This window comes from Nuphar pumila, chromosome 12 (genome assembly GCF_984573655.1).
Source record: "Nuphar pumila chromosome 12, dmNupPumi1.hap1.1, whole genome shotgun sequence".
NCBI lineage: Eukaryota > Viridiplantae > Streptophyta > Magnoliopsida > Nymphaeales > Nymphaeaceae > Nuphar > Nuphar pumila.
This window is the reverse complement of record NC_143260.1, coordinates 17,536,094-17,608,182: the sequence shown is the minus strand read 5'-3', so window position 1 is coordinate 17,608,182 and position 72,089 is coordinate 17,536,094. Positions and strand designations below refer to the sequence as shown.

The 72,089-nt window shown below is 36.3% G+C and overlaps 2 protein-coding genes across 11 annotated transcripts; one reads left to right on the top strand and one right to left on the bottom strand.

Annotated features, from left to right (window-relative positions):
- Positions 1-35,777: 35,777 nt before the first annotated feature.
- Positions 35,778-37,328, top strand: LOC149820167 (zinc finger BED domain-containing protein RICESLEEPER 2-like). The gene is made up of 3 exons (XM_089981760.1): positions 35,778-36,613; positions 36,705-37,209; positions 37,323-37,328. The coding sequence occupies exons 1-3, from the start codon at positions 35,886-35,888 to the stop codon at positions 37,326-37,328; spliced, it is 1,239 nt and encodes a 412-aa protein (XP_089837886.1). The 5' UTR covers positions 35,778-35,885.
- An 11,540-nt stretch (positions 37,329-48,868) lies between these two features.
- Positions 48,869-63,321, bottom strand: LOC149820166 (protein SPA1-RELATED 4-like). Of its 10 annotated transcripts, none has more exons than XR_016426797.1 (10): positions 63,144-63,282; positions 62,836-62,916; positions 62,538-62,707; positions 61,343-62,393; positions 60,934-61,091; positions 52,395-53,328; positions 52,169-52,315; positions 51,723-52,034; positions 50,315-50,830; positions 48,869-49,481 (listed from the first exon to the last, which is right to left on the bottom strand). XR_016426797.1 is itself a non-coding variant. In XM_089983693.1 (10 exons), exons 4-10 carry the CDS (start codon positions 62,069-62,071, stop codon positions 49,296-49,298), a joined length of 2,526 nt encoding a protein of 841 aa, XP_089839819.1. In that variant the 5' UTR covers positions 62,072-62,393; positions 62,538-62,707; positions 62,832-62,916; positions 63,144-63,284; the 3' UTR covers positions 48,869-49,295. The 10 variants fall into 10 exon arrangements, 7 of the variants coding, with proteins under 7 accessions (XP_089839819.1, XP_089839821.1, XP_089839822.1 ...); XM_089983693.1 differs by having other exon boundaries at positions 50,771-50,830; positions 62,832-62,916; positions 63,144-63,284; XM_089983695.1 differs by having other exon boundaries at positions 50,771-50,830.
- Positions 63,322-72,089: the final 8,768 nt, after the last annotated feature.

Here is a 72,089-nt window from a genome sequence, read left to right as displayed (position 1 = left end):
GAAGATGAGAACGCCGTGGATGACGACGACCTTGCCGACGCTGATGGCTGCCCAGCGGCATTGCCAGTTTATCGACAGCTCCGGCGACAGTTATTAAAAAAACAAATCCTTAACCTATTTTTTGGATGTCGCCGGGGCTGTCACCTGCAGACATCTCCAAGGGGGGGGGGGGGGGGGGATTGCTGGCGTCTGTCTAGCGATGCATGGCATTCAGGGTTTAAAAAAAAAAAGCCCTTTCTCTGCTCTTCTTCTTCAACTGATCGGGGCAATGGCGGTTCTGCCATGGGTCATCGGCAGGAGCGCTGTCGCCGGAGGTGCATCACCGGGGGAGGTGACCATCGTCGGCTGGGCACCGGCGACGTGGGTCATCGTATGGTGACATGGGTCGTCGTATGGTGACGTGGGTCACCGTGGAGCGGCGGCTTTCAGTTTCTGTTTTTACAGAAACCAAAAACTGTTTTTTTTAAAGGGCAACCCTAACAAGTCTGCCATTTCGGGTCGGTCCGGACCCAGATCCTCAGACCGAGTCCAACCCTGGTCCTTGTTTGGACCAGGTCCAATCGGGTCCTCTTTGGACCGGGTCTCTATTTGGACTGGGTCAAACCCGAGTCTATTTTGGACCGGGTGAGACCCGGGTCTCTATTTGGACCGGGTCCAACTCGGGTCCTTGTTCCGACCGGGTCCACTTAGAACCGGGTCAGATCCGGGTCCGGTTTGGACCATGTTAGACCCGGACCCTATTTGGATCAGATTGGATTTAGGCACTATTTGGCCTGAACCGGATCATGTACTGATTCGGCCATTTTCGGGACTGGTTCAGAGCTGTTTTTGATCTATTTCTTCCCGTTTTTCACTGGTTCCGAGATGCTAAGACCTTGTTTTCATAAATATAAGGAGGTACAGGGATTTTGGCATACGATTATAGGGTTTTATGAACTTTTGTTCATATTTGGTACCAGTTCAAAATCGGTTCAAACCCTTAGATTACCGGTTCAGAGTCGTTTCATACCAGTTCATAGTGTTTTCCAACCTGTTCCTACTTGAGAACCCTAGGTTTTACCATATGAGCATGCTTTTGTTATTTTTCATGCTTTATGAAGTATTTATTTTAAATAATGCATGATTTATGCATGTAAATTCATGTATTTTGTGTTGGTTAAGTTGTACATGATGGTTTTAAGCATAAATTATAACTAAATTCATGACAATTAGTTTATGTATATTAGTTGAAACATGAACTTGTATTATGTCATAAATATACATGCATTAAAATATGTACATGGGTGTGTTACATAATACGAATAGGTTTTCGGTAAAAGATCTTGATTGATCGATTCATGTAATCACCAAAGTGATCTGAGTCATGTTGATTAAGGATTCTTTGGACCGTATTAAGATTCATTATTATGATTGTGTGTGAATTTATGAAACATCGATTCTACTCAAAGGTAGGTCCTTGTGTTTCAAATTTACACAGGGTGTGATAGTAGATGTGTACTCCAGCACATGAAGTATGTTCGTATCCAAAGGTACAGTGCTGAATTGCCTGTAGATACATGATCTGTTAGTTTCACCAACTGAAGTCAATTCTTTGAGAATTGAAGAGACGGAGCAACTATGAGTATTATCATTTTCACCAAAGTGAAACGATAATGGCTCAACTATGCTTGCCTCATAAAAGGTGAAAATAAAGGGTCTCACTTTTACCTTTTCAACACGAGTCTCGTCTGAGCAATAATAGTGATGTCTTTCCATTTTTGTTCCTTGTTTTATCAGGTTCTTTTCTTTTCGACGGTTCTAGTAATATTCTCCTTTTAGACGGATCTAACTTTTTAGTTTGGAAAAAAATCGTGTTATTCACTTTGGGATATATGGATTTAGATCTGGCCCTTAGAATTGACGAACCTCCCACTCTTACAGAGCAAAGTACAACCGATCAGAAGGTGGCCTCTGAGAAGTGGGAGCGCTCGAACAGACTTAGCCTGTTGCTTTTGCAATCTCGGGTGGCTAAGAATATTTGAGGTGCCATTCATCACTGCAGGACAATGAAGAAATTTCTGGGAGCCAATGAGGCTTAATTCGTCACTTCTAATGAGGCAAGGGTCAGTATGCTCATGTCCAAATTGGTGTCTATGAAATATGCTGGTGACAGTCACATCCGACAACACATTTTAGAAATGAGGAATATTGCGACTCAGTTGAATGGCATGAAGTTTGACATCTCTGACTCCTTGGTTCATCTGATTTTAACCTCATTACATATTGAGTATGAACCCTTCAAAATCTCCTACAATACACATAATAATGAGTGATCTTTTAATGACCTCTTGGCCAAGTGTGTTGAAGAAGATGAGAGATTTAATGACCTCTTGGCTAATGTCAAGTATCTTCTGCATTATTTTCTCAAAAAGTTAATCTTTCATGCGTCAAAAAAATTGTCTTAAAGAACTTTCTTCATGATCACCTTGATCAAAATGGGTCAAATGCATTTCATCATGCACCATCATGTCATATCATATGCATTTTTCTACATGTTACTGACAAGATTTTTTGTAGCTGACATAGCTATTAGAAACCCAATTGTCCTATTAAAAAAAGCTTACCTAATTCTATCTTAGGAACATCCTGTAAATACAGAGACATTAGGTTTATAGGTCGTGCCATAAATTGATGGAGTAATCTGATAACCCATTTGGCGAGCTCATAAACCCAATTTTATTTCCAAAGGTGCATTTCTCAAAAGGCATCATTCCATTGTATTCCGTCAAAAGTCAAAATGTCTTAGTCATTTTTCGATGCTTTTGTCTAAAAAAAAGTGTCTTTGTCTTTGCCTTTTTAAAAGAAAAGTCATTGTATTTGCTAAAATCATTAACCATCTTTTGTATAATTTCAAGCGATAAGACACTTGTTTTGTTTTCCGCTCACATCATCGAGTTCAAGGAAAAACCCTTGTGTGGAGCATGGTACTAGCTTAGTTTGCAGACCAACCTCATTTGGTCAGGCCCATTTGTTTATATAAATCATGTGCCATAGAGAGATCCTTGTGTTAGGCTATGTACACATCTTTAACTAATGTCATTGTGAAGTTGTCTTTGTCTTTGTCTTTACAAGATCTCTTTACAAAAATACTATGTCAAAGTCAATCCTTTTGCCTTTCAAAATTGGGGTGACTACTTTTTTGTTGTTGATCAAGCTTTGCACGCTCGACAATAAAGAGGGGCATATGTAGACACCCAAATTTTGACCCATTTGGATCTTGGATTGGATTTCTCAAATGGGTCATTTTAGGCCTAAAAATAAGAAAAAATTGACTTCCAATATTATTTTGACTTACAAGAATTTTTTTTGATATTTTTACCAAAGGAAAAATATTTTAGAATATCTTACTTTTCAAATAAAATAGATTTTGGTTGAAATGGATGCTCAGAGAAGGATTCATAGCCAAAATAGTAAATTTTGTCCAAGGTTGACCCCAATTTTCAATTGGGCCCCACTTAGACTAGATTTTCAGCCTATGAAATTATATTTTTAGGTATTGAGATTAAAACTAAAGTTGTAGATAAACATGTTATCTGTCACATAAAATAAAAACCACATTAATATCAATTATAATTTGGGAGATATGATGAAAATGGTGAAATATGTTTTAAACCTTCCATTTTGGATCTGTTTCACCTAGGGAAATGCATCTTGACCCAAACCAACTTACCTAAATAATGAATTCTTGAGTTTAGGCCTTCAAAAAGTTTATGATAAGCTTAGTAATTTTGCCAAAATGATTCCTTTGGATAAACCATGCAGTCCCAACCAATAGGAGCCCTCCATGTCATCTTCAAACGGATCCAAAACTACAGATCCTAGACATTCGAAAACATATCTAGATCAGCTATTTTTGCTTTAATTCTATCTTGATATGTTAAATTATTGAATTGTGATATCATGTTTATGATTAATGTTTTAGCATGTATAATCTCAATGTTAGTGGTATAAACTTACCGACTTTCATGAGTCTAACCTAGTTTCATGGAGATTATAGGTGATGAATGTTCTGCAGTGTGGTGGCATGATGTAGGGGTGAGGCTAATGGACCATGTTTCTATGCTTCTATGAATCCTAGGATATTTTTGTCGTTTTGTATCTCAGTTAGACTGAGATGATTTTTGGACTCATATGTATGAACATGTTATTATTCTGATAATTTATGTTACTTTATGATTTAGTTGGAATGATACTAATTTTATTTCAATTTACATGGAGTCAGATTCTTGACAGAGTCTTTAGTGTGCAGACCTGAATCCAAGTCCGAATAAGAATTTGATCCAGTCCTGTTTAGAGTTTTTTATTTTGTAACCCACCCAGAGTTATCAAATTCAAAAACCAAAATTTATTCTGCTATGTATCGATCATCTCATTCGAGTGGGATTGTATTTTAATTTTTTTTTTTTAAAAAATCACTTATTTCGAGTTAAAAAGTTTGGGCCATTACATTCCCTCACTAACCTAGTATCTACAATGCCTAGCTTATTCGTCCTAGCCTAGCTGATCTAGCCTAGTCAATCAAGCCTCCTCCTAGCATAGACTAGGACCCAGATCCCTTGTCTCACCCCTTTTTTCGAGCTCGCTCCTAGCCGAAGTGTTGCTCGTGCTCCTCCATGCTCGTCAACTATAGAAAGGGCTACCTAAGCTCGAGGTGAGATTTTGTTTTCTATTTTTTGTTTGTATTTTGTTTATTACGTATGTTTTTCTAAGTTTTGATAGCCCTAACATTCGTATATTACTTGTTTTGCATTATTTTCAAGTTTTGGTGGTTCTCACTAGTGGACTCACCCTTTTTAATGGGATTCACATACGAGGTGTGAGCTTTTGCAATGCCGTTGCTCCAAAAATGAAGATCGAGGGTTCTTGGTTTGACCAATCCCTTCTCAATAGAGGAAGAAAGGTGTATGACCTTAAAGAACTATCCCCATACTGTCAAATTCGGATCTTGGATCCATTTTCTAAAATACCTTTTAGTGAAAAACTTGTATTTTTAGCCCTTTAAAAAATTATGATCAACATGACGTAATATTCAGGACAACAATGTTCTAGCACATGAACTAATTGATTCCTTACATCATAGTACGAAGAAGAATGTTGTTTTCAATATGTTTATAGAACTAGTAGGGTGATTATTGAATCCTAAAAAAGAGACACAGGCCATCCTGAATAGTCAACTTGAGGGACGTGGACATCTAAATCTGATTTAGGAAGAGCTTCACCATACTCTCTTTCAATTTCAAAGGATTCAAATTGTCAAAGCTCTGAAGTTTTTGCAATTGGGTGGCAAGGGACTTAGTTAGGTTAGCAGTTTTAGGAATATAGAGCCAAAACATTATGATAGAATAGTGTAGGCAGTAGAGAAAGATATACTTCAAGATCTCTCAAAATAAATGTAATCCATATCAATTCTATAGTAGCAGAGGCCATGGATCAATATTATGCTTCAGAATTAGACCGAGCACTAGTTGGTTGTTTCTTAGCACTCTAGGATATGCAGTAAGCACCCAAAAATGTACATAATCCTAATATAGATTGACGTGTCAAAGGACAACATGCCCAATCAACATCAGAGAATGCATAGAGAGTCATAGAGGACTGAGTCACGAGGCAAATTCCATGATCTAAGGCTCCATGAACATAATACATGGTTCTTTTTGCCATTTGGAAGTGATGATTTGTAGGATTCTGCATAAACTGGCTTACTAAATGAAATATCCAGTGTGGTCATAGTCAAGTACTATAAACCACCCACAAGACTTCTATAAAAGGTACTATCATGAAAGCGCAACTCACCATCTTTTGCAATTATAACATTTGTAACTATAGGAGTTGGTACAAGCTTAACTCTAAGCATCTAGGCATTTGTGCTTTATCTAGTTTATATACATACCTTTTCTGATTTAAGAAAAGACCACCTATAAACTTTTGAACTTCAATTCCCAAAAAGAAGTGAAGAGAATCAAGATCTTTCATGGCAAATTCTTGATTGACAAGGCTATTTAAAAAATTTTGAGTCATTGCTAGTTAGAATAATGTCATCTACATATAAGAGCAAAACTGTAACCATAGTCCTTAATCTGCATATGAATAATGATGGATCCACAATGACAGAGAAGAATCCCACTTACAATAAGAAGGTTCCAAATCTATCATACTATGCTCTGGGGGCTTGTTTCACCCCATATAGAGCTCACTTGAGCTTACATACAAACTCAGGTCTTCGATTATCTTGAAACCCAGGTGGTTGTTCTAGAAACATTGTTTTATTTAAATAACCATGTAGAAAGGTGTTATTCACATCAAAGTTGACAAACCACCCAGTTATGAACAAGTGCCAAGATAAGGACAATGCGAATAGTAGCAAGTTTAATAACTAGAGAGAACATTTTCATGAAATCAATACCAATGATTTGATCAAAACCTTTAGCAACCAGTCTGACCTTGAATCTTTTTAGAGTGCCATCACTCTTCAATTTGGTTTTATAGACCCACTTACATCAAACGACATGCATATTGGGTTCCCGAGAAACCTATTCCCATGTGTCATACTTATATAGGGCTTTCATCTCTCCTTGCATTGTCTTATTCCAACCTTTATGGGATTGGGATGCCTTCAAAGTTCTAGGCTCAAGAGGAATAGTTAGATACATGAAGTATTTGGGATTCAATTTAAATATTTCATCTTTTATGCAGGTCACCATATGATGCCCACTAATAGACATTTGATCAGATTAAGACTCACCAATATGACAGTGAGAACTAACAGAATCAACATCTAAAATTGGACTTTCAGAAACAAAATTAGATTCACCTGTGATTATGAAATGTTCCATCTGTGCATTAGGGTCCAGTCTTGGTTCCTGTGTAATATCAGGATTGATTCTTGGATCTGATCCTGATGATGTCTCACTTTGTTTATCTCAACCTCCTTGAACACCTTGATTGTCCCACTCTTTAAATTTGACTAGCTCTTTTGACTGATTGCTTGTTGAGAACAAGGTACCTGGTTTAAAATATAGAAACAAAGATTCATCAAATACCACATGTCTGGAGAAATAAACTTGACCAGTAGGATGAAAGAAACACCTATAGCCTTTATGTTGGTCTCTATACCCCAAAAAGACACATGGTAAAGTTTTAGGGTCCAACTTATTAGAGGCATAATCTTTAAGATAGGGATAACATCGACACCCAAAGACCCGTAAGCTAGGAAAATCTTGTCTTTTCTCAAACAATATCTCATATGGGGATTTCATATTTAGATTTGGTGTTGGCAGGCTATTAATTAGCCATGTCGCAGTAACGAATGCCTCAACCCAAAAATGTGTAGGGGTCTGAACATGATACATCATAGTCATCCCAAGCTCAGTTATAGACCTATGACGTCTTTTTGCCATGTTGTTTTGCTCAAGCATTTTAGGACAACTCTTATGGTGTATGATGCCATGATTTTTTAAATATTCTCTTATTTCAAGTCCCACAAACTCTCCACCTTCATCAGTTTAAATTTTTTTTATTCCCTTTCCAAATTCGGTATGAATCATACAATACAACAACAACTACGCCTTCATCCCAAAAACAATGGGGTCGGCGATATGAACCAAAAAATAAAATCATTTAGGGTCTTTCACATGAATCCTTCTCCTCTAATCATTTCTATCCAATGCCATGTCCTCAGTGAGGTTCAAAGCATTCATATCCTTTCTTATCATCTCTATCCAAGTCTTCTTAGGCCTACCCTGACCTCTTTTAGCTAATATATTATCCCATTTCTTCATCCTTCTAACTGGAGCATCATTAGGCCTTCACTGAATATGTCCAAACCACCGTAAACGATTCTCTCTCATCTTATTTTCAATGGATGCAATGCCTACCTTCTTAGGTATCTCCCCGTTTCGAAACTTATCTTTTTTTGTATTTCCACACATCCATCTAAGATATGAATCATATAATGTAGTTCAATAAATTTGGAATATAGATCAGACTTATGTATTAAGAGAAACAACTAGGTGTATCATAAAAACTCATCAACAAATATGGCATAAAAATAAATTTTTTGGTGGGACACGATATGGGCAGGTCCCCATAAATCACAGTGGATTTTTTCAAACATCTCTTTGCAGTGTTCTTGAATAGGCAAGAACAGTAGACAACACATTTTTCTCATCTAACAACTAACACATATATCAATCTTAGTAGGCTTTGATTTTATTGAAATTAAATTATTTTTAAAAGAAAATCAACAACTTGAGCATGAACATGACCAAGTCTTTGATGTCACACATTCCTACTAATATTTCTAAATCTAGTAGAAAAGAAAACATGATTGGTGTGCACCTCTTTATTCTACTAACTGTTGAAGCTATAAAGGTCACCAACTCTACTCCCGGTTGGCAGTACTTTATTCGTCTCCTTGTCCTTAATCACAAAATCACTTGATGAAAACTTTAACATATAAGGCATATCAGAAGTTAATTGACTCATAGAAACCAAGCTCTTTTTTATCTCAGGAATAAGAAGGTTTTCTAAATTTACTAAATTATCACCACTACTAACCTTAGTGGATCTAACATGAGTAATTTGAAGTTGTTCACCATTACCTACCATAATCTTCTCTGGACCATAATATTTAGAGCAAGTATAGAGGTTACCTGGATCAACAATAATGTGAGAAGTAGCTCTTGTGTCGTGCACAAGTTTCATCGTAGTAAGAGCTTGAGGAATGTCTTTAGCTTGGTAGGCATGATTAAATCTATGCCAGCAGTTGAGAGCACTATGATTCATCTTGTGACATATTTGACACAAGACTCCCTTCTCTTTTCCTGAACCAACCCTTGCGGCCCCGTGATTATGGTCAGGATTTCCTTATTTAGTACCATCTTTGTTAAACTGGCTCCCAGGTTTGCCGACCTGCATAAAACTTCTACCTTTTAAATTAAATTGTTGCTTACCACAAGCTTTTTGATTATTAATCTTCTGTCTAACATAGGCCGCACTGAAGTTGGTGCCATCCTCTGAGTGGAAAGGCCGCATGGTCTCTCTACCTTGAAGTAGACCAACAACATCATCATAGGTGGGAATAGGTGGCTTCAACATTATAGTAACAAAGGCATCATGATCATAGCCTAGGTCATTCAATAGCCAAAACACCATGGTTTCATTATCGGCTGGTTTGACTATGCTAGTCGGTTCATCACAGATTTTCTTAAATCTCTGAACATATTCAGTAATTGAAAGATTTTTCTTCTGGTATGATTGAAGTTTTTGGGTTATAAAGAACTCATGTTCTTTAAATACATAAGCAAACGCCTTAACAAACGTATTTAAGACTTCAGCAGATGTCTGATGGCCGACCACAAGCCCCAGAACTTCTTCAGATAGGGTCCCAGTAATCCACCTATGAAGGAGTCGATCAAACTTACTCCATGCCACAAATTCAGGATTTGGTTGATCACCATTAGTTCCTAGAATAGTAGCAGGTGGTGCCAAAATTTTTCCATAAACGAGCCCAGACATGTCCTAGCTTTCAATGAGGACAAGAAGATGGTCTTCCATAACAAGAAATTGGAGTGATTGAGCTTAATTCTAACAAAATTTGTTACATTAAGGTTAAATGTGTATGGAATTTTTGAGAGGGTAGAAGAGATCTCACTTGAGGATGAAATAACCATTGAAGGTGATGAAGCTCCCTCTTCCAGGCCGTGCATCTCTGATACCATAAAACAATTGAAGCTCAAGCACAGACACACAAGCACACACGATTTACGTGGTTTAGTGATATCACCTAAATCCACAGTATAAACTCCATTCAATAATGGGTGTGGAGCCTTGTTAGTATAGTTATATCTTTTGTACAAGGATTCAATTAGGAGTCTTACATCAAGTAACAACTCCTAATATCAAGTAACAACTCCTAATTAAGAAAGGATAATTACAATTATCCTGGGAGGGACTCCTCTATGCTGGACATCCATTCAGAGTCCTTTGTTATCTTTCTAATCAGAGTTGAACTCTTGACCTTGTGACTCTCTTTTTTATCCTAGATCTTTGCAATCTTGATCTTGATATAGTTCTCTTGGTCCAGAGTTTCTTTCTTTCTTTTTTTTGACTGGACCACTAGAGTCTTCTTGGTCCACACGTCCCTCTAATGGATGAGAGTCTTCTGGTCTACACGTCTCTCCAATAATCAAGTCCTATTGTATATAACCTATATTCAATCTCCATTGCACGTCACATGATGGAGATGCGTGTGAGCCTCACTCTCATGCTTCTCAAGCATGATGCATGGTTTCCGAGTGAGATGTATGGTGAAGATTGAATATAAGCAATGATCGGTTATATACAATATGATCTTATCTAAGTTACAAGTTGGTGGATAGCAAAGTCTAACAAACCCCATCACCTGCGTTGCACGTTGGTAATATGGAGTCTTGTGACTGTATGTTAATCATGGTTGGATTTCTTGCTGAGTTGACTCATGACTCGGTCGAGTCAACTCGGATCGGGACCCATTCGAGTAAAAAAAACAATACCACTCGTTATATGTTGAAAATCACCTGATTCATCCTAAAACTGGAGTGACTCTGCCGAGTTTGGATCATGTTATATGCCAATGAACCAGCCGATTATTGGGTCGAAATAGGGACATATCGTCGATTCTTGAAACCGATACGATTTGGCCAAGTCAATCAACTTTGATTTTTACATTTTAAAAGTTAAAAGTTAAAAGTTAAGCTTAAAACTTTGTTTTACAGTAAATTATTTACCAAAAAGAAAAGGAACAATGACTCAACAAGGGCTGAAGGTCGAAACCCTAGCCCTCAGTCCCTCTCGGTCTCGACTCTCACCTGCGGTCCATCCTCCTCCACCACGACGCCACAATTCTAGGTAACCCTCTCTCTCTCTCTCCATCGATGCTCTTGTGCCCTGTAGCTAGGGGTGGCAAAACCTGACATGACCCGCCAACCCACCTCTCAGGCGGGTTCGGGTTTGGATTAAACTAACCCGTTTAATAAACGGGTCGACCCGCCTAACCCGTTTATTAAACAGGTCGGGTTTGTGTTATAGGGGTATGCCAACCCGGTTGACCCGTTTAATAAACGGGTTAGGCGGGCGGGTCAACCCGTTTACCCGAACCTGACCCGCCAACCAGTTTACCCAATCCCGACCCGCCAACCCGTTTACCCGACCCAGCCCGTTTATTAAACGAGTTGGTGGGTCGTGTCGGGTTACCCGTTTAATAAATGGGCCGGGTTCGTGTTTGCCACAGCTGACCCGTTTATTAAACGGGTTGGGTTTGGGTTGGCGGGTCGACCCGCCAACCCGCCGGGTCGACCCGCCAACCCGCCGGGTCGACCCGCCAACCCGACCCTATTGCCACCCCTACCTGTAGCCTGGCAACTTGCTATGTCATTATGCTTGGGATTTGAGTTCGATCATTTGGCCATCATTGATGCTCTTGCTAAGTTGGTGCACCTGTGTCTCGACGACAAGAAGTTTATCAGGCCTTGAGCTCCAAAACCCAATCACTATTGTGGCAAGGAATCATGTATTTGGCATTTTTTTTTATTTTCCCTTTGTAAATATGTGTGTGTGTGTGTGTGAATTGGAACTATGGAAGGCTTATTGCAAGGTTTTAACAATGTTTTTGACCTCTTGATGAGTGCTAACTTGGCTCTGTTCTGACAAAATTTTAGAAATTTTTCATGTTTTTTTGGGGTTTTTTTTGTTATTATTGGTGCCCATGAAGGTATTGAATGTGTCATTCTGTTAGTCAGGTCTAATCAGGCATTTGGTATTTTTTGCAATTTTTTTTTGTTGTAAATCTCTTTGTCTGTGTGTGAAATTGGAAATATGAAAGGCTAATTGCATGGTTTTTATCAATATTTTTGTTCTCTTGATGGCTGCTTACTTGGCTGTCTATTCGGATAAAAAATTCAGAATTTTTTGATGTTTTTTGTTTGGGTTTTTTGGTTATTATTAATGCTCGTGAAGGTATTGAATGCATATGCAATAAATACATGATGTTGCATTTTAGATGTTAAAATTAGCTAAGTATGAAACATATTTAGCAAAACTTGTTTTTTCTAGTTTTCATGATTAATTTAGGATCTAGGGTTATTTGATTTTTATGGTATAAAATCATAATATATGAGTTTGTTATATTTTTTTAATAAATTAAAAGAAAAACCTTGACTTGTCCGAGTCACCAAGTTGCAAATGGGTGATCCCATACTGAGTTTCGAGAAAGCCAATCAAAACCGCCTTTCTAATGGAGGGCTTAGATCAAAGAGTCTCTCTCACCATTTTTTCTCTCCTAACTTAAAGGAGTTTGTTAAAGTATACATAACATTATCTATTTTTACTCTCTTTTTTTTAAGTTATGGATGTTTTATTTCTCTCTTTCTCTCACATATGTGCGTGAAGAGGGCATAGTAACAAAGGTTCTCAACATTTCTGAATAAAACACCTACACTCGGCAACAACCGATGTCATTTTTAAAAAGTTTTTAAGGGCAGATATTTTTGTGCACCAGTGCCCTCGTCCATCTTTAAGTAGTAAGATAAGATAAGGTTGCAGCTGCACTTGATGGAGCCAACTACACCAACCAAACATGGTTGATTTTGAATTAGGACAAATGATAATATTTATCATCTTAAACACATGGTTGATTTATGTTGGAGGCTTAGGAAAACGTTCTCATCTATGTACACATGACTATGTGGTCTTAATAGGTCCATGTTTATAAAAATGTTAGAAATACAGAGAAAGTTGGCAACCTCTGCTTGTCCCACTGGGCACAGCTCATGTGGATGATATTGACTATAGATAAGGCAATCTGAAATGGACAGCACAATAGAGTGAAAACTCTTAAAAGGAACACCCGGGTCGCTTGAGTGGCAGTTGGCCTGGGAAAAGTTGATGACCACTTTGTCCCGAGTTTGATTTTTATTGGGTCTGTAGATGCTTTTAATCTGTAAATTCTGCAAGGGCTTGGATGTCGGTGGAGATTGCCCCACTTTGGGGGAGAACATGTTCATTAAGCAAACAAGAAAAAAAAAAAAAGAATTTACATGTAAAAAGTTCTCAAGTGACCATTATGAGCGGAACCTAAGGACCATAAATTTTTTAATCTATCTGAGGTTCAAATCCAAATTTTAATTTAAGCTTAGTTAGACCCAAATTCACATTCACGTGAAATTAAGTCCAAATTCTACTTAAATTCCAATTTCATGTGGAATTTAATTTCCAATTAGATTTAATAGAGATTTAAATTCATTTGAAATTGAAGTTGGAATTATCATTCACTTTTATTTCTTGTTTAATAAAAATTTAAATCTTGAAATTGAGACAAAATTTCATTTATTAATTTAAATAAATACTGAAAAATTATGAGGATTTTTTTACTGTTAAAAGAATTTGGTCCTTGAAATTTGATTATGGTTTCATATAAAATAGGTGTAGATATCGCTTATGCCTATCATTCTTTAGATGGTGATACCCTAACGTAATCTACTGTGGCAAAACTAAGCTTTTTACGCTTCAAAGATCACCTTCACAAGGTTTGCCCTGGTCGTTCAGTTCTGCTGCCATGGTAAAGTACAACTGCCTGTTACTCCTCCTCTGCACCTCTTGTTGGGGAGGGTTTTGTTGTTGCTGCTGTTGAACTCCCTCAATTGCCAGCTTCCACTCATCAGCCTCCTTTTGCAGACACTGCATTCGTGTCACGAGGGCACAATCATCCATCATGAGAATAGTTGCACTTCGGACATCGTTGATTAGGCCTCTGTTATTGCTCAAATCCTCCATCCTACTTATGCTTCTTGGTAAGTGTAGTGAATTTCTTCTTGCCCAAAAATTGTTGCTTACAGGTCCCACCATTACCAGTTGACTTCTTAGATTAATTCCCTTAGATCTTTCTCACTCTTCAGACAAAGTGGTGGTCGCTTTGTTTGCATCACTAAAGGTCATCAGCCAGCTAGTCATCACTTGGTACCTTAGTCCGTCATTGAGTCCAAGGACGTACTTGGTTGCCCTTACCTTGTCATTAGTGAACAGATTCGGGCAATACCGCTTCAAGCTACGAAACTTGGTGGTATAGCCAACCAGACTTATGCTTCTTTGTGTCAGTTCCAAGAATTTTTGCCGCTTCTGGTCCAGGGCATGCTGATGAAAGTATGTCTCCAGTAACACCTCTCTGAACTCTCCCCACAAAATCTGACATGCCCCTACCAACTGAATCTCTCGAGTCGTGTCCCACCACTTCTGGGCATCTCCCTTCAGTCAGTAGGTACCACAATCTGTTTGTCAGGCCTCAAGCACTGGCAGAACACAAAAGGCTCGCTCATTCTCCTCAAGCTAGTTATCAGCAACCTTAGGGTCAATTTTTCTCGAGTATGTGGATGGGTCCAACTTCAAAAAAAATTTATACTTAACTGGACCAAGATTATGATTTTCACCTACTGGTACTGTCTGTTCATTCAGGTTCTGAACATGCGTGTTCATTGCCTGGGCAAGATTGTTAAGTGCGTTCATGACAAAACCCCTCGGTGTCTGCTAATTGTCAGTGGTGTTCCTATTACTATTTTCACGTTGTGCCATCTATAATTAAATCTAAAACATACATGTTATGATTAAGCCTATTACGGAATGCATCTAACGTCTTTATTTCTAGGTTCCCAAGTAGTACACAATAAGTTCTCACATAACATTTAAATATAAATATCGAAATCAAGCAATTTTAATTAGAACATACTTACAGAGAATTGTCGGGTTGTTGGATGGGCCATGAATCATAAATTTTTATAACTTGCACTGATACCAAAGTTATAATGCCACAAAATTTTACCCAAAAATATAGCAATTTTTTTTAAACACAACAAAAACATTAAATTTGGGTAGGTTAATTAAAATTCTAGGTGTGTTACATTGTTTGCATCAAGCACAAGCATCCAATCTTTTAATTAATTATCAATCACTACATAGTTCAATAATAAATTGTTTACATTGGGTCTTAATTACATAAAATTAACTAATATTTGAACAATATCCCAGTCACTCAAAAATTTGGAGATCATGGCACCATTCGCAGCATCCCACAACCGCTCCAGTCTTGCTCATTCTTGACCTGTAAAATTGGTAGTATATACAAGTCAAACTTTTCAAGTCTCAATAGAAAACATAACTCCAAAGCACATAAACAAAGCGTCAAACATAAATGAAGATACATCATTCAGATCCTATGAAAGCAATGCCATTACATTCATTCAAGACATGTGTAGCATAAATGCATGATATATCACAAAACCATTTAGTGAACATTCATACAACATATAAAAACAAAACAAAGAATATAAATTGAGGCATATAAAACTCATTGTTTGCCCCCTTGCGGGTACACACACTTTGCTTACATCAAGACAGATGAGATCGCTTGGGGATTTATTATGCTATGAATTTTAGTATTTCAAATGACTCTTTGCATTAGATTCCAAAAGAGGTGGTATAATAACGAAGAGAAACCCCTAGAGGCCAAAAATAGTAGGATGCATCCAACTTCTGAGAAGACAAAGAACGTACCACCTAAGACAAATTAGTAGTTCGGTCCCCTAACTGCATAAACGGAGGACCAATTGAGCCATTATCGCTTGAAGAATATTAAAATAACAACCCAATAGAGTTTGTACCATCTACCCTCTCCAAGGTAGCTCGAGACAGAATGGGTTATCAATTATTTTTATTTCTTTACAAGTGTTACCTCAAAAGTACCTTCCTCATTTGGCACCCAGGGCTCCAAAAAGCCCAAGTACACTTCTAGGGTAACTTAGTATGACTGCCCCCTTGGCATGCGCAACAAACTACACAAATATGGTAGTCAAATTATTTAATATAGTTCATTCATGTAACCCATCTAGTGTGCTCCGATATCTTTAAACTAATCGAGCATTAATTTAGATTATATGTGCAGGTATGTCATGTTTATAATTTTAGGTATATTTGTGACATCTTTTGATCTTTTTGACCTTATGCCCAACCCCAGGAAATCACTTGTGCATGCATCATACCAATGCATTACAACACATTCATAACATGTCACACACACATAACATATCACGAGTGCTCATATGGCACCACAAGGGCTCTTAGGGACTGAAAGCTCATTTTCGATCTCTAACTTGTATAAGCATGGTCATAGCATTGTATTTTTTATTATCATGCATTTTATCAAAAACAAGCACTTACGATATGGTGGGTCATACCCTTGTCATGAGCATGACATTCTGTAATGCCCTAAAATTTCTAACTTGAAATAACATAAAATTTCAACCCATTTTTTTTCTTTTTTTTTAAATGTAATACAATGAAATTAGTTGGGGTTTAACGTTGGAAAACTCTGGCAGGTTACAAAAATATAAAGTCTAAGCTAGACTAGATCTAATTCTTACTTTGACTTGGATCCAGATCCGCGCCCGAAGTAATCTCAACGGGACAATTTCTTTCAAGAATCATAACCATACATAACTTGATGTTAAATCTGACATTTCCAAAATGATGATAACATATTCACTGTGTAAAAGAAATAAAAAACATTTCAGCCAAACTGAAATGAACAAAAGTTCCTAAGATCGACATGGGGTGATAGAAACATGGTCTCTAACCTAGCCACCACATTGCACCATCGCAGCTATTCACTCATCACTTGCATCCTCATGTAACGGGGTTAGACTTTTTGAGTATGTAAGATCAACCACAAATATAAAGTTTGAACAATGCCAAAAACATTCATCACATTATGATATCATAGCTCAACAATTTAACATAATCATGATCTCACAAGCATATATAGCAGTTAACATAATCATGTTCTACCTTGAACAAAACTATTGAAACTATATATCTTAGCATTGTAAATAGTTGTAAATTGATATGCCATTATAATGTTTATTTTTCTTGATTACACATTTGGGTACACAGAAGGTGAGTCACATAATCTGTTGAGGTCACTACGGGTGTTGATTATGCTACATGATTTGTTTGTCTGTAGTGCCTAACAGACTGAATTCCATCCCCGAGCAGGCGGTCGGTGATCAGAAGAAAACCTGCAAGAGTGTAACATTTAACACGGATTACAATCTAGACTAGCTGCAGTAGTTGAGGTATATGTCATGGACAACCCTGGCCTCCTTAACTTCGAGTGACTAGAGACCCAAGGGACGTTGTTGCTCCCAAACAAGAGGTATAACATATAGGTGAATCTACATGTGATCGGGTCACTCAAAGTTGTATTTATCTATCTTCTTCAATAGACCATTAGTGTGAATGGGTTACAAGTATTTCTTAATTACTATAATTACCAATCTAAGTACCTTCATTCATAAGGCAAACAGGGCTCCATAGCTCGAATACCCTCTTAGGGTAATAGTCATATGATGATGCAGTTATGTACTCAACCCATTCACGCCACCCTGATGCCTTTAGCATGTATGATCATCTCACCGATGAGAGTGAGAGATCAACCAAGTGTGGATGTATGCATTTGTAATGGTACGACCTTGCATACCTTATGGGTTCTTGACCCACCCAAGCTCTTTCTTGAGCTATCAAGTATAAACATGACATGGCTTACATGCGAAATCGTGACAATTTCAGAAATAAGTAAATTCACACAAGTGTTCATCGATATTGGAAGGTTCCTTGAACCATGTGCTTTACACAAGAAACAATTGTGTGAATATGTATCACAAGCATTGCACATTCATAACATAATAACCTCATGTTTCGTATTGGCACCATGCACAACTCATAGCGTAATCAAAATATGCAGTTATAGCACTCATCATTCATCGCATACATGCAGGATCAATGAACATATGTATATGCGAATGTCAAAATCAAATTTACTCTTTTGTGATTACGTATATATGTTTTTAAAATGTATATACATGCAAGTGTTATCTACATAGGTGTATGTGTGTTATGCACTATATATATATATATATATATATATATATATATATATATATATATATATATATATATATATATATATATAAGTGTATATACTTTTTTTCTTTGAAATTGAACTATATACAAAAACCTCATAAATATATTGTTTGTGGTTTTCTTCTCTTTTTTTTTGAAGAAAAACCTATAAGGATGAGCCTGGTTCAGATAAGTTCTGAACCGGCTTGGTTCAAACCTAGTCTGATCAGGTCGGTTCAGATCTGGTCTAAACCAGCTAGTGGTCCAGACCTAGTCTGACCTAGTTGGGTTCAGACTTGATCTGAACTGGTGGGTTAAAGCTTGGCTTGACCTGCATGGTTCGGATCTGGTCAGAACCAGCTAGTGGTTTAGGCCCGTTTGACCTGATTGGGTTCAGACCTATTCTGAACCAAACTGGGTTCAGACCTGGTCTGACTTGGTTAGGGTTCAGACCTAGCCTGTATCGGCCCAGCACAAGACTTAACTATTTTTTTTTAAACACTTGACATGAAAATTTTATGTATTTTTAAATTGGGGAAAACACTTAACAAAATTTCATGACACAAAAACTAACCAATGAAACATATATTAAAACAATAATCCACCATCAAAAGTTAAAAGTTATGAGATCTAGTTATTGTATTAGAATGTGAATCCAAGCCAATGTTTCTCTTTTTTTTTCATTATGGATATGAGTCAAAACAATGTAGAGTCATTACTAAAACCCAAACATAATATTTTAATCATAAGCATGGGTTAGAAAATGTTAAATCACCCTTAACATTTTAAAAAAAAAATATTTTTGACTATCGAAAGAGTTATAAATGTAGAATCTCTTATAAAAAATCCATTCACATTATATTTTTAATCATAAGCATGAGTTAAAAAAAATGTTGAATCATCATTCAAATACTAAGAACAACATTTTTAACTGTGACAAGAGTTAAAAATGTAGAATCGCTTATGAAAAATCCAAACACCACATTTTTAACCATAGGCATGGTTTAAAAATATAGTACTACTATTTAAACTCAATAACACATTTTTAACCATGGGTAGGCGTTAAAAATATTAAATTACTTACTAAAAATTCAAACACATCAGTCTTAACCATACATCAAAAAAAGACATTGTTATCATAAAACATCTAAGAATAATCATTTTTAAGCATAAATATGGGTTAAAATCGCAAGATTACCATCAATAATCTAAGAGCATCATTTTTAACCATAAGCATAAATTAAAAATACAATGTCATCATTAAAAATCTAAGAAACATCATTTTTAACCATAAGCATAAATTAAAAATACAATATCACCATTAAAAATCTAAGAACATTTTGAACCATAAGCATGGGTTAAAATTACTAGATTACCATTAATAAAATAAGAACATCATTTTTAATCATAAGCATAAATTGAAAATAGATCTACCACTACAAAATTAGGAAGAGTGCCAACAAGAATGAATGCCCACCTATACCCACATGTATTATATGAATACATGTATGGATGGAAAGAAAAAAATAAAGCAAGCATTGAATAAACTCTAATGTAGAATTTAACTTGCACTTGATAGGAGAATCACCAAAGAAGAACAACAAAAATACCAAGAACCAAAAAAACATGTAAGATGAAGTTCACAATGTTACCTCACCCTACACCTATGTGGAAAGAGGTTGAAAGATATTGAGAGAGAGAGAGTAAAAGCACAAGGATTTTCAAAATACAAGGAATGAGCTCGCTCGTTACCTGAGGAGGCTATTTATATATTTAAAGGGTGAAAAGGGTTGAGATAAGATGTGTGGTGTTGTATACATGGGGGAGGGTGGAGGCTAAGATAAAATCTATCCTCCACCTCAAAACTCGATTTTTGGGCTTGATCTTTTTACAAAATTCAAAATCTTTTTTTTCTAATTTCACAAAAAAGGAAAAGTTTTTTTTCCTTTCAAAGGATGTCATCATCTTTAAAACAAAACTTGGGATTCCCACATGGAATCACCTTGGGAGTGGCATGAGAGGAAGATCCTCTCATGCGGATCCCAAGGTGTCTCTCCTCCCCATATGCACATGGCATAGGAGAGGGCCCCACATGGGAAACTCGCCCCCCTCTTGGTTGTGTAGTTTGTTTAATCCCAACTAGAAGGGCCCCACATGGGAAACTCGCCCCCCTCTTGGTTGTGTAGTTTGTTTAATCCCAACTAGACCAACCAACCAAGTTTTTCTTATTTTATTGTAATTATTATTTATTTATTTATTTATTACATATTCATGTATTTGTTAATTTGCTTGAAATTCCTAAGTTAATTTCAATTTTGTAATGGATTCTGAATTGGACCTGATCCAATTGGGTTCGTTCCAAAACCAAACCCCAATGAATTTTTATTCAATGCTTAGGGTTTATCTATCAACAACAAAAGTTTAATTAACTTAAATAGTTGATTTTCATCTAGCTACCAATTTATTTAACAGCATTCCCAACACGAGGTAACATACAATACTGCGCTTATCTAGGTATGCCTTGTTACAACAATGAAGCCATACATGATACTTCAAGTACAAGGTTTTGATGATGAGCAAGTAGAATCAATTGCATTTCAGCTAAGGCTATGAAGAAATTGAAGAATTCAGTGAAGAATCCTTGAAGACTAGTGTGCAAATGTTTAATTCATTAAAAGTCTTAGATTCTTGTAAGAGCCTTACTTATAGTGCATATTTAGGTTGCATTTCACCTTAAAAGTCTTTAGAAAAACTTTTCTAAAAGAAACTCTTTTGAAAATCTTTTTAGAAAAACTCTTTTCTTAAATTTTCATGTTTATTAGTCGACCAATCGACTTATCAGTCGACTAATCCTTTCGCGCCATATTTTCTAAAAAGTCATTCTTGTCAAATTAGTCGACCGAAGATTTTATCAGTCGACTGGACAGAATGTCTGTTTTCTGGAAAATTAGCAGCAGTCGACTAATGGTTTTATCAGTCGACTGAACAAAACATATGTTTTCTAAAAAAATTTAGCAGCAGTCGACTAATGCTTTTTATCAGTCGACCGAACAGAATGTTTGTTTTTCAGAAGATTTTAGCAGCAGTCGACTAAAAGGTTTTTTCAGTCTACTGATGATATTATCAATCGACTAACTTTTCTTAAGTCGACTAAGTTTCAAAAGTTCAGATTTTCAAACGGCTCGATTAACAGATCAGTCGACTGACGATAACGGTCAGTCTACTAATAACTAACTATTAGTCGACTAACTGATGTTTCAGTCGACTAATTCTGCCGTTTTCCTGAAACTTCAAAAAAGGCGTGTCTTTTCATTTTTCAAACGTTTTGATCGTTCAAAATGGACAGTTTTGACACCCTTTCATACTCTCAACGTATGAAATCTTTTAACTATAAATATGAGTGCATTCTACACTCAAAAACATGAAATTCAATAGAATCATATTGAATTACTTCTTGCTTTTCACTCCTATTCATTCAAGTATTTGTTTTCTCACTCACGTGATATTTTCACTTCAGTTTTTCACTCAAATCACTTTGAGAGATAGTGAATTCGTGAGTAGAGTGATTCAACAACCTCAAAAGCCAATTGCATCTCATTTGCATTCGAAAGGAAGGCTCATAGGTTGTATTGTAAGTTGTTATTTCTTTTGTGTAAAAAGAAGGACTCCTTGGTGTAAAGGAGTTGTTTGCTTTCAGTAGGATTGTTACTGAAAGTGGGACCGGTTATGGTCTGTGTGATCTTGTAGTTTACAAGGTTGATAGTGGAAAATCTCAAGCGGGTTTTGCTTGGGGACTGGATATAGGTCGGGTTTGACCGAACCAGGATAAAATCTTGTGTTCTTTGTGTGTTTGCTTTGAGATTTGCAAAATCATTCAATATTCCGCAGAAATTTTTAAAAGCACTATTCACCCCCTCTAGTGCTCGTTGCCTCGATCCTAGTGCACTTTCATTTGGTGTCAGAGCACAGGTTTGCTATTACTTTTATTTGACCATCAAATAGCATGGCAACTACAACATCTCAGCACAAAGAAGGAAGCTCCTCCGTTCGTCCTCCTCTCTTCGACGGAACAAACTATGGGTACTGGAAAATAAGAATGACAATATTCATGTAATCCATGAATCTCGATATCTGGAGAGTTGTTTCAGAAAAGTACCAAACTCCATCAACTGATTTCAGTCGATGGACCGATGATGAAAAGAGGACTGTTTCACTTAATGCCAAGGCAATGAATGCCTTATATTGTGGCGTTGACAAGGTAGAGTTCAATCGCATCTCTCAATGCTCTACAGCTAATGAAATCTGGCATACTCTTCTCGTAACACACGAAGGTACGTCAAAGGTAAAGGAATCTAAAATTGCTTCTTTACTTCATAAATTTGAATTGTTCAAAATGAAGCAAAATGAATCTATATCGGACATGGTAACTAGAATAACTGATATAACTAACACTTTGAAATCCCTTGGAAAAGAATATTCACAAGTGGATTTAGTCAGAAAGATTCTAAGGTATTTAACTCCTGAATGGGAGAGAAAAACCACTGCTATTGAAGAAGCAAATGATATCAATACTCTCACTCTTGAAGACTTAGTTGGTAACCTAATGGCATATGAGGTCCAACTTCAAGACAGACAAGAAGAAGAGCCTAAAAAGAAATCTCTTGCTTTTAAGGCTACTTCTGACTCAGAAAATTCTGAAGAAGATGAAGATGAAGATATTGCCCTCATCACAAGGCAATTTAGAAGATTCATCAAAAAGGGAAGATTTCAAAGAAAGGCAAAGAAAGCAGATTCTTCCATTCCCAATGAAGTAAAGTGCTTTAACTGCAAAAAGGCAGGACATATCAAGAAAGATTGTCTTCTTCTCAAATTCAAGCCCAAGGACCAATTCAAGAAGAAAAAGGCATTTCAAGCCTGTTGGGATGATAGTGACTCCTCTTCCGATGAAGAATCAAATGAAGAAGTCGCCAATATGTGTTTTGTAGCACAAGAAGAATCGGTAAGTCAATTTGACTATGATGAGTTATTTAAAGCATTTAATGATTTATATGCTAAATTTAAGAGTCTTAGTTCTAAAAATAAAGAGTTAAAAACTAAAAATTTAACTCTTGACTCTCAAAATAAAGTGTTACTTCAAGAAATAGAAGATCTCAAGAAGGAAAATTCTTGCCAGGCAATTGAGATAAAAGAAATTGGAGTTAGAACCAATCTCTTACAAAAGGAAATATCTAGTCTTAAAGAAAAGTCAAATGGTCTTCTTTCTATAGTGACCAAATTCACAAATGGTCAAGAGAATCTAGAAAAACTTCTAGGTTCTCAAAGATGCTCGGTTAATAAAACCGGATATAGCTTCTTTGATACTCAAAATAGACCAAACTATGTGGTGAAAAATCAAAGACATTATTCTCAACCTTTTGTTCATAAAACTAAACTTTCTAGTTCTAATAGAAATGCATCTAGAAATGATTATTCTAGAATGGGTTCCTAAGACTAACTCTCATGGACCCAAAAATAGAAAGGGGTCAAATGCTCTGTTTTCTGATTTTGTTGTAGGTACACAACATAAGGAGCAAATGGATATTGGACAGCGGTTGTTCCAAACATATGACTGGAAGGCCGAAGTTATTTTCCACCCTCCAAAATAAGAATGGAGGAACCGTCACCTTTGATGACAATAACAAGGAAAAAGTGATAGGTATTGGTAATGTTGGTAATCCAAAATTTCCCTTGATAGAAAATGTTCTTTTAGTGGATGGTTTAAAGCATAATTTAATATCTAGTAGTCAATTATGTGATAAAGGTTTTCATGTTTCTTTTGAAAATGATTTATGCTTAATTTCTGATTTTCAATCTAAAAAGATCATTTTTAAAGGTAAAAGAAGAAACAATGTGTATGAACTATATCTAGATGAGTTACCCTCTTTTAATGAAAAATGTCTTATTGTTTCAAATGAAATTCAATGGTTATGGCATAAGAGACTTGGACATGTTAACTTTAAAATTATTTCAAAATTATCCAAGAATGATCTTGTAAGAGGCCTACCTAGAATACCATATAAAAAGGATCACTTATGTGATGCTTGTCAAAGGGGTAAACAAATCAAGAGTTCTTTTAAAGCAGAAGATATAGTTTCAACAAAACGTCCTCTTGAACTTTTACATTTAGATCTATTTGGACCATCTAGAATTCAAAGTTTGAATGGTAGCAAGTATGCTTTTGTTATAGTAGATGATTATTCTCGGTTTACATGGGTGATTTTTCTAAAAAGCAAAAATGATGCTTTTTCAGAATTTTCTAAACTTTGTAGAAGAATTACAAATGAAAAATCTACATCTATTATTAAAATTCGTAGTGATCATGGTGGTGAATTTGAAAATGAATCTTTTCTAAAGTTTTGTGATTTACATGGTATCTCTCACAACTTTGCTTTTCCTAGAGCGGCTCCACAAAATGGAGTTGTTGAAAGAAAGAATAGAACTTTGCAAGAATGTGCTAGAACCATGCTTCAAGATAAAAATTTACCAAAATATTTTTGGGCTGAAGCAATTAATACAGCATGTTATGTCTTAAATCGTGTTCTTATTCGACCAATTTTACATAAAACATGTTTTGAATTGTATTATGATCGTATACCAAAGATCTCATATTTCAAAATTTTTGGTAGTAAATGTTTCTTGTTAAATACCAAAGATAATCTTGATAAATTTGATTCAAAATCAGATGAATCAATATTTCTTGGATATTCTTCTAGAAGTAAAGCATATCGTATTTTCAATAAAAGAACATCTTGTATTGAAGAATCTCTACATGTTGCATTTGATGAGAATTGTGAGCAGGTTATTCCTCTAAGCGAAGAAGAAGAAGCAATACTTCAAGAAGAACCCTTGATAGAGAGTACTTCTCAAGAAAATATTCCTCTTCAACCGGTTTGGAAAGAAGTTCCTAATCATCCACATGAACAAGTTATTGGTGAAATAAAGAGTGGTGTCCAAACTAGAAGGCAGTTAGAAAAATATATTGCAAATGTTGCTTTCATATCTAAATTAGAACCAAAGAATATCAATGAGGCATGTGATGATGAATTTTGGCTTTTAGCCATGTCTGAAGGACTTAACCAATTTACTAGGAATGATGTTTGGGATCTAGTTGATAGACCAAAGGATCATCCAGTAATTGGAACAAGATGGGTCTTCCGAAATAAGCTGGATGAAAATGGTGAAGTCATTCGTAACAAAGCAAGGCTAGTGGCACAAGGCTATAATCAAGAAGAAGGCATAGATTTTGATGAAACCTATGCACCAGTGGCTCGATTAGAGTCAATTTGTATGATGCTTGCTTTTGCTAGTTACATGAACTTCAAGTTATATCAAATTGATGTTAAGAGTGCATTCTTAAATGGACACATCAATAAAGAAGTTTATGTAGAGCAACCTTCAGGCTTTGAAAATGAGAAATATCCAGAAAAGGTCTATAAATTGAAAAGAGCTCTGTATGGACTCAAACAAGCACCAAGAGCGTGGTATGAAAGACTACGAAATTTTCTAGAACAATCTGGTTTTTCCATTGGTCGGGTAGACTCCACTTTATTTATTAAACATTTTAATTCAGATATTCTTATTGTGCAAATTTATGTTGATGATATAATATTTGGTTCTACTAATGATTCTCTTTGTAAAGAATTTGCTAAGGCTATGCAAAAAGATTTTGAAATGAGCTTGATGGGCGAATTAAACTATTTCCTTGGACTTCAAATAAAGCAAACTGAAGAAGGAATCTTCATCAATCAGGCTAAGTATACAAAAGAACTTCTCAAGAGATTTGGGATGGACTCATCGAAATCAAGAAGGAATCCTATGAGTACAACTACTTCTCTTGATAAAGATGAAAATGGTAAAAGTGTAGATACTAAGCTCTATAGAGGTATGATCGGATCTCTATTATACTTAACTGCTAGTCGACCTGATATTATGTTTAGTGTTTGTATGTGTGCAAGATTTCTAACTAATCCAAAGGAATCTCATTTAACTGCAGTAAAACAAATTCTTCGTTATTTGAAAGATACTTCAGATTTCGGTTTGTTTTACCCAAAATCATCTTCCTTTGATTTAGTTTCATATAGTGATGCAGATTTTGCATGAAGTAAATTTGATCGCAAGAGTACTAGTGGAACTTGTCATTTCTTGGAAAATTCCTTAGTCTCTTGGTTTAGTAAAAAGCAAAATTCAGTATCACTCTCAACAACTGAAGCTGAATATATAGCGGCTAGTTTAGCATGTTCACAAATACTTTGGATGAAACAGACCTTAAAAGATTTTGGTTTGAATTACTCCACAACAACTATTTATTATGATAACATTAGTGCTATAAATCTTTCGAAAAATCCTATTCAGCACTCAAGAACTAAGCATATTGAAGTTAGACATCATTTTTTAAGAGATCATGTATTAAAAGGAGATATTTCGTTAAATTTTATTTCCACTAAAGAACAACATGCCGATATCTTCACTAAACCTCTTAAAAATGAAGATTTTATGAGAATTAGGAGAGAACTAGGTATTTGCTCATTTTTGGATTTATAAAAATGCTGATTTTTGAACAAAATCTCAAAATTGCACTATATTAGTCGACCGATAAAATTTTAGTCGACTGGTGTTTTATATTTTGGAATGTATCGCACCATATTAGTCGACCGATATATTTCTAGTCGACTGATGATATTTTTAGAATAAGTCACACTTTTTAGTGGACCGATAAAGTTTTAGTCGACTAAATTTAAAAAAAAAAAAAAATTAAGTGAAGGGACCCGACACCCCTTGGATTTGTTTTAAAACCCGTTTTTTTTTTTTTAAAAAAAAAGAGTCATCGTTTCACTTCGTACTTTTTCATTTTTTTTTTCTCTTAAAAACGAAACCCTTAAATCCCTCTTTCTCTCTTGCCTCTCTCTCTTCCGAAAAACCCTCGGAGTGTCGTTCGACTCCATCATCGCCGGGATTTTCTTACTGTAACAGGGAGACGCCGGAATCTTCTGGCCGTGATCTTGAAACGTCGGAACTCTCTTGCTGTGACAGTGCTTTGCCGGAATCCCCTTTTGGCCGACTTCTCCTCATCGTTAGCCACCACATTGTCTTTCGTTTTTGATCGCCGGAAAGCTTTTTTTTTTTCCCTTGCCGGACGTCATTTGGAAGCCGACATTTTGGTAACCATGCCTCGCACGAAGTCTGCATCTGCAAAAGGTTTAGGTTCTCCTCCTCCTACACCTACTTCAAGACATGGTTTTTCACTAAGATTACTTCGCAATCCTCTTCTCTATGACACTTTTGGATCAATTTCTGCACTACCTATTTTATCTGGCCGAAATGTTCTATTTCACTTGTTTTCTCGTTACAAAATAAGAGAATTATTTCCTGGTATTTCACATCTTTTTTATGCTTGTGCAGACACCCTTCACTATCCTTTTCTTATTCACTTGTTTTACACGAATTTACAAATGAATCATGAAACTGGAGTTTTGTCTTCTCATGTTCGTGATGTTGAAATCGAGTTTGATTCAAAATTACTTGGAGAAATTCTTGAAATTCCACCTTCAGACACTCTTTTCAACACTATTGAATTGAATGATGAAAGAGTTTTTGAACAAATTCTTCTTCCAGAAGCACCTCACTGCCCTCCTTTCAAAAATACTAATCTTCAAACTCGTGCACGCATTGCTGGACGAATCCTTGCCCACAATGTTCTACCCAAAACTAGTTCTTTTGATTATTATTCCACAGATCTATCTACGGCTCTTTATGTTTTATTTGGAAATATTTCTGTCAACTGGGCCAATGTGTATTTTACAAACTTGTGGAAACAAAAACCATTTCTTCCTTATGGTTGTCTTTTAACCCGTATTTTTAGACATTTTAAAGTTCCTTTAACAAATGAACAGTACATTGAGCAAAAAGAGTTCTTTGATCAAACAATTTTTAAAAGAATGAAAATTAAATATCTGCCTCCTTTAAATGTTGATCAAACTGAACCATCTGATCCTAATGAACCATCTATTTCTGAACCTTCACCCTCTGCGACACTTTCATCTCATTCAAAAAGAAAGAAATTTTCGACAAATCAAGACCATGATGAAGTTATGCAGAGACTGGAAGCTTTGGAGCTGCATCAACACACCTTTCATGAAGATGTGACTCAACAACTTGCTTCAATTCAGAAGGATGTAACTGCCATTAAGGATTTGCTAAACTCTCTTTTCTGATCTTTGATCTTTGAAAAACTTACTTTATGGGTTGTAATATTTTTAAACTTGTATCTCTATTTTGCTTATGCTATTTTTGCCCTTACTCTTTTTGATTCTGACAAAAGGAGGAGAAAAAGATAAAGATAGCATTGCTTTGAAATTGCAGGGAGATCTTGAGAAAAAGATGATAGCAATTACATTACAGGAGATCTTGCATGAGAAATGCAAAATTAAGAGAAAAAGAAAGCTTTGAATGAATGTATTTCTAAATGCATGAAGAAATGATGAATGAAAATGCAAACCAATCAATATGTGATATATGTGCTTTAAATGTGCTAACTTTTAATGTTTTGCATCATATTGATAGGGGGAGTAAAATCTCCATCATGCATCTAAATGCTTCATCTTTGATTAAGTTTGTCATCATAAAAAAGGGGGAGATTGTTACAACAATGAAGCCATACATGATACTTCAAGTACAAGGTTTTGATGATGAGCAAGTAGAATCAACTGCATTTCAACTATGGCTATGAAGAAATTGAAGAATTCGGTGAAGAATCCTTGAAGACTAGTGTGCAAATGTTTAATTCATTAAAAGTCTTAGATTCTTGTAAGAGCCTTACTTAGAGTGCATATTTAGGTTGCATTTCACCTTAAAAGTCTTTAGAAAAACTTTTCTAAAAGAAACTCTTTTGAAAATCTTTTTAGAAAAACTCTTTTCTTAAATTTTCATGTTTATTAGTCGACCAATCGACTTATCAGTCGACTAATCATTTCGCGCCATATTTTCTAAAAAGTCATTCTTGTCAAATTAGTCGACCGAAGATTTTATCAGTCGACTGGACAGAATGTCTGTTTTCTGGAAAATTAGCAGCAGTCGACTAATGGTTTTATCAGTCGACTGAACAGAACATATGTTTTCTAAAAAAATTTAGCAGTAGTCGACTAATGCTTTTTATCAGTCGACCGAACATAATGTTTGTTTTTCAGAAGATTTTAGCAGCAGTCGACTAAAAGGTTTTTTCAGTCTACTGATGATATTATCAGTCGACTAACTTTTCTTAAGTCGACTAAGTTTCAAAAGTTCAGATTTTCAAACGGCTCGATTAACAGATCAGTCGACCGACGATAACGGTCAGTCTACTAATAACTAACTATTAGTCGACTAACTGATGTTTCAGTCGACTAATTCTGCCATTTTCCTGAAACTTCAAAAAAGGCGTGTCTTTTCATTTTTCAAACGTTTTGATCGTTCAAAATGGACAGTTTTGACACCCTTTCATATTCTCAACGTATGAAATCTTTTAACTATAAATATGAGTGCATTCTACACTCAAAAACATGAAATTCAATAAAATCATATTGAATTACTTCTTGCTTTTCACTCCTATTCATTCAAGTATTTGTTTTCTCACTCACGTGATATTTTCACTTCAGTTTTTCACTCAAATCACTTTGAGAGATAGTGAATTCGTGAGTAGAGTGATTCAACAACCTCAAAAGCCAATTGCATCTCATTTGCATTCAAAAGGAAGGCTCATAGGTTGTATTGTAAGTTGTTATTTCTTTTGTGTAAAAAGAAGGACTCCTTGGTGTAAAGGAGTTGTTTGCTTTCAGTAGAATTGTTACTGAAAGTGGGACCGGTTATGGTCTGTGTGATCTTGTAGTTTACAAGGTTGATAGTGGAAAATCTCAAGCGGGTTTTGCTTGGGGACTGGATGTAGGTCGAGTTTGACCGAACCAGGATAAAATCTTGTGTTCTTTGTGTGTTTGCTTTGAGATTTGCAAAATCATTCAATATTCCGCAGAAATTTTTAAAAGCACTATTCACCCCCCCTCTAGTGCTTGTTGCCTCGATCCTAGTGCACTTTCATGCCTCAGCTGATCCCTTTTTTTTCTTTTGATAAACAAACTAGGTTGAGGCGGACCTCTATCTGTCTTCATTCAACGTACCACTGGGTTTGAATCTGCAGTGCACCGGTAGAGTGGCATGCCCCACTGTTCACCTAAAAGGGAAAGGATAGGCTGGGGTCGGGCTGACCCCTACATGTCGCACCTTACAGGGTGGTGCCTTCGGCTTAATGAAAATAAGCAGGTTGGCGTACTCAGACAGACCCCAACCTGCAACGTCCCACCAGGGAGACATGCAGTTTATTCGTAACCCAAAAAGATTTTAAAAATGTTGGGGTCGGGCAGACCCCAACCGGCTCGTCCCAACAGATACTATGTCAAACATAAGTGAAACCCTACTGAACTAGCAAATGTGCAAGCACAACTGATACTATGCCAAACATGCTACATGATTGCAAAGGCATGATGAAAGCATTATAGACACACACTCAAAATGCTAAAAATGTTTCTCAGATAAAAAAATGTTAAAAACTTGAAGAAGAGAACTGTACTTTTCCACATTACAGGTCCTCTCAAACTACTTGATTTCAATGAAGAAATTTCATTTTGAAATGAAACAATTTGAAAATCTGTAATCATTAGGCAAGCATAAGCACACATATTTGTACATAGTTATCACAAGATTCACAACTAAACACTTCACAATTAGAATTGTAAAGATAAGAGGGTGTTAAACTTGTAGCAAAATACATTAGGAGTATTTAACCTTTTTTTTTATAATATCACACATGATTGCATGATCTGGCTCCATGTTTAGTATGTTATGGGTCTCATCATTTCATCAGACTGTTACATATACTGATATTTGCCACAGCATGGTCATTCATGATGGCTCTGTGTCCAGATATGATAGTTATACACACCTACCTCTAAAAATCGATAGAGTCGAGAAAACCGAGAATGTGTGGGTCAAGGTCTCCTTCACGATGATGGACATGATCCCTGGCAGTTCGCACCATTCCTAGCAGCTGCTGGATCTCCTTCAATGGAGACTCCTCTCACTCATGAGGATGAATGAGAATGAGAGAAGAGAAAAGAAAGAGATTAAATGGAAAAGGGAGGGTGGGCGTGTGATGCTCCCCTCTATATAGGCCCTCCACATGGGATTCTTCTCATGTGGAGTCCTCCTCTATAAGGAAAAGAGAAAGAGGGATGCACCAACTTTCCAATGTTGGTGACACTCTCAAGGTAAGTCTCTCTTTCTATTTCACTCTTTAAGGAAAGGGTTTGGGCGTGGGGCACGATCCACCCCTTCTTCCCTCTTAGTTTAAATAGGTTGAGGCTACCTTAAGTAGACTCCCTATTATGTGGGAGGGGCCCACCTAGGAGGGGGCATCCCTCTACATGCTTCTTTTTTTTTAAGATTTTGATTTCCTCTTAAGCTCACTTTTATCTTTAGGAAGTTTTTTTTTTAACTTTTTGATTTATACAATATTTTAGGTAGATAAGGTTTTGAATATAGGCAATCTCTTACTATATAGGAGGGATCACAAGGGGGGCATGAGCCACACTTGGGTTACTACTTATCTTTTGTAAAATTTTCAGATCTTTAAATTTTCAAATTAAATTTCTAACCTAAGTATCCTATTTGAACCCATATCCGAATTAGATCCAAATCAATTTAGATTTGACACATATCCATATTTAATTTAAATAAATTTTTTATTGTATCTAAGATCGAAATCCAAATTTTAATTTAGCCTTAGTTAGACCCAAATTTACATTCACGTGAAATTAACTCCAAATTCTACTTAAATTTTAATTTCAAGTGGAATTTAATTTCTAATTAAATTCAATAAGAATTTAAATTCATTTGAAATTCAATTTTTAATTATCATTCATTTTTATTTCTTGTTTAATACAAATTTAAATCCTAAAATTGAGATAAAATTTTATCTTTATTAATTTAATTAAATACTAAAAAATTTAGAGGTATTACAGAGTAACTCGCCTATGAAGGCAATAACAACAAATTATGGGTGCATATATTTTTTATAATTTGGTGCACTTTCAGCACCCATGGGTTTTCATCACCCTTTGCTCGTTCAAGAGCGATACTATATATATATGCATATTTTTTCATGTCTTACAGCACTAAATTGGTTCTTTGAATCCAAGCCCTTTCAAGAGCATCACAAGTACATGCATGCATTTCATGCCTTATAACTGTATATAACAATTTATAATATCATGTTGCATGTAAACATTATGCTTAACATAATAAATCCTTCCACTATCACGACAACATATAATTGCAGGCTTACCAATCATTCATCACCAACATGATATTTAAACATATTCTTTATATTACATAACCATAGCATCAATATATACATCAAATATGATTTTTTGCGCACATAAGCATTGCACAATTCACATACATTAAATCTGATTTTTTGTGCACATAAACAATGCACAATTCATATACATCAAATCTGATTTTCTGTGTATATAAGCATGGCACAATGACATACATTGAATCTGATTTTTCTTTGCAGATAAATAGGTCGGGTCTACTTTAAGTAGACTCTCTATTATGTCATAGGGGCCCACCTAGGAGGGGGTGTCCCTCCAGATGCCTCTTTTTTTTAACATATATATTTTCTCTTAAGCTCAGTTTCATCTTTAGGAAGTTTTTTTTTTACTTTTTAATTTATACAATATTTTAGGTAGATAAGGTTTTGAATATAGGCAATCTCTTATCCATGTAGCAATGCTCACAAGGGGGGCGCAAGCCACACTTGGCTTCCTACTTGTCTTTTGTAAAAAATTTAGATCTTTAAATTTTTAAATTAAATTTCTAACCTAAGTATCCTATTTGAACCCAGATCCATATTAGATCCAAATCAATTTAGATTAGACACATATTCATATTCAATTTTAAATAAATTTTTGAATGTATCTGAGATCCAAATCCAAATTTTAATTTAGGCTTAGTTAGACCCAAATTCACATTCACATGAAAATAACTTCAAATTCTACTTAAATTCCAATTTCAAGTGGAATTTAATTTCCAATTAAATTCAATGGAGATTTAAATTCATTTAAAATTTAATTTTGAATTATCATTCATTTTTATTTCTTGTTTAATAAAAATTTAAATCTTGAAATTGAGATAAAATTTTATCTTTGTTAATTTAATTAAATACTAAAAAAATTAGAGGTATTACAGAGCAACTCGTCTGTGAAGGCAATAGCAGTAAATTATGGGTGCATGTATTTTTTTTAATTTATTGCACTTTCAACACTGTTTGCTTGTTCAAGAGCACTACCATATACATGCATGCTTTTCCATGCCTTACAACACTATATTGGTTCCCTGAACCCAAACTCTTTCATGAACATTACAAGTGCATGCATGTATTTCATGTCTTATAGTAGTATATAATAATTTATAATATCATATTGCATACCAACGTCATATTGCATATAAATATTATGCTTAACATCATAAATTCTTTCACTATCATGACAATATATAATTGTAAGCTTAACGATAATTTATCACCAACATGATATTTAAGCATATTATTTATGTACATAACCATAGCATCAATATATACATCAAATCTAATTTTTGCATTGCACAATTCATATACATTAAATCTGATTTTCTGTGCACATAAGCATTGCACAATTCACATACATCGAATCTGATTTTATGTGCACATAAGCATGGCACAATCACATATATCAAATCTGATTTTTCTGTACACATAAGCATGATGCAATTTACATTAGGGATGGCAGTGGACCGGGGGAAAGCGGGGCCCCGCCCCGCCTCGCCCCGTTTGGACCGGGGATGGAGGGTATGAAACGGGGATGGAGGCGGGGACGAAGGTTAAAATCCATCCCCGTCCGGGGGTGGAGGCGGGGATGGACGTGCACGTTCCCCCGCCCCGCCCCGCCCCGCCCCATCCCCGCCCCATCCCCGCCCCGGCCCATCCCCGCCCCGGCCCCGGCCCATCCCCGGCCCCGCCCCGCCCCGCCCCATCCCCGTCCCGGCCCCGCCCCATCCCCGCCCCCAACCCTTATACTCTTAGTTGTTTTATTTACTAACCCTAACTTCCTAATCCTAACCCTGGAGCTGCCGAGCAGGGCCATCGTCTCTTCCCCTTCCCCAATCCCCATCCGCACTGTCATTGGAGCCGGGCTGTCGCCGACCACCATTGGCCGTCGCCGACCACCGTTGGCCGTCGCCGACCATCTCCTCCCTCTTTTCTTTTTCCTTTCCCCGTCTGTAGCCTTGCATCGTCGGAGCAGCGTAAGTTCTCTTTTAGCTTGAATAGTTTAGAGCATAGCGCCCGCTTGATCATGAGTAGGTCAGGTGATAAGAGTAACTACTTGCTTGGCCTGGGTGGGATAGGTGATCAAGCGTTAGCCTTTGTTACTTTGCAAATTGAAAGGGGTTAAAATATGGTAGAGAGCAAGCAAGGTAGCTTGTCGAGAAAAAGAAAAACAGGAATTTTCCAAAGCTGATATTTGAGAAATGTGGAATTTTGAATCTTCTATTAGTAGAAATGTTAAGAATCTTGGAAATTTTGCACACTTGGTTTCATGTAACCACTCCCTAGATTTGATGAAAATCTGGAACTTTTTGTTGGTATTTGGTAGTACATAAATAGTTGGAATGACAAAAACCGTGACAATGTGACTTTTTTACTTTTTTTTTATCATCCAAATGTACCCTAAGTTTAAAATCCTAGGTTTCGTGAAGGATGCTTCCTTTTCTTAATGCTTTTACTTCATGGCTTGGATACCATTCTTCTTGTTAGTCTATAAGTCACCATGTGAGGCGATTTTCTGATTTATGCAAGTGACCACAAAAATCTAACTCGATTAAATGAAGATGTATGAAAGCAATTGAATCCAAGCTAATTTTTCAAGAAATTCATTCTGTCAATGTTTCCTGATTAAATTACGATAAATTATATAAAGTAATCAGCTAGAAATATTTTCTGGGCAGCTTACAATTATGCTTACTAGTGCAACTATAATTTGGTTTGCGAAACACCTGGTTCAATGCTATTTCTAGAATGTCCGAGCCCTAAGATTCCCTTGTTCTTAAAACTTGGTTGTTTTATTTTTTGTTGCCACATGCAAAATCGTCCACCTTGACATGGTCATAACCCTTAGGCCAGTCCAGATGCATCTTTGATATCAAATGTGCTCAAGTTGACCTGTACCTTGAATGTACTATGATAATCATGCAAGCCTGACTGGAATGCTTTTGCATTTTTCAACTGCATTTCTTGGGGATTAATTTAAAGTTGTAAGGATTAATCCATGGTTGGTAATAGCTTGTCCTTAAAGGTCATGTTTTTTATTTTCTAGTCTGGTTGTCTGGATCTGTACATTGCTATAAATCGTGGTAAGTTTATAATGATATTTTCCTTTTATTTGGAGTACAGTGAAAATATTTGGATATACTAAATATTCAGCTTGGACTGTATGATAATTATGTGTCACTCTACTACTTGATAGCGTGCCTTTCTCTTTATTAAATATTTTTCATCGAAGTTTCAAGCTTATTGCACCTGCTAACATCCAAGCCATTTTCAATTTTGGTTGGTTTCGGTTGGTTCAAGTTGTTTCTGTATAAAATTTAATTATGGAGAAATCAATTAAAGTTCATATCTGATAAGCAGTCTGAATATTTGTTGATAGTCTCTTTTTTGTGAATGTTTTGTAGATCTATAAGTTGGTGGCCAGTAATTTGATATGGAAGAGGAAGAACCATTAACCAATAAATTAAGTTCTCAACCTTCCAGTTCACATAGTATGTCTCAAGCTCTGGTTACACCAGTTGATAGCAACCATGTTTCAATGGAAGATAATGAAGATCAATCAACTGATTCAGGTAGATTTGCACTTGAACAGACAAGTAGGCATAAATCAGTTGTATGGAAACATTTCACTAGGAAAAAGATTGGTGGAAAGGATAAGTCAGAGTGCAATCATTGTCATAAATGTCTTGCTGGTGGTGCCAAGGCTGGAACTACTCATTTGCATGATCATATTAAGATTTGTCCTAGGCTTAAGCATAATAATATGAAGCAATATATTTTGGCTACAAACAATGCTACAGTGAATGCCGAAAAAACAATAGAGAATTGGCAATTTGTTCAAGATGCTGGAAGAAGGGATCTTGCTATGATGATTATTCTACATGAATATCCTCTTAGTATGGTTGATCATTATGGGTTTAGAAAATATTCTAATACTCTTCAACCCTTGTTCAAAATGATTACTCGAAACACTGTAAAGAAAGATATTCACAAAATTTATAATGTGGAACGAGACAAGACAATAAAATTGTTGGAAAAAACTAAGAGTAGAATTGCCATCACTACAGACATGTGGACATCTTTCAATCAAAAGAAGGGATACATGGCTATCACTGCACACTTCATTGATAATTCTTGGAGATTGCAAAGTCGAATCATAAGGTACTTGTCAAATGTCAATCATTTTTTTTTAATTCTTACTAACATGTTTTTGCAATATCAATATTTAATCGCCTTATTAAATTATGTTCAGGTTTTTATATGTACCTTATCGACATACCAAAGAAGTTCTTGCTGAGTGTTTGATGGATTGTTTGTTTGAGTGGAACCTTGATAGAAAGTTGATAAGTTTGACGATGGATAATTGCACCACTAATGATGCAGTTGTAGATATTTTATTGGATAAACTTCCATTTGGTTCATTAATATTACATGGACGGTTGTTTCATATGCGTTGTTGTGCCCATATTCTCAACTTGATTGTCCAAGATGGTTTGAATGTGATTGGAGAAAGAATTGAAAGAATTCGTGATAGTGTTGCTTATTGGACATCATCTCCCATGAGAATACAAAGATTTGAAGAGTCTGCTCATCAAATGCATATTTCAATTACCAAAAAACTTGCTCTTGATGTTAAAACTCGATGGAACTCAACTTTTATCATGCTTCAAACTGCTTTGCTTTATAAAGATGTTTTTACTCGTTTGACATATCGAGATCTCCACTACAAGCGTTGTCCGACGGAAGAGGATTGGGAGGTGGCACAAGACAATTATGAGAAATTAGAGTTATTTCATCGTGCAACAGAATTATTTTCAGGTACAAAGTATCCTACAGCAAATGCCTACTTTCCAACTATTTGTGGGATTAGAGTTGAGATGACTAAGTGGCTAAATGATCCAAAAGATGTTGTGAAAAACATGGCGCTTAGAATGCTAGAAAAATTTAATAAGTATTGGAGTGTGATCCATGGTATTATGGGAGTGGCCACTGTTTTAGATCCAAGATACAAGTTGAGCATGTTGGAATATTATTACAAGAAGATTTATGGAGACAATGAGGCTTTAAATGAAATTATGAGGATTAAGAATCTTTGTGTGGAGTTGATTAGTGAATATGAAAAACAAGAAAACAACTCCAATGAACCTGAACTTTTTCCTCCTCCTCCTCAATCAAGTATTGGATCCAAATGTTCACTAATTGATGATCTTTCTGACTTTGATAAGTTTATACAATCTAAAGATATTGAAAAAGCATGTGGGAGATCAGAATTTGAACATTACTTAGAAGATGGGATGATGCCAAGAACTCCAGATTTTGATATACTATCATTTTGGAAGTCAAGTGGTCCCAAGTATCCTCTTCTACAAATGATTGCAAAGGATATATTTGCCATTCCTGTCTCCTCAGTTGCTTCAGAGTCTGCTTTTAGTACAGGCGGAAGGGTGATCAGTCCACATCGTAGTAAACTCCTTCCAACTACAGTAGAGGCTTTGATGTGCTCTCAAAATTGGTTGTGGGCTGAAGCACGAGGTAATGAAATTTCATTTTTTTATAATTAGTGAATGCTTATGTTATAATGTATAACTAATGCATTATTTTTAATTTATAGGTTCATCATCATCGAAGGATCCACAATGTTACACATTCTTAGAAGATATGGATGTGGTAAATTTTATTCTTTTACTCACTTCTTTTATCTGCTACTATTACTTGTTAACAAAATCTATTTTGTTTGGTTCATAGGAAAGTGAAGTAGAAGATACAAATGCTATCAATGCTGATGATATTTAGAGTTTAATGAGCTAATGGTAATTCTTTGATGTTCAACAAAATCACTTAATGTTGTATTGCAGCTAATGATATAGTGCATTTGACTATTCCACAGGTCTTGGTTGTAAGAAATGACTTGAAGATGGGGAAAGGGAAGATTGCTGCTCAATGAGTTACAAACTTACACGAGTTGCCTTTATTCATGAAAGTTCCTGTAGATGACACAATTTTACTTCTGCCAGGGTGAGTGCTCAGACCTATGCGGTATCTCAGTGAAACATCTTAATAGGTCTAGCTGTGGATTTGCTGATGCTTAAGCTGTTCATGCATGTAATTTGTAAGGAGATGCCCTTAGTTTGATATATAGTCTCGTTAGTAGGCCAAGCTGGACGTTCAATGGTTATCTGCTGTATGCTTGATTAAAGAGAATTTTGGCTACTATAGCCCATGATAGTTGATAAAGTTCACAAAATCCAAGTAGGTCACTTGTTAGAACTTATCTTCAAGGATTATTCTGTCCAATCTAAAATAGCTTTGATATGTAAGTGTTTGGTTCACATATGCTGACTACTTATAACAGTTGCTAAAGAAAGACTGCTGATTATTTATGTACCATTGAGATAAGGGCATGTTGCTACATTAACCAAGTTAATGTAAATCCAATGCTATCTAGATATTGTGGCCAAGTTCCATTTCTTGGATCCTGAACCAAAATGTTATTTGGAGACGCCTAGAAGTCCGACACTTTTGTGTTCAGTCATGTTTGATACTGACACCGACACCAACACTTCTTGACATGGGTTGGCATGATTATTTTCTAACTTTAAAGTGCCCAATACTATTGGTATGCTAGATATGGCATGTCATATGGTGAATAGTGATGACCTCTAGCAGAAAATAGCCTTTTGAGCTTTATTTTTCACAAGATCTTAGAAGTTTTTCATCAAAATTTCAATGTTTTTACAAATTATATGTGTAGGTTTTAGCAGGTCTGACAAAGTCTCAGGCACGTCACTATGCTGTTTGTAGCTCTTCAATCCCAAAGTTTTTCCGCCTTTTTTGTCACAATAGCTTCAAAAATAATTTGAATCTACTTAGTGCAATGTTACCTGTGACTGTGAGCATCTGCAAATTACAGAAGAAAAATGGATATGTTGATCAAAAGTTGGGTTTTCTCTGTTGCTATATGGAATAATTGAGCTAAAATAAGGTAGCTATGAACTAATAGTGGTATTACAGGTTATATTGGTTTTTAACATATGATCCATTATGTTTACAAACACCTTCCCTTGCTTGAATGAATATTTGTGAGACTTATGCTTTGGTCTGGGGGTGGGGGGAAAGGGTGCATTTATTGCCTTGTTTTTCATGACTGCGTGGAGTTTTGGCACATTGCAAAAATTAAAAGCTAAAAAATAGTAAATGAAGGTTGAAACTTTCTTAGATTTGTTGTGAACAAAATGGCCTGATTTCACTGAGATACCCAAAAAAACTCTAACAACATGTTTTTTTCTAGTCAAGTTGGGTTTGTCACCCTTGGCGGTATTGTTGAGTTTCTGCTATTGTAGAGCTAAGGCCTGATTTCTCTGTTGGTGTTGGTTTGATACCATGAATTTCGTGGAAAGAGCTGTAGCAAGTTTATAGGTTATGCGTTATCTTGACTGTTTTCCATGTGGATGAATTCATTTATCATCAACTGGAATATTAACGTGAATGATTTGTAAGTAGGGATGCAATTTGACGGGGACGGGGACAGGGATGGGGACGAGGACGGGGACGGGGACGGGGATGGGGACGGGGACGGGGACGGGGACGGGGCGGGGACGGGGACGGGGACGGGGCGGGGACGGGGCGGGGACGGGGACGGGGACGGGGCGGGGGTGGAGGACATGAAACGGGGATGAAGGCGGGGGTGGAGGATAAAATCCATCCCCGCCGCGGAGGCGGGGCGGGGGTGGAGGATAAAATTTTGAGGCGGGGCGGGGGTGGAAACCTTGTCCCCCGCCCCGCCCCGCCCCACTGCCATCCCTAATTTACATACATAAAAACTAAAATTTATATGTATATAAGCACCATATCAAATCTAAAATTTTTGTGCATACAAGTGCCATATCAAATCTGAATTTTTTGTCCATACAAGCACTATATCAAATCTTAAATTTTTATGCATATAAGCACCATATCAAATCTAAAATTTATGTGCATATAAGCACCATATGAAATATGAAATTTATGTTCATACCATCACCATATCAAATCTAAAACTTCTATGCATACAAACACATTATTAAATTTGAAAGTTTTGTGCATATATGCATATTATAAAATATGAAATTTTTGTGCATACATGCAAATCATCAAATCTAAAGTTTCTTTATATATATATATATAGATAGATAGATAGATAGATAGATAGATATATCAAATCTGAAACTTTTGTATATATGCATTATATCAAATCTGAAATTTTTGTACATACTTATATATTATAAAATTTGAAAATTTCTTTACACACATGCATTCTATCAAGTCTAAAATTTTGTTCATATGATCATCATATCAAATCTAAATTTTTTTTGCATACATATACATTATCAAATCTGAAAATTCTTTATACTCATGCATTCTATCAAATCTAAAAAAAATAGATACATGTACATCTATCAAATCTGAAAATTGTGTATACACATGCATTCTATGAAAATTTACATAAAACCTAATAATAACATGCATATAGAATTCAGATTTAGCATGCTTTAAAGCTCTATAATGATACAAACTTAGAGTAATTCCCTACCTCACAAAAATATAAAATTTTAATTCTCAAGAAAACCATGAAATAGAGAATTTTCCAAAATCATGAATGAGAGAGAGAGCTTCCTCCTTCAAAATTGTGAGAGAAAGAGAGCCTCTTCCAAAACCATAAGAGGGAGAGAGCCTCCTCTAAAAATCATGAATAAGAGAGGGAGCATGAATTGAAGAGTGGGAGCAAAGAGAGAGTGAGGAGAACTCAACATGGGGGTGGCAGCTACAGAGATGGAGAGAGAAGCTTTTCCAGGCTTTCCTTTTTGGTTGCCCTAATGTGTGGTCCCCTCCACTACCTCCATTATATACTCCTTCCACTTGGATCTTTTTTCAAGTGGGTTCAAACCCAAACTCTAATGGGTCGACACACACTTGGGTCCTCATCTAGGTCTAAATACTACTACTTAGATTCAATTTAAATATAATTAAAAATTAAATATTTATTTAAATATAGTAAATAATTAAATATTAATTTAAAAGATAATTAGCAATTAAATGTCACTTTAAATACAACTAAAAAGTGAGTTCTAATTTAAATAAAGTTAATAATTAAATGTCACTTATAATTTAAATAAAATTTAAAATTACAAACCATATATAGGACAAAAATCTACTTTTATTTATTTAATAATCATAAAAAATTATAAAAATTTCTCGAATATTACAATAAGACCTCTTTGCCTATATGAACAGGCATCATAGAGAGACCTCTCTGCTCAGTTAAACCTACTTAGCCTAGCCTAGGATTCTGATCTCCTATATTCCCATTTTTGGAGTTCGCACCTAGCTAAAGTACTAGCCGAGTTCCACCGTGTTCATTACCATTGTAGGAAAGGGCTCTCTAAGGCCAAGGTGAGATTTGCCTCTCTTTTTGTGTTTATTTTATTTATTTCATCTATCATATAAGTGCAGGTTTTTCTAACCTTCATATATTGTTCATGTTTTTTGCTTTTTTTCTGAGCCTCGGTAGTTGCTCACACCATCAAGCTCACCTTTTTCTTCTAAGACCTGCATACGAGATACGAGTGCTCGCAAGTTGAAGCTCATATTAAAGATTTTGGGCTAAGTAAAAAAAAATTATTTAAAATGATACATTTTAAAAAAAACTCTAAGTCAAATATGTTTGATCATATCTTAGTTTTTAATCATCTTGAATTTTGAAAACAAATCTCTTAGTTTTTATACTTGAACTTGGTTTTCAAGGAAAAGTCTCATGTATACATCTATTCTTTGACGTTATTTAATAGAATTAGTTAAAATTTTGATTCAATATATTTTTTGTTAAAAATGTTATAACTCTTTTTTATGCCTAGTTTTATTCGTCATCTTGAATTAATCATGTATTTATTCTTTAATGAATTGTTTCAATTTCACCGGGTCATTTAGTGGACCCGTCACTTGCGAGGTAAATCCGGGGTGAAGTCCATGACCATCCTGTCTTATGTGGTTAGGTAATTAACAAAATGATTGATGAGATCTGGTGCATGTGCATTAGTGCTGATATAATGACACCAATAATGATTGAACCTAACTTAAAAAAACAAATACACAAACAACTTTTCAGTTGGGAATGCAAGATACTTCTACTTAGCAAATCATTTTTTTTGTATGTGGTGTCCACTTTATTCTCAATAAGTTTTGATAACAGCAGCAATATGGATAGATACCAGGCCAACTATCTTTCTGCCTATGTCAAGGGTGCAAATGGATCGAATCATGCCAGATTTGAATCTATACCTGAAATTCAAACAGAAGAGCCAAATGCAAGTCTGGAATCCAATATTCAAAAAGGTACAGCCAGACCCACATGCAAAATATATCTGGTGATATGCCAAATCCAAACTAGATCTGACTTAATTACCATTCTGAATCCAGTTCAAATCTGACAAAATAGTCTGGATAAGAAACTCTGTTTCCGATCCAAATGCACATTTTGTCTTACATTAAAGATCCGTATCTGGAAATAACACGTCGGATTCAAATTGGTTATCTGACTATATCTGATCCATAGCACACCTAACCTAATTAAGGGGCAGTTGCAGGTGACTGCTAATGATACCAATGGGCACGATTGCATATGGCCAGATATCAAACTGATCCAAATTTGTTTAGTCGAATTCCGGTCAGCTCACTAAATGGTTCCAATTGGATAAACACTTCAAACCCATGTATGGAAGAATCCTGTCAATTTCAGATCCAAAAGGTGCCAAAATGCTTTTTCTTTTGTCTTTTTTTTTTCTTTTTTATTGGCAGACAGCTATTTTACAGTTGGAAAAGGAGAAAAGGAATATGTGGAGGGAGATTATTGGATTATGTGGCATTGATATAAAGCTTGTCTGGCAGGAGCAGTTAGTGCACGTCACCTTGTGTTGGGACGTTGCATGTTCAAAACCCAATGGTACAGTTGTTTAACTGGTAGAGGTCTGCCTAACCCCAGCTTGCTTTTCAAAAAAAAGAAAGATGTCATTAACGCGACAAGGGCCAGTGGGCAGAGAGATGAGTGTGGACTTTTGGGTAGTTGAGAGCCTTGAGAAGTATGAGAAGCTGTAATTACTTGATCATTTCCATAAATTATTAGGACAGCTTCTTGTCAGCAAATTGAATTAATGATTTTGAAAAATAATTTTCATGAAGACCCATATAAATCTTTTGAGGAAAGTCACACATGTTGGGATGTCAGTGGATCTGATTTTATCTGATATCCAACTGAATTGGACTTCATTTAGTCAGATTTGGTAAGCTAAAACAATATCCGATAATAAACAGATGCAGTTATGGATTTGATCTTTTGCTACAAAATGCAACAGCTATCCGGATTTGACTACATGTAAAAAATCAGATATAGTTTGAGCTTTTACCATCCAAATCCAAATCAAAATCAAAATCCAGATTCGTTTATCAACATCCTATTAGTCAGATCTGGTATTGGCCACATTTGACCTAAATCTGTACTTTTTACATCTGTAGCGACATATAAGATTGTCTCTGACTTTATCCGAAACTTTCTTTATCTTTGTTATGATATCGTGCACGCCCCCTCAAGAGCTTAGCTCGGTCCACTCATCCTCTTTTGTCATCCCTCATTTTCATACCTTATATCGATCTTATGATATATATTTTTTTAATCAAATCTGACCTTATAGATGGATTCAGCATGGTCCATTTAATAATAATTAACCTTTGGATCATATTTTTACAAAAAAAATATAATTTTTAAAATCACAAATGTTGTGTTTTGTCAACCCTTAATTAATTTTTTGAATCACTAAAAGATTATGCTGATAAGTCAGATTTTAATGGTTTAAATGTCAATCTTCACTAAATGAATGATGTAAGTCACATACATAGAGTATGGAAACAACTTGCATCAATTAAATACTGAGGAAGGGTATGAAGGTCGGGATGACACAGGGGACGAGTGTAACCCATCTGCTTGAGAGCCTTTGCATGGCAGCATCGTACTCTTTTGCTTCTAATTTTACATATCGCCAAAGAATAAATACTCAAATGGCAAAGCTTTTCTTCAACTTTTTAATACACATCTTGACTTTGCGTGAAAATAAAAATACAAAAATAAACCTGAAGTCTTCGATATTGTTAACAAAGCACCTAAATTGTTTCATTGTTAAATGTAGGGATGGCAGTGGACCGGGGGACAACGGCTCCGCCCCACCTGGCCCTGTTTGGACCGGGGATGAAGGGCATGAAATGGGGATGAAGGTTAAAATCTATCCCCGTGCAGAGATGGAGGCGGGGATGGACATATGCTTTTCCCCGCCTTGCCCCCGTTTGAACCGGGGATGAAGGACATGAAACGGGGATGGAGGTTAAAATCCATCCCTGTGCAGGGATGGAGGCGGAGATGGACTTACGCTTTTCCCTGCCCCACCCTATCTCTGTCCCAATCCCCGCCCCATGCCCAATCTTTGAAGGGATGACTATAAACTAAGGGGAAACGGGGCCCTGCCCCACCTCGCCCCTGTTTGAACTGGGGATGGAGGACATGAAACGGGGATGGAGGCGGGGGTCAAGGTTAAAATCCATCCCCGTGCCGGGATGGAGGTTCGGATTTTGAAACGGGGTGGGGGTGGAGACCTTGTCCCCCGCCATCCCTAGTTAAATGTGCATGTGTTCCAATCACCAAAACTTAAGCGTGGTTTTTATTATTGCCAAAGCTTTAGGTGTTTTTTTGAAAATATTTTCAATATAAAAAATATTGGATCGAGAACTAAATCAGTAACTTTGTTTTATTAAGTCAACTTGGGGTAATGATAACCTAAGTTAAATTAACAGAAATGCTTTTTTTAATGGACAAAGACGTTGTTGGCATCTTTTCCAGATCTTTTAATTAATGGCACTTGAAATTTAGGTGTATTTTTAACAATATTAAAAGAAACAAATTGAACTCAGCTTAGATCTTGGGATTACCAAATCGGATCTAGCATAACCATGTCAGGATTTGGATTCTTAGTCGGAAGGGGATCAGCTAAAACCGAATCTGGATCTGACTACCATAAAATACGATCTTTTATGTATTCCCATTTGGATTTTATTTAGATTCAGATTTTACTTTGATTTGGGCTCACACTCAAGTCCAGATATCGTAAGTACGGCAGGCAGAGCCAGCGAGGCTAGGTCTATGATCTTTTTCCGTGTAAATATCCAAAGAAGAGTAGAGATCCTATTATTAATCAGGTCCAGCTTTAACAACATGGATGTATTCTTCTTATTAGATGGGTCTCACAAGTTTTTTTGAGTGCCTTTGATGCTATAGATGATTAGATCTAGATCATAAAAGAATGAAGGACCGAAATTAATCTCAAAACCATGTGTTTGTGAGGCCGTTCATCCATGAACAATGGCAGGACTGACAGAGGTAATTTACATCGAGAATAGGAGTTCCTCTTTTGAGGGCCACCTACGGAGCTCAAGGTCTGTGGGACCCGTTGAGATACATGGTGGAACCAAACCATGGGTTTTATGATACCGTGGATTTCAACCCATGGGTTTTATTGATATGGGCCGATACAGCTGATTCGATTGAGTATGGATATTGAGAATCTGATGGGACAGATTAACCACTGCCAGCCACCATATATGTGAGTGACATTATCTTCTCGGTTCACGCGCAGCGAAGACGTTCTCCATTGCAGAAAATGATTACAGTGACAACACGTCAGGATGAATCATCTACATCTTGACATTGTGGGAGGGTTTGATTGAGCACGGCAAAGCAGGTGGCAAGAAAATGGTAAGAAGCGTTGCAAAGAAACATTATAATGACATAATAGATGATCGATGGAGATGTTTTGATACAAAGATGGAAAGTAAGAACATAACAAGGATGGAGAACATAGTGAGGATTGATACCGATTAGTTCACGAAGTCTTCCACCATATTACATACAGCTAAGGGTTTGGCAGGATCAACTAAAAAAATTAGACGTTTGGAGTATCCTTGGGACAACCTTTTAGGGTTAATGTTTTCTGCTCCTTGGGAAGAAGACAACAACGAATTAAGATCATGATGATAAATAACATTATGGGTAAAGAGAACATGAACAAAAACAAGATCACGGATAATCACAATGAAAATAAAGGTGATGATAATGATGGGATGACGAGAGGGTGATCTCTCTCTCTCTCTCTCTCTCTCTCTCTCTCTCTCTCTCTCTATATATATATATATATATATATATATATATATATATATATATATATATATATAAGAGAGTAATGCTTTTCTACTGCCACCTAAAAAAAACGTGGTTTTTGGTTTTTTTCTCACATCTCACACCAATCTTTTGAAAAATTTATTTTTAGATCCAATCCAAGTTTAAAAACCCAAAATGGTTGGTATATTTTGAAAAAATGTATTTTTCAAACCAACCCAAATTCAAAGTTGTTAAATCGGGTCTCTTACCAGATCTACGACAGGCTCATAATGAATCTAACTAGAGTCTTCATTCAATTAAAACTCTTGAATTTTGTTCAAATTTAACTTGCTTTTAACTTAAATTTTAAAAATTAAAATAAAAAAATTCACAAGTATTACAAGGATGATAAAGGTGGTGTCAAGAACCAATTATTTTAAATTCGAGATTTGTTTTGAAAAACAGACTATTATTATTAAGACTTATATTTTTATTGATAATGTTAGGGGCACAAAATTTTAGCCAAAACCAAAATGAATGTTTTAGTTGTATTCTAAAGAGTTTATTAAAAAAAATAACCATATTTTTTGTTTAAAATATTGGGGGCATTATAGGCCTTGACGTCCATCTAAACAATGTTAATTTTATGCACCGATGATTAACTCTCTTAGTCTATGTTGATTATGTTGATTTTTGTTAGTAATATTATTTTTTATTCTTCTCAAAAATAAAACTACACTGCACAACTAACAGAGAGAGAGAGAGAGAGTTTGCTAACATGTTAAGGGTTAAAATTGCAAAACCCGAGGGGGTTGGTGTAGTGGGGTTGAACCGAGTTCATCAATCCGGCAGCTGAGGTTCAAATCTTGTGGGCTTCATATTCCCTTGTGTAAGCTAATGCTTAGCATAGGCCCTGGGGAGCAAGGGTCCTAGCCTGGGAGTTTTACCCCCAGAGAGTCGATGTATGATCTACCAGCCATTGGGACAACGGTTTTTCTCTGTGTAATAAGCTAAAAATGAGATTAAAATGTAAAATTCATGTTTTAACACCAAGTTGGGTTTTAATGAAAGCCCCAGTTAATTGAACAGGAACTGCAGTTTTAATTAAGGGTTCAAAGTTTAGTAGGTTTTTAACAAACTGAAAAAGTTAGGTGCCTTTTTTATTATTGTCAATTTATTAGGTGCAATTTTGAGAATTTCCCAAAAATTTATTACAGTGCAAGTAGTAGCAGTCAAGGTTCAAACATACAGTCGAGAACCATTTTTCTAACCTTTTCAATGGGAATTCCTGCTGCCATAATCAATCTCGCAAATCCTTACAATCTTGGCCTTTTAAATGGGAACCCCTTCTACCAAGTCGACAGGTTCCTAGTAGTAACGAAGATTCGGGCAGACATAAAACCTGAGGGCCTCCTTAAATGCCATCTAAGTTCTCAAATATCCGGTCAGAATCCTCAATAATGAAGACTACTGGTTACATTTTCTGTGGAGAAAAAATACTTCCCTACTTACCCAATCCATTAATGGCATAACTGAGGGAATGAGACCCTACTGGACCATCACCTACCTAGGGCTGTTAATAGGTCGGGTTTGTATCAGGTATTTGACCAAACCCGAACCTGCTTTTCCAAGTATGGATATAAAAAGTGTGGATCAAAATAATAATTGGGTCAACCTGAATCCGACTCGAGCAATATGAAAGCCGGGTTTGGGTTATGATTTTTGCCAAGTTTGGGTTATGATTTTTGCCAAGTACCCGACTTGGCCAGTTTTTTTGGACAGCTATCCGACCCAGCCCATGTGCTTTAGATTTCATTTTAATGACTCAGCAAAACCCATTCGAGAACTCGACAATTTGTTATTTGGGTGGCTTCAGGTAGACCCTGATGGGTCTGGTACCCGACCAGTTGACAGCCCTACATCTACCCTATTAAATCAATGCCAAGAACTTTTTTTTGTTTTGAAAGGAAAGTTGGGGTTAGGCAGACCCCTACCAGTTATACAACTATACCATTGAGTTTTGAACCTGCAACGTCCCAACACAACGTCACGTGCACTAGATGCTCCTACCAGACAAGCTGAGGCCCGTTGGTAAATCCATTCCAAGAATTGGCTCGACCCTTCCCGTCTAAATCCGACACAGATTGAGAGGGCATGAGACCCTTGGAACCATGCCCATGTGAAGATTTTTCTTATCAAGCCGACTCAACAAAAGAGAATCACCTTAATTGAAATATCACTATTCTACACACCTTTGAAAAACGGAACAAAGCCCTACTATTAATCACACTCGCATCAAATTGGTCACTCTTTACAAATGTTAATACACAATATGTACGTTTCTCTATACCTTTGCTTGAGGATTAACCTCTTAAGCATCTAAACTTCAAAATGTCACTGTTAATACACCAGATTCCGACAGCATAAACTCGCGGGAACTTATTACACCAAAATTTGCACCTACTTGCCTGCAAGACTGGGCGCCCGCAGCTTCTCAATTTGATCAATACTCTAAAATCTGCTAGCAACTGCCCAATGCAAGAAATCACACGAAAGAAGGTTGTCACTACTGAAGGCAACAATGTATAAGCCCTCAGGGCTCGGTGTAAAGAATCAAACCATCGCAAGAATTTTAATGTTGCCAGTGGAATTTGCAGCTAATAACGTTGAAGACTGCCCTCTCCAACTTACACAAGATACGAACTGAGAGGCATCATCAACTTCAGAACCCATTAGCGGGCTGGTGCTGAACTTGTAAGATAATACTGGCATTGGGAAGGCCTTGTAGTAGATGAAAACCTGCACGGATGACAAAATTGGCAGGTAATCGTAACCATAAATATGATAGACTAAACGGCTGAAAGCCAAGGCATGTGTAAATGAACACATGCATGCATACTCGTACAGTATAGAGAGAGAGAAAGCCATTCAGCAGAGTACGCCACCATTTTTCCCTAATTTAATATGAAGTCTTTAATAGGTCAATATGCACATATATCAAAAACCTTTTATGATCCGATTCACGACATTGTGAGCTCACCAGAAAAAAGAGTTAAATTAAAAAAAAAAAAATAGATCAAAAGTAGGCCCAATTTGTCCTATATTTACAAAAAATCGCTCAACTTTTCAGTTATTACGTTCAACCACTTGCATTTTCTTAATGCATTTCAAATACCCACCTAAAGCGCAAAAACTACCTATTTGCTTCCAGAAAAAATAACTCCCTATGCTCTTTTGCCAAAGAAATAACTACTGGGACACTTTAAGCTTTTTCTTTTTTGTCAAAACAACGGTCAACCAGGTGATTTCAAGACCAAGCATGTCCGTGAAACAAAGATGAAACCAGGAAGTTAAGACGTAATAAAATGATAAAAGATTCAGGTGCAATGTGATTGCACACTTTTAGTTTGCTGATGCACCTGATCATCCTCCATCTTGGGGATAGGGCCCAAGAAATGATGAAGGGTCATCAGCTGCAGCAGCACGCTAGAAGTGTGAAATCACATTGATCAAAACAGATCAGATGATCAGCCAAATTACCAACCATGGATAATTTGGCATCGTCACAATCCATCATGGTGATCAACAGCTTCCACCGGGGGGCTGGGCTGTGAAGATGACACGAAGCATACCTTTATGCTGGGGCCCACAACTTTCACGATGGAACTGGTAGATGTTGAAGATGCTATAGTACAGACGACCGGTGATTTGGCAGATCACCTGATCCATTGTCCACCCACCTCCCCACCCAACACACACAGGGGTAGGGGGGGGGGGGGGGGCAGACACAATGATATTTTCAGGAAACAAATCAAATGTAGCAAGTGAAAAACATGACAATTAGGGGAAACAACATAAATAAAAGAAAGTTTATTTATCTCCCTGGTAGAATCCGAGAATTAGAACCTCTTAAGCTAAGATGTCACAATTTTAGCATTCAATTTGCTCTGTTCAAAGTTAATAAAAACCTAAATGGACAAAAAGAGAATCATTGTTCCCATCCAATATCGTATCTTACGGAAGCACATAAAATACATGAAACAAACATATTATCAGAAAGACAGACAGTGGACACTCAAAGTCTATACCTCATTTGTCTCTGATCCAGTGGCAATGTATCCGTCAGAAACAGATAATCCAACAAAATTCTGGAGAACAGATAAAAAGTGATTTAGCTAAAACCCATACTGCTACAAAATGAAACTGCATTAGGTGTTACTTCTTACAAAGGATGAACAATGTAATAGGACATATCATCCAAATAATGAAATTATATGAAGTTTTACTTCTTACAAAGAATTAACAATATAGTATATATAAATACCCATTGTCTTGAATCATATGTAGTCACAGTCATGCATCTCACTGATCTTATCAAAACCTTGAGACGAGACCTAATTGTCTCTGTCACACCCAAGTCCAAACCTTTCAAAATGTAAATGTAGCTTTAAACATTGAATATAAAAACATTTTATTTCAAAGTTTTCTCGTAAGACATGCTTTTTAGATCAAAATTCACAAAATAATAATTGTCTGAAGGCTTTAGATATGTTTAATGCATACCAACACTAAAAAAAGTCTTGGGTTATGATGCAATCTCTATTTCCTGTATTTATCCATATTTCCTGACAAGGAGATTATTAAAATTTAAAGACAATAGGTTACTGCTAGTGCACAAGACAGAAAATTGACTCGACTCCAAGCCTGAACCAACAGTAGACCAGGTGGAATCATCAATGTAGTGAAATTTCTCAAAGTGGTGCTTGATAGCATGGCAAACAAATATTTTTCTCAAGGTAAAACTAGAAAATGACTTTCAAAGAATTTTTTTGGACCTTGATAACTTGGTCAATCATTCATTCCCAATTCTGTTTTCCAAGAGTACACCACGGATATGACCTTTTCATGGAGAAGAATTAAATAGGGAACTTCAAAACATAAGCTTTCTAGACTCTGTCCCCATAGAATGCTGAGTTTAGAGCATGCCTATTAAAAATGATACATACGTACAAGAATTCTGTTCTAAATTGGATATCTAACCTTCAGATTTGTGTGGCCCGTAAATGTCTGTGTGGGACTATCTACCAGCTTTGACGAGCTCACAGATAAATCCCAAAGCTTCAGTGTGTTATCCGTTGATGCAGAGACAAGGGTCATTGAGTCTATGAACTTGATGTAACTCACAGTCTTGGTGTGGCTCATCAATGTGCACCATGGTAGTCTTGTATTTCGAAGATCATAGAAGTAGATATTGTGGTCTGCTGATCCAATAGCAATTGTTCGAGCAGAATCAGGAGGAAATTGAACACAGCATACATTAGCCTTTGTTCTAATTGTACAAAAGCTTCCACCCTGCAGCAACCCCCCATGTAAGAGAAATAACTAATTATACATCTATATGACAACAATATCGTGACAGTAAATTACATGACTGCAGTATGTTTAGTTTGAAAGCTGATATCCACCAAGTGCAAGAATAGAATTGCCTGATTGATATTCCATAGCTTAACAGCACCATCATCACTTCCGCTAGCCAACCTTGTTGGATCTGCTTGTGAAAAGTCAACAGACCAAACTCGTCTCTCATGCTCCCTTAAGTCCATGATAGCCTGGCCCCTTGTAGTGTCCCATACCTGAATCGGGATAAAAAAGAAATTACTTGATACGCAAGAAAGTAACCATTTAATGAAAGTGAAGAAAATCAAAGCACACCTGCACAACTCCTTCAAAGTCACTTGAAGCTATTTGATTTTTTATGTAACTATTCCAGCAAGTGCTGCTAAGCTTGGATCTACTAGCCATTTCAATCACAGGGTAATGAATGTCAAGATTCCCATCAAGTATCATATTACAATCAAAGACTTTAATTTTCCCATTTACACCAGCTGTGGCAAAAAATTCTTTGTCCCGGTCAAAACTCATGGAGCAAACCAAATTGGAAGAATTTAATAAGTCCCTTTGCTTTAACTCTGCCCGCACTTTTAATCTACTAAATGACAAGTATTTGCACAAGCCCTCAAGAAATGGACCTATCCATCCATTTCTTCCATCATTGGGGGATTCTTTGATAGCCAAGTTGTCAATGGAACTTAAATTACTCCCCTCTGTTCTCATATTTGATCCTCGACCAATGCTGCTGGGAGGTGAACTTCTATTCTGTACTTTCAATGGTGGCTTGATCACCTTGCACCTTGTAGAAAAATAAGCTGTTTCTAATTTTTTTAAGTTCCTCATAACTCTAGAACTTTTAATCACAATATTGCTTGGACCTACATCTGATTTAAACTCTTCACTGGGTTTAGAACGCTTATGAGAGCACAATCTCATTGAATCTTGATTGTCACAGGAAAATTGCACATGGTCCAACTTTTCCAACACCAAAATTTGGTTCTTGTCCGATTCCATGAAGGAACTTCTACTTTTGTTCATGTCAGATTGCTGACTTAGAAGTTCCTCAATATCAGATGATAAGCAACAGATGATCTCATGCAATCTATCTGCAGCTTCTTGCTTTCTCTGGTGCATCTGCAAAAGAAACTCCAGTAGTATTTCCTGTTCCTCTATTTCTTCTTTAATCTTTATTGTGGCTTCTCGCTCCTCCATATTATCTGTGGGTTCATCAAGGAACTCATTCTGAAGCACCTCACTACAAATATCATGTGCCCAAAAGGCAATTGCAAGTCAAATCTCCCAATTTGTCATGCCATGGAAGTATAGAACACCACAGGAATGGAAATTAAACAAGGTTTTTGCTTTCAAATTTTCAAAGTTGCAGACATACTATATCATGTTAAAAAATGAAAATCTGAACAATTTTGGTATCTTTTAATTAATAGTCCAACTAAACTTTCCAATTCATACAACATAAGGCCACTCATCAAAGTGGACACTCAAAAGAGTTCCACCAAAGCACCAAAAGAACACACAAGTCTCAAAATGGGCTCATAGCCTCACACCAAATCCAACAAAGGTGGTCAAGACAAGATTAAAAAAATAATATTTTATTGAGACTAAACATATACAAGAAGCATAGAAAATGATAGGAGTTTTGCCCCCATATATATATATACACATGGAGTCCCAAAAGAAGTCGTTGGGGGTCCAACAGCTCTAAATAGCCCCCAAAGACTCTAAGCTTTGACTAGTCAACAAGTGTTGACTAGTCCCATCTTAACTAAAAAATAAAAAAATTAACCCAACTAACTTAATTCTAGTTACTACTCTAGTTATATATATATAACACTCCCCCTCAAACTTACGGTTGAATAATAAAAAAATTGTCCAAGAGAAAGTGAAATCTAGGCGCAACAAGAGGTTTGGTGAAGAAATCCGTCAATTGATATTATGAGGTAACATAGGGAAGATCGATAGTGCCATGTATATATTTCTCTCGTATATAGTGACACTCCATCTCAATGTGTTTGGTTTGGTTTGTGAAAGGTCCGGTTGCTGGCAATATAGATGGAACTTTTGTTGAAACAACACATTTGTGATGCTCCTTTAATTTGAACGCCTATGTCAGTCAACAATCTTCTTAGCCAAACCACCTTTATAGTGATTGTAGCCGCTCGATAATATGCTTCAGTTGAGGAGAGAGACCTTTTGTTGCTTCTTACACTGCTACGAGATCAACGAGTAACCTAAGAAAACACAAAAACTCGTGGTTGAGTGTCGGTTATTGGGATCACCTCCCCAGTCAACATCAATATAATCACTTAAATCTAAAGATAAAGCAAATAAAAAAAGGCCTCAATAAATTAAAGTCTTGATCTATGTCACATGGGTGCGGGTGCGGGGGTGCGGTATATATATATATATATATATATATATATATATAAATATATATATATATATATGCCAAAAGTTGAACATAAATGACCCTGGGTGCGGCAGCTGTCTCATCTCTCTGAGGGCTTTGCTCGTTGGGGGTAGGTGTAAAACCCACGATTTTACAAAAAAAAAAATGGACACAGACCCAACCCGGAACCGAGTCCAGGGAAAACCCCTTTAAAAAAAATTTAATGCCCGTGCTGATAAGGGAAAACCCTATTGGTTGTTTTTTTTTTCCTCTGCTGATAAGGGAAACCCCATTGGGGTTTCCCAATTTGTGTCCTCTCGCTCCCTTCAAATCACGCAAGGGTGAGGGGGAAGCCCTCACCCCTGCGCTCCTCCTCCTCTCCCTCTCGATTGTGCACTCTCTCTCACTCCCAGCGTGCGACCGAACCCCGACGCCGGCTCTCTCTCTCAGGTACGCATTTCCTTCTTCTCCCCTTCTTCTTCTCTTCTTCTTTGTCTCCTTCTGTTTGCCGAAGGGCCAGCGAGAGGCCGGCGGCTCCCTGTTGTGCCATCTCCCTTTCTCTCTGCGTTGGCTGGAAGGTCGGCGGCCCCCTGCCGTGTCCTCTCTCTCTCTCTCTCTCTCTCTCTCTCTCTCTCTCTCTCTCTCTCTCTCTCTCTCTCTCTCTCTCTGCGTTCGCCGAAAGAAAAGTCGGGACACAAATGACCCTGGGTGCATTGACCGCACACAGGGTCCCGTTGACCGCACCAGGTGCCGCACCCGCGTATATCTAATAATGTTTAAAACCACTCTCATATAAACAGAGTTATGACACAGTGATTTGCCTAATCGATTGTCGTGTGTCGCACGTGTCGACACGGGTACTGGTACAGAGCGCAGTGCAGGTACATCGTACTGTGTCGGGTCGGGCTAGTTCGAGCCTAATGCAGACTTGAAGCTCAAAAAAAAAAAGAAGAAAAGCAAAATTGCCGCTCCCGAAACCCTCAACTCTCGACTCTTTCTCTCTCAACCTAGTCTCGCTCTAGAGATCCAAAGGGGTTGGGGGAGGGGGAAACATGAGAGAGAGAGAGAGGGAGGGTAACCAGAGGGGTTTGGGGAGGGGAAACGAGAGAGAGAGAGAGAACACACTGGTGGTTCTTCAACCTCCTCCTCCTCTTCTTCTTCTTCTTATTTGAATATGCCCGAGTGAGAGAGGTGGTGAGGCAGTGAGAGAAGTGGTGGTTCTTCAACCCCCCCCCCTCCTCTTTTATTATTTTTTAAAATTTTCGGGCACCGCCTTCTTTTATTAACTTTTTACCTATACCGCCCTCCTTTATTCAAAATTGCATCCCATTAACTCCTTTTTTTACTAAAATCTCTCCCTCTTTTACTAAAAACTGCATTGGACTTACAAACTATTATTTGGATCTTGCATTGGACCTACACTATATATATATATAGTCGTGTCCTCGTACCCATATTTTTTGAAATTGCCGTGTCATACCCGCACCTATACCCTTAGCTAGGTGACATAGGAACAAAGGTGGGAACATGCTGAAACCGGCTAGCTATGTGAATTACATGCGTTATGTTAGGTCTCGTAATTGAAAGATAAGATAGTGCTCCAATAAGTTGTTTGTACGGTGTCGGGTTCTCAAGTGGTTCTCCATCAACAATTCTCATTTTGATATTAACTTCGGGAGTGTCAACCTTCTTATCATCTGAATTTCCAGACCTGACAACAATATCTAAAGCAAATTTAGATTGTGTCAACAGATACCCTCCAGAAGAATAACAACTTCAATACCAAAAAAATATTTTAAAAAACCCAAATTAGTTATTTTAAAATGTGTTTTGAGAAGTTTTTTAATTTGTTCAACTCCTTGTTTATCCCCTTCAGTGATGATCATATCATCCACGTAGAGGAGAAGAACAATAATATTTACATCAGAAATCTCAATTAGACAAGATTGAAATCCAACTTCAAGCATAACTTGATTAAACCGGTCATACCAAGCCTTTGGTGCTTGTGTAAGACCATCAAATGGTGTTTCAATATAAACTTCTTCAACCAAATTCTCATTAAGAAATGCATTCTTAACATCCATTTGATATATATGTCATATCTTTACAGAGGCAAAGGCTACTAAGGTCCCTAACTATGGTCATCCTAACAACCGAGGCAAATATTTCTTCATAATCTATTCTATACTCTTGGGAATATCTCTTAACAACTAATTTAGCTTTGTACCTTTCAAGAGTTCCATCACTCTTGGTTTTTACCTGAAAGAATATTTTGGACAGTCCAAGTATTTACTTTTTCTAAGGCATCTAATTATGTCTCGTAGTTTCTACCCATTCAGGAAGATTTTTTGCTTCAGCATAGTTCGAGTGTTCTAAATAGGAGTGTATTAACGCAATGTAGGTTTGATACTTAGGTGAAAAGGACTCATAAAACACAAAATTTTCAAGGGGTTTTGATACTCTAGATGACCTTCTAGTTTGTATTTCTACATGGTTTTCATCATTGATATATTTTCAAGGATACATGGATGTCCAGAATTATTACGCCTAGAATAATGGATACAACTTTGATCCTTATGAAGTAGTTCTTCACTCATCTCATTATCATGAGATTCCTCTTTACTTACAACATCATTTTTGACTTCCTGGTTTTCATCAAGGTCAATATCACAATCACCAAACTTTGGAATTAGATCCAACAAGAAAGAATACTTAGTTGTTTCCTTAGGATTTTCAAATTTAAAAAACCTTTTTTTTCTAAGAAAGATACATTTCTTGAAACATACAAACTTTTATTTCGAAAATCAAAGCATCTATAGCCTTTTTGGTTATTTGCATATTCCAAAAACATACAAAGAATAGCACAGGAAGAAAGTTTATCATTTTTATCAGTGAAAACAAAACATTTACACCCAACAACTCTTAATCTAAAATAATCAGGGATAAGTTTAAAAAGTTTTTTAAAGCCCAAAAATCTTTAAGTACTTGGTTTGCAATAAGCAAAGTTCTTGTAGTCTATATAATATGCCTGTGTTTTCTTTCGACTAAACCATTTTGTTGTACAGTGTAAGGACAAGATTTTTGATGTGTGATGCCATTTAATTCTAAATAATCTTTAAATTCTTTCGATAAAAAATTCTCCCTTGAATTAATGTAAAAGATAAAAATATCATTTTGAAAATTATTTTTCAGCAAATTGTGTAATATTTGAAAATGCAAAAAAACTTTAGATTTGTGTTTAAGAAAATAAATCCAAGTATGTCTAGTAAAATTATCAACAAAGTTTACATAATATGCAAACCCACCCTTAGATATAATAGGTGTTAAGCCCCAAACATCCGAAGGTATAAACTCAAGCGATCGTATAGAGACAAAGGTTCTTTCTTGAAATGGCAATCTCTTCATTTTTGCTAAGAATACAATTTTCACATGTAAAATTCTCATAATCACAAAATTTTTTCATATTTAAAAAATGTTGGATTTTGGATACATTAAGATGGCGAAGCCTTTTATGCCATAAATCCAAATCTAGTTTTTAAATATTATAACAAAAGGTATTATTGGGTATTTCCAAAAAATCCATGTAGTATAAACCTCCTTCTCTATGGCCTTCCCCAATCAGCTTCCTTGACTGGCAATCCTGCACCCGACAACCAAATAATTAAGAGACAAATAAAATATTAAAATTTAATTTAAGAATATATCTAATTTTTAGAATAAAAAATCTTTTTGAGTTTTGAGAGATATTTTCAAAAAAATTTATCCCCTTTATATCAAGAGATGTCCCATAACAGTAAATACATTTGACCCGCTTGAGTTATGACATTCAGACAAAATATCATCATTTGGTGTCATATGAAATGAGGTACTTGAGTCAAGAAGCCAAAGAGATTTATGGGGATTAGAATTGTTTGATGAAGCTCCTTTGAGTAGAGGTTAAAGAGCTTCTACAAGTTGAGTCAAGGACATGTTCTCAATGTTTGACTCTTGCGTAATTCTGAATTCACGTGACTTGTGCAATAGAGGCAACCTTCTTCTCATAAAGTCTCTTCAACTTAGGCCAATAAGTTTTGATGTGTTTCGGTTCGCGACAATAATAGCAAATAATTTTTTTTCTCAAACTCATTGCCTTGTTTTTCATAGCAATCATTGTTTGGTCTTTCATAGTGTAGTGGTTTTTAAGTATGGGCATGGTTTCCCGACCTAGATACGGTCTTTCATAGCAATCCTCACTTTTAGAAGTCTTTTTTAGCCTATTTTCCTCCATATTAGCTTTTTAATCGTATCTTTAATATAGAGAACTTTTCCTCTATGAAGAAGAGCCGATTTTATAGACTCAAACTCCGGTCTTTAGTCATTGATGAATTGATAAAAATGCTCCGCATCAATTTGTCTTTGACGGAGTTCTATATTTTCAGGACAATGCCATCTAGGCTCAAGAAAAGTCAACTCATTCCAAAGATCGGATAATTCGCTTAAGTATTCTCTAATACTTCTTTCCCCTTGAGTCATTGTACAAATTTTCTTGTAAATTGCACAAGTTGCAGTATCTTTAAGAGAAGAATACATTATCTTAAAGTAATCTCATGCTTTATTTGCATGTTCAAATTTGGCAAGACTATAACACTTTTTGATATGGACACTACTAATGAGCCAAGACATAATCTTGGCATAACTCATCCTCCATTCTTTCAATTTTTTCTCATAGGTGACCATAGCATTGGTCTTTTACCACTGTAAGAGGTATTTTTTTCACCCTATATCTTAATAAGAATTAGTTTGGGTTCCGAATCAGACCCATCCACTATTCCCCACAACCCACAACCTTTTTCCTTATATGAGGTTCTTCATGATTGAAGCCCAAGTTAAATAATTTGTGTCGTTAAGCTTGATGGGTTTTACGGTGACATTTTCATTGTCATCCATTTTTACAAAAGCTAAAGAGGATAAAAAAAAGATAGAGAAGAGAGAAAAAACAAAAAGAATATCATGAGCACTCCACCACCAATAAAGAGTATGAACACTCCACAGAGTAAGCACCACCAATCTTTTTCTTGAAACACAATCAAGATCTCACAAGCACGTGAATAGGTTTGCAAAAGAGGTTTTAAGTCTTTCAAATTTTGAGTAGCACGCTTCCCAATGCACTAAAAATAAAATTAAATTGATCATCAAGCTCTGATACCATGTAAGAAAATGAGTTCCTCCGAAGATGTTCACCAAATCATCAAAGTAAACACTCAAAAGAGTTTCACCAATGCACCAAAAGAACACGCAAAAGCCTCCAAATGGACTCACACACCAAATCCACCAAAGGTGGCCAAGACAAAATTAAAAAAATAAATCTTTTATTGAGACTAAACATATGCAAGAAGCATAGATAAATGATAGGGGTTTTGCCCCATATATATACACAAGGATGGAGCTACTACTCTAGTTACTACTGTAGTTGCATTATATATATATATACATTTTTAACACCTCTATCCTTTACATTCTTCCTATCTGCAAAAACACCTAAAAAGCTTTAAAATTTTAGAATACTGCATAATGGAAGAGAGAGAGAGAGAGAGTCATCCAACACCCTTTCAAGAGGAAACTGTTGCCAGAATCAGAATGGGGACATCAAACAAGAGATATTGAGTGGCCAAAACATGTCACATGGATATGGCTGCTGATACAGGGATACAGTCATTTTTATGAAGTCTTCAATATGACTAGTATTTAAGGAGACATGGTACAGGGAACACAATGGAGCATCCATGTAACATAAGTCGGAACTAAGCAGAAATCAAAGAAACCACCTGTATTGTGGGGATCATCCAAAAGGGCAGATAATGGTTGAGAAGAAGCCACTCCTCCACAACACCACCAAGTTTTTCCTGCCCCATTGTTCTACTTTTGAAATCCTAGAAACAACTCTAAAGATTTATTTGTGCTGATTAGGTAGTACAGGCCAAGACCACTACTGCGTGCAGGTAAAGTTATTTGTCACAATATAGTATGCCAATGTTGAAAATGTCCACTTTTAGGATACAATCATTATGAATGTGAGATATTAATATGATCTTTCTCATTCCATCTTGTGATATAAGCTAGAGAAACACTTTATTTACCAATATTAAGAAAAGTCTAGTGGGAAAATAGCAAGTTGCTCATGCAATGACATGGTCATCAGGTGGTCCACAACAGGACAAACTTTTTCATCTTTTATCTTTTTGAAACTAAGGCCAAAGGGACTTGTCTTATACATGGAAAACATTGATCAGACTCTCATTCAAAGGAAGATACATGCTAGTACCCTTGTAGGCTTTGAAATGTGTTAATATTGCATAAGATTATCAAATTCCATCAAGCAGCTGCAGCTATACATCCTTAATTTGTCTAAAAAAAAAAGAACTAGCACATTTACTTTCTTCAAGATAATGCCATATTCAACTCAAATAGGCTCACCTCAATTTTGGTCGTGTATTAGGTTGGGGGTGCAATAGCCACAAACAAAATGAGGCTTCTTTAGGCCATTTTAGCAACAGCTGAGGAGGCAAAACACGGTGGCGAAGGTTGGACATTGTTCTGAGTTTTTCCTCCTCTGAACTAAATGTGGAGAATAGCTAGTATACACAGAAAAAAAATGTGTTAATTAACTTTAAACTAGAAATATCCAACATATTTGAAGAATTTCAAATTGTTAGTTTACGTAATTAACTTTAAACTCAAAATATCCAACATATTTGTAAATTTTACAACTGTTAAATGGAAACCACTGAACACATCCACCAGGTATTGCACCTCAATTTTGATAACATTTTGAAAAATGAAAGTTAACCCTTTTAGAGATGGAAAGAGGAAAAAAGATTCATACCTCAAATAAAAGAACACCAAGGCGGTAAATATCTGAAGCAAATGTGCTCAGACCACCAGAAGCCTCTTCCGGACTGCTGTACCAATTAATCTCCATAAAGAAAATCTGCTTCAATGGCATTTTCTTCCATCGCTCCTGACAGTTAACTTTGCTGTTTCCAAGAGTGTGTGTTTCTTTGGTCTCTTCTACTGAAGACAAAGGTGTGCCTTGCGCAGATGTTGACCTCAAGCAACTTGCAGTTTCTGCATCAGATCGACAAACACCACTGTGGTCATTTCTTTCTGAAACTCTAGGCGAAGTGGCCATTGGAGAGATCTCCAATTTTGAATCTTCACAGGCAGACAAGCTTCTCTGCCGAGAAAATCCACAAGAAACAGGAGATGAGGCGCTATGTTCACCAACCCTACACTGATCCACCAACTTCAGTGCCTCTTCGTTCGAATCAGACCCCGAACTCGAACAAGATGTAGACTCGATGACAGAAACATGATTAAATGAAGACACGACAAAGCAGGAAGGCCTAATGTTATGAACAACAACTCCTTGTGAATGAGAAACATTCACAATCTCTACAATTTGCCTGAATATGTGTAGACACTCCCAAAGATCAATGGGTCGATTCGGGTTGTCTAACCATTGGCGCAGGCTGATATCACCGGGTTCTAAAACACCCATGTCCTCATTTCCAGAGATACAGGATGACCCAAGCTGGTTATCTAGATTGCCCATCCAAGAAGACCCCAAACCTTTCCCCTTAAACTAAATATGCAGCCTTCAGCCAGATTGTGAAGCATCTCTTGGGATGCCACAATGAACACCATGGCTACTGCTTGAAACAGCAGAAGGGTGCAATTCCAATTCTCTAGAGCCAGATTTCTCCCAGCGCAACCCTTCAGAACTCTCCATTCAGATATCTATGCCAGCATATTCTTCTTCACTACAGCAAGGCTGTGAAAACCCAAAAAGAAAATGCCATATTCTCCAATATCCATCGAAATCCATCACTAATCAACTACAGTCACCAATCCAATGATAACCTACTTCTCCGTTTCTGCAAGCAACTTATGTAAATTACAATATGTGTAAACAATAAACGATCCAAAACAACTTAAAGACAATCCTATCATAGATATATGATAACAACCCACTCGCCACTACAATTGAAAAGAAAAAAAGGGAAGAAAAATACGACCACCTTAAATGCGAACATGCTTGTCTTTCAAAATTTGCATTCCCTACCATAAAGAGCAGCAGACACTTGCAACACCCAACTCCATTTCTCCTCCACTATTAAAATGGCAAAATGAACTGCGAGACGGAGTAAAAAAAACTTGGAGATTTCCACAATCCCACTAAGGCTGAAAACTGCCATTTTTATAAGTGACGAACAAATTCGTAAAATAAGTAGTATAGCATAAGTGTGAGCAATTAAGACTACAGGCAAAGAACCACTGAAACGAACCAAAAAAAAAACTAACATCAAACTTACATACATATGCTTGCGGACTTTGAAATATTAACAGCAGCAAGGACAAGTAATTATCAAAAATTCAAAACCAACTGCGTTATCCTACCTAACATTAAAACAGCAAAATGGTGTATCAGACTGTAGACCTGGCAATAGAATTATTACTATAAAAAAGCAAAAGCGATCATGTTTGATCTCCTTCACTCCTAAACAGAAGATGATGCAGGAATTTAGAAAAGAAAAACAAGAAACACAAGGATAACTAAATATTGTCAAGCAAACGAAACATGCAAAGAGGAAAAGTAGTGTCAAAATGAGAGACATAAGCAACACCTCATATAGGTTTGCTCCAGGTTCCTCAACTCCTCAAGGAGCCAATATTTGCAAAAATCAACTCCATGAATCCTTCCAACGCTAGTTCAGTGAGATCATAGATGATCAGCAACGCTGTTCAACCCAACTTCAAACTCCCTCTTCTACTGTTTATTGGCTTTTATTTCTTCCTTTTTTCTTTGTCACAAATTTTCTCGACCATAAAAATACAGGCGTATGCTCTATTTTCACCATAGCACCAGCTTAGAAATGAAACCCATCCATCATAATAGGTAATAATAAAATGTGTGAATAAACAGGACCAACGAATACTATTTCTACTATACTCAACCCGGCCCTCTTCTTTGTTATATTTACTTTTTTATTCCGGTTTGGTTCAGAGGGCTACGTGGCACCAATGTTTCCACAAAGAGCAAGGGGACAGGGCTAAAAGAAAAAATTGGCAAATCTGTGGATCTGATTTTCCAAATAAAGAAAAGGAAAAATGTCCCAGAAAATAGAAACTAATAATAAATAATTAATGGGCATACTGTATAAGAGGAAAGGCAAGGCCAGTCTTGTACCACCAATTCAGAAAAACCATTATTTTATGTGGTGACAAAACAAAACCCCATTCCAAGAAATGAATTAACTAACTGATTAATTAATTAACCACGATTTTTTGAACAAAGAACTTAATCCTCTACTCTACCAGCTTCTAAGAAAAGGAAAAAAATGTCGCGGAAAAAATAAACTAGTAATAAATAATTAATGGGCATACTCTATAAAAGGAAAGGAAAGGCCGGTCTTGTACCACAAATTCAGAAAGACCATTATTTTATGAGGTGACAAAACAAAACCCCATTCCAAGAAATGAATTAGCTAACTGATTAATTAACTAACCACGAATTTTTGACCAAAGAACTTAACCCTCTACCTCTCCCAGCTTCTACTTTACTTCGGATCATGAAGTCCACTTTCTAGAACAGGCACTCCAACCAAATCAATCCATATGAGAGAGAGAGAGAGATCTCCTGTTATCACTCTTTTTTGTTTTTGAAAAGGAAAGAAATAAAACGAATTCCTGTTATCACTATTGATGCCTGAATGCAACCTCCTGAAGAAAAAAAATGCACATTTTTTTTATACGAAATCAAATTACCAACGGGTCAAATATTGTGGGGGCATAGTGCAATCGTGACCGTTGGTTTTCCAAGAATCCAGATAGATAATCAGTATCAGCCGTTAATCGAAGAACAACACTACGTGTCATTAATGTGGAATGAGATTGACGCCGTCCGGATAGCAAACCAACGATCATGATTTGATCCAGACCATCGATCCTCAAGGTTGATTTGGCACGCCAATCAGAGTGCTTCTGTCTCCTTTTTTTTATTGCAATCGACGCTACTGCTTTTTTTTTATTGTTTGAAAGGCAAGCTGGCAGACCCGCAGTTATTATTCAATAGTACTGCTGGGCTTTTGAACCTGCAACGTCCCAACCACAGGGAGACGTGCACTGACAGCTCCTTTTTTATTGCAATCGACGCTACTGCTACTGCTACTCATTGGTTGAGCAAGAGAAAGGTAGTAGGTACAGACCATCAGATTTAGAAATCGAACCGTTTAGATGCAAAGTTGTCCCAATTTTTAATGGATTGTTTTACGGAAAATACTCTATATTATTCTGCATGCAAGAAAATCCTTCAACAAGTACTTTTATAAACCCTAACTCAGCATCCATTGAACGAATAACAACAAAACTTGAACAATAACTTACTGTTCTTGAATATCTAGAAATTTATCCGGCATCCTTGTTTGCAACAGCGTAAATTTACTGTTCATCAATATCTAGAATTTTATCGTTAAGAAAATTATTTGTAGATTATAAAGGTGGATTTTTTATTTGTTTGACATAGTCGACCAGATTTCCACCATGAACTTAAGTTCTACTGTGCGAAACAGACCGAAATTCCAATAAAAAAAAACATTACTTAAATAATCAGCGTCTTCCGCCCCAAAATAGCGCAAAAACACATTTTTTTAATGAAATGTTCATCTCAAAACACACTGAGCCAAGACAAAGGGGGGGGGGGGGGGGGACACTAGTTTTGCGGTTAAACCCGTTTATTCGGTAATTTCTTCTGCGTTATTTTCCCGATCGCAAGAGATCGTCGTTAATCCGCAACGTTACTTCTCGTCATCATCCCAAAAGAAAAATAAACGCCGAACAAAAAAGAAAAATCTTATAAAAAGAAGAAATAAAAACACAAAAATCGGTGTATTTCTGTTTGTTTTCACGGTAATTTCGCGATCACAGAGAACTTGCCTCCGGAGATCTCGATCCTTATCACGTTCTCAACGAATAATTCCACGGATAGCAACCATTTTCTAGAACTCAACTTTTCTGCTATCCTACTCGAAACCAAAAAATAAAGATCTCTTATCGCTTCCAAACCCTAAAACCTTAAAAAAAGTTAGGAAAATCCAATTAATTCACATGAAAACACGAAATGATCGATCAAATCAAGACTTGGTGTTCGCTCCAGCAGACGAAAAAAAGAAAATAGAGATACTGAATTATTCTAATGGGAAATCATTACCAACATGACGACTAAGGACGCCCTGAAATTTATCTTCATTGATGGAATGCATGAATGAATCACGATCACAAATCAAAGAACAACAAAGAGAAACGAATTAAAAGGAATTAGGAAAATCTGGAACCACAGGAATCACCTGAGAGAAACAGAAAGAGTCGGCATCTCGAGATTCGAAGGAGAAAGCGAAAGAGATATTTTTATATTCAAATATAATGATTAAATATGCAAGGGTAATTTCTTGCTACAGTCCACCTTTTGCCTGAAATTTCATGTCAGGAACACCTTTTCTAAAATTTCTGATACGGACCTACTATTTTCTGACAATGGTCAAATAAGGACCTGATCTAACCAATCTTTACCTTTACCTAGTTAACATAAGTTAAATGTATAAAATACCAAAAATACCCTTCTATCCTTTTCCTTTTCATTAACTAATATCTTTGTTATTGATTTGATTAGAGTGTTAACGGGTCAGACTTTCATTGATTAGGTAATACCCAACCTTTGACATCCTTTGATCTTACTCAAACTTGCACATATAAAAAAAAATATATCAAATCCGGTTTTGGATCTCATCTCATAACAGAACTATTAATTCAAGTAAAATGAAAAAAGGGTCTCATTGAACCCAAATTTTACCAAACTCAACTTTAATACTTATCTGCTTCTAGCAGGATCTAAACAAGCCCAAATGTATACGTTTACTATCTAGTTCAAATTTGTATATAAGATATCCATAATGAAAATATGGGCCAGATCTACTTTTGTATTTGTTTTTTAAAGTTTGGTTCTAGCTTTAAACCCATATCGGATTCAAGTGTCATAATATATTGTTAAATTGAGTTAGAAAATTGGACCCTATGATGATATGGTATGATACATATTTACTCAACTATTTTCATGTGAAAATTTCAGCTATAATGATAATTTGCCTCCAACACAGACCCAAATAATCCTAAATATATTTATCAAGGATCTGACGCAAACCAGGACAAATTACCCCAAATAAAAAAAATGGGTGAAGTGAGTTTATTAGATGTAATAAGCGTAGGTGTTTAAAAGGAAATTCATGTAGTTTTAATGAACAAGGGCAGAATAGAAATTTTGCATCACTTTAAAGTGTATGTGTGACGGGAGGTTAATCCGAGGTCTTTATTTGACCATTGTCCGAAAAATATAGGTCTATATCAGGAATATCAAAACAAGTAATAGCTGACTAAAATTGCTTTATTTTAGTGTACCGGAGAGTGACTCTTTATTTTTTTTAAGGATTTATTTACCCCTGTATAGTATTTGAATGACTAAGACACCACTGAACTCGTTTGGTCTCACCTTTCTCACTAGTCACAATGGGCCAGGACTCGGGTCAAGGCTTAGTAGGCTTGGGCTCGACCTGAGGGTTCATGACTTTGCTAAGCTTAGTCTGCAAATGATGCCTTTGACCAAGCCTGAGTCTTTAGGCCTTGCAACCTTAGTTATCAAAGGCTTCCTTTTTTTTTCTTAAATATATTCATTTTTCTTCTTTAACGTTTTCTTTTTCTTTCTTAAGTTTCTATATTTTTTATATTAAAAAATAATGAATTTTTTTATAACAAACCTGCTTAACAATTTTTATTGGGTTCATACTTGTATTCATGTCATTTCTTGTTTGCTTTTACATACGCTTCATATTAAATTTTATATAAAAAAAAAAAAAACTAAGCAATATTTTGCCAAAGACTTCCGTTCCAAAAGAGTAATTTTTAGCTACACTTTTGTCTGGAAGGCTCGTTGTCGTTCGACTATGACGCCACTGATGGTCCGTGGGATGTATTTGTCATTTAATAATTAACTGAGGTTCTTTGAGTTAAGTAATGCCTACAAACAAGTTTTGGCCTCACGCAAAGGATAGCCATCACACGCAGTTTCGCCCAATCAGCCAAAATTGACGGGAAAAAACTCACAAACTTTATGAATTTAGCTTGGGAATGCAAGTGAGTCAGGTTCAAATGTCTACTACCATGTGAATCTGCTGATCCTTGGTCGTGTGAACCATTTTGAGGTTGTGAAAGATTGTTGCTATTTGTTGCAATCGTGAATCTCAATTACTGTCTTGAGGCTCATGGTTGTGTGAGTGTTTTGAATTGCTGACCTTCATTGATGTTGTGAAGTTACTTGGTGAACCTGATAGTTGTGAGATACTGTTGTTGTGAACCCCCAGTGTGCCAAGACAACTGTTGTCACATTATTGCTCATGACCGCATCCCATTACCGATTTGAGCAGAATCGTGTTATTGCTTAACACCATTCTCTTTGCCATTGTTGAACATTAGAGCTATTGTTGGAACCACCTTATTCTTGTCCTCATCATCAGTTTTACTTGAACTTTGATTGATTTTTTATTATAAAAACTTGTTGCATTTTGTTGAAGAAATTGATTTCTGAAGTTGTTTTAGAGATATCTTGTTCAGTAAGATTATCTATTTGTGATACTTATTTGATTTAGATTAATTGAAATCGGGTTAAGGAAGACGCGATCTTCACATTTTAGATACTTGTGATACTTTTTAAAAATATTTACTGAAATTTTATGAATATTACAGTGTGGGCCCCATAACTCCCTCTAGGGAAGTTGACCAAAGGAAGGAGAGAGAGGTGGGGTCGATTAGGAGGGGAGGCTTCTAGAGCCTCTCCACTTGGTTGGCCACTTGCTTAAGTGGTTGGTCAAGTTAGCTGTCTACTTAACTCCCTCCTTTATTCTAAGCTTGACACTTGTCCTACTTAACTCCTTCTTTGGCTCATGGTTTGACATATGTCCTACTTGGTTTCTCACTTCTAACCTCTTTAGTCCTTAGTTTGTCATGTGTCATACTTGGTTCCCCACTTTTAACCTCCTTAATTCATAGCTTCCCATGTGTCCTACTTGGTTCTCCACTACTTATAACCTATTTAGCTCTAAGTTTGCTACATGTCCCTGCTTCTAACCTCCTTAGCTCTTTTTTTTTTATCCCACACTTCTAACTTCCTTAGCTCTTAGTTCGCCACATGTCCCATATGAATTTTTGTACTTACCTACTTGGCTCTTAGCTTGCTACATCTCCTATATGACTTTCCACTTGCATGGCTACATGGACACATGGCTTGCCATGTCTCTTGAAAAATGCACCACCTCTAGCCTTTCTACATGGATCCAAGTGAGTTCAACTCATGTGGGTTGATCCAATATGAATTAGGTGAATCTGATATTATTTTCAATAATTTCTTCAAAACTCTAATTAATTTAAAAATAATTTTAATTATAAAACCATTATTTAGTTGTTATTTAAATTCTCAATTAATGGACACCTTAATTATAATCTCAATTGCATAATAATTTAATTAATATTAGTCAATTATATGCTCAATTAATTATAATCTACCAATTAAAATGCAATCTAAATCTAATTTAAAATTGCAAACTATATTTGGGAAAAAATTCTATTTTTTATTTAATAATCATGAAAAAACTACTACAAATTCTTGGATTTTACAAAATGAGCCGAGTTCGAGCTTGCTTGTTCATAGAAAAAACACATTGGTTTAGAGTTGAAAGAAACATGATTACAAATATATATATATATATATATGTACAATATATGTAAAATATATTTTTTAACAGCTACCAAGCTTATATGAGTCGAGCCGAGCCAAGTACCTATTGTTTAAGTGGGGGAGCCAAAAATCGAAATTAGGGTGGGCATAGGTGTGTAACAGTGTGTGTATGTCTGGCAATAGACAGGCTGGCAGAGAGAGAGAGAGAGCCTAAAAGCGATCAACGTTACTTAAAAGTGAAACTCAACAAAGCATTGATGCCCACAAGCACAAACACAACAGCATAACATGAGAACACCAATAACAAAAAAAAAAAAAAACAGGAAAAACCTGAACACAAAACAGAAAACTCATCCTTATTATGGGGTACAAAACTTGGGTCAGGGTGGGCATTACCAGGCCCCAAAACCCTTATTTGGGACTTCCAGGTCAGGGTGGGCACCCATGTGTAACTTCACCCCCTGTATTATTCATATTCAGCTTGCCGAGCCTATTTTATGAGTTCAAAATAACTCTATACGAGCCTAACATGAGCGGAGCCATGTGCAGCTAGGCTTGTTTTTCCAGCCCATTTAGAAGTGCAACGCCACATACTTTTTTCATGATATTGAGAATCTATGAAAAAGCTCCTTCATCCAACAACTTGTCAAACTTTCATCATGATGAATATTTGTTAGCAAAATGCTTAAAAATATATTTAAATAAAAACACAGGATTTGTCTACTTCTTTTTATGTTATTTTTTGCTGACATGAAAATAATACATTTTCTAAACACTAGCGTTTCACTTAATGCTTCATGCATCGCTAGTTTCAAACACTCGCTTCATGCATGAATTCTCGCACCGAATTCTTAAACTAGTAATTGACTCAGTCGAAACTAATTGGGGCTTTAATTAGCTGTTTGAATCCACAACCCACCCTTTGCATGAGTTCTCTGTTGGTAGGAGTAGAGGTATTCCCATTAGCCCCAAGTTTGAGTGTTATGAGCTGGCAGAATCAAGCCTACGTCAGGCAGGCTAAGTGCTACACTGTGAAAGCACGTTTCTTTCGGGCATGAGGAAGAGGAACACAAATCTCACGTAATTTGTGTTTCCCATTATAGTAGAATACTGCGAGGTAATTTTCATAACAAGCAATCTTGTTTTATGATTTTGTTAAGTGAGAAAGTCATATGATAAGTGGGCCCTACATGCAAAAGTTAACAATGTTGCAATTATTATGATTTACAGTGACAAACGTTTTTATGGGCAATTTCTGGTTTTTCAAAAACTTCGCGAGAAATCGAAAAAATTATTTCACAAATCTCGCATTTTTTTTCGGCAAAATCTCGGCAATAAAAAAAAAACAATTAAAAAATATAAAAATTATTTTTTATAAGAAAATATTAATAAAATTTATTTAAAAATAAAAATACATGATTTTTCACAATAAATAGTTGTTTAAAACGTAAATATCGCGTTTAAATCGCGGTATTTATGTTTTTTTATAAATCTCGTGATATTTTGAAAATCTTGCAAGAAATTGCCGTTTTAAACTTTCAGGCAATTTCTCACGATATATATTATCGCGAGATTTTCATAAATCTTGTGATATTTGTCACTATGCTGTGAAAGCGACAGTTTTATTTGAATGGAAGAATGAGAAGTTAATGGATCCCATAAGCAGACTTTTCTGCATTTATAAAAAGAGGCCAATGTTAGTAGGGGTTGTCAACCTATCGGGTTTACCAGACCCGACCCGGACCAAACCCTATAGGGTCGGGTATGGTGACAAATAAGAAGACCCAATTAAGACCTAAGGCTGGACCCGAAGGTCCGATTAATATGTGAACCCGGGTATAGTTTGTGAAATTTTATAGGAGACCAGGGCCCAACCCAAGTTCCGATTAAGACCCACAATTTTTCAATGTAAAAATAATAAAAAATATTATTTTACCGAGTATGGTCTGGGTCTGATTCATGTAGTTCTTATCAGGTTCAGGTGTGGTTTCTCTTATATTAGACCCGATTAGACCAGGGTCCAGACCTGATACCATACCAAACAATCTAGTCCAAGTCTGGTTCTACCTGGGTCCTAACCAAAGCCGACCAGTTGACACCCCTAAATGTAAAGACAAGATGGTGGAATAACTCCTCTCGAGGGAGAGGGTATGGTCCCATTTTCACATGAAATGAATGATCAAAGTGAAAACAATTTTTCTTTGATCATTTCCCACAAAAAATTGCATGTTTGTTTCACCATGAGAAAAGGAGCCATTTTCATATAAAAACGGCCCCTTTTCTCACCAAAATGAGTAAAACAAACATACTCTAAAGGGAGACCCAATTAATTGTCTTGTCTTGTTAAGGAGCCATTACATGAATGAAGAAAAAGAAAGTCATGCATGCAACTTGACGAAGTTGGTGATTTTCAACTTGCTTGTTGCAACTTGAGGCAGGAGTTCATGCACTTGGCAAGGTTTCATCTGACGCTTTATACCAAATGGGAGCCCCAGTTGTCGACAGTTTTGTCTTTTTTTTTTAATGCAAAAAGTGACAGGCAACTATTACTTTTCCTATATATACGACTAGATGGTATCCCATGTGGTAAGCAGGGACCTGTGCCAAGCTAAAGGCCCAGGTTCGAATCCCTCTGCTACATAGGGCTTAAGAGATATCTGGTAGGGGTCTGCCTAACCCCAGCTTGCCTTTCAATATATATATATATATATATATATATATATGAGAGAGAAAGAGTAGTTGTCTACTCCTATCTGTGACTAAGATAAGGTTTTGTTTTTCTCTTCATGTTTAC

What these genes read in the sequence shown, in the direction of transcription:
- LOC149820166 (XM_089983696.1), bottom strand. Translation starts at nt 62,071, where the DNA reads ATGGGCAATCTAGATAACCAGCTTGGGTCATCCTGTATCTCTGGAAAT. An exon ending in ACTTTGAAGGAGTTGTGCAG is followed by an intron (nt 52,316 to 52,394) that starts GTGTGCTTTGAT and finishes ATCCCGATTCAG; the next exon opens with GTATGGGACACTACAAGGGG. An exon ending in AGCTATGGAATATCAATCAG is followed by an intron (nt 52,035 to 52,168) that starts GCAATTCTATTC and finishes GGGTTGCTGCAG; the next exon opens with GGTGGAAGCTTTTGTACAAT.
- LOC149820167 (XM_089981760.1), top strand. Translation starts at nt 35,886, where the DNA reads ATGGAAGAGGAAGAACCATTAACCAATAAATTAAGTTCTCAACCTTCC. An exon ending in TTGCAAAGTCGAATCATAAG is followed by an intron (nt 36,614 to 36,704) that starts GTACTTGTCAAA and finishes AATTATGTTCAG; the next exon opens with GTTTTTATATGTACCTTATC.